We start from the raw sequence: 72,089 nt of genomic DNA on the forward strand, positions 1-72,089 counted from the left end.
TTTAATTAATTAAATATAGATTTAATTAATTTCAAATAATAAAATCCTTAATATGATTAGGGTAACTTGGATATAAGAGGATTATTAAATTCCAATTAATTAAATATTGATTTAATTAATTTGAATTAATAAAACCCTAATATGATTAGGGTAACTTGGCTATAAAAGGGTGTGTTAGGTATAGCAACCGTTTTGACACAACACACTCAAAACCTTCAGCCGTTTTCTCTCAAAAAGAGTTTTGGGGAAAACAAAGATTGCTCTCAATCGGGTGAACTGAGTAGAGGTCGAGACGTGATTTCGTGGAGGCTTAAGATTCGAACCGATCTATACCACCAGTATTCACTGTTGTGTTTACTGTTTTTCAAGGAACCCACTGTAAGTATTCATATCTCTTCCTTCTGATTTCAGTTTTTCATACTTGGATGCTGGTGAGACCATCGAGTTTTGTTTCCACTGCGCCATGGGGTGTGCCTACGGTCCCAACATCTATCATGTATGCCATGATATGTACTCAGCCAGATGTATCGTATGCTTTAATCATGATGAGTCGGTATCAAACGAACCCTGGTGAAAATCATTGGGTTGCGGTTAAAAATATCCTTAAGTACTTAAAAAGAACTAAGGATAAATTTCTTGTCTATGGAGGGGAGGAAGAGCTGTGTATAAAAGGTTTACTGATGTCAGTTTCCAAACTGACAAGGATGACTCACGATCGTAATCAGGTTTTGTGTTTTGTCTTAATGGAGGTGCTGTGAGCTGGAAAAGTTCGAAGCAAGACACAATAGCTAATTCTACAACAGAGGCTGAATACATTGCAACCAGTGAAGCAGCAAAAGAGGTTGTTTGGATCAAGAAATTTATAATGGAATTAGGGGTTGTTCCCAGGATATCAGATGTTGTAGAACTCAGTTGTGACAATAATGGAGCCATTGCACAAGCAAAGGAACCCAGATCTCTTCAACGATCCAAACATATTCTTAGGCGCTTTCATCTCATTCGAGAGATCATTGATCGAGGAGATGTGGAAATTTGTAGAGTACACACGGATAACAACATTGATGATCCCTTGATGAAGCCTCTTACACAGCAGAGGCATGATCGTCACACTGAGTCACTCGGTATTAGATATATAAGTGATTGGTCTTAGTGCTAGTGGGAGATTGTTAGAGCATACCCAAAGACCAATCATATGATGATTATAATAATACTTTTATTTATCGATTTTATTGGATAAAGACATTGCCACTATTGTTTTCAGTTATATATATATGTTTAACATAAATTGGAAGATAATAAAGTCCATGTAATGACATAATTGTTATTATTAAAAGATCCCTAGTCAAGTATTATTATGGGCATGGACAATAATAATACGCTTAAGACTAACATGTTATTGATTGATGACAACGAGTTGTCATTGACATAGAGATGTCAGAATTGATACATGATTATATTGTTAGAGAACAATGTATTGGATTGACCCACCATGAGCATATGTATTGGATTATTATGTGATAGTCATAACATTGCTCATGGTGATAACTATATGTATGATCCTTAGACTTGAGATCAATACTATCCCAACATATATTGTTGTATGTTTTGATGTAGTTAAACAAGCTCCGTAACTGGTTGCTCTATAAAGACTGTTATTGAATATATATCAATATATGTAGTAGGTATGTATGATTAAGATAGGATATGTCCTTCCTACATAATAGGAAATATATCACATGCCACTTGATTGAGTGAGACTAGAAACACATGGCCATGCTCGAATAAGTTGATATGAGATATCACAAACTATTCATTAATTAAAGTCTACTCTAGATATCAAGAAACGATAGATGGGTTATACAAGTGTGACTATTCCAAGACTTGTTCCTATTCTAGATATAAAGGACATAAGTATGTAATACATAAAAGAGTTAATCACCAAGATGATATGTTGAATTATATTTTCTTGTAACTTAGGTGACAATGATATATTGCTAGATGTCACTTATTGTATATAATTTAGAATTGTTCTAATAATTACTACTAACGTTACAAGGACCTATAGGGTCACACCCTAGGATTGAAATGAGCAAAGATGTACAATTTGTTGTACGTTACTAAAATATATGTAAAGTTAAGATATGTATATTTGATATACATATGAATTTAATTATCCCGAATATATTAAGTAAGCATTAAAAGAATGTAATTTATATTACAACTCTTTTAATTGATATATATATAATTCGAAATAATTAAATAAATATTTTAAGTAAACATTAAAGATTATAATTCTGATTATAATTCTTTAATGTATATTTAAGTTGAATTAATTAAATAATATTTTATTTATTAATTCAAAACAACTTTAAAAACCCTAAGATGTTAGGGTAATGGATATAAAAGGGTGTGTTAAGTCCAGCAGCCGTTTTGCAACACACACACAAACCCTTCAGTCGTTTTCTCTCAAAACAGTTTTGGGGAAAACAAATATTGCTCTCAATTGGGTCAACTGAGTAGAGGCCGAGACGTGATTTCGTGGAGGCTTTCGATTCGAATCAATCTACACCACCGTATTCACTATTGTTCTTGCTGTTTTCAAGGAACCCACTGTAATTATTCGCATCTCTTCCTCCCGATTTCAGTTTTTCATACTTGGATCGCTGGTGAGACAGTCGAGTTTTGTTTCCGCTGCGCCATGGGGTGCGCCGACGGTCCGAACAATAACATATATAAGTTAAATACCATAATATCAAGTAAAACAAAATGATTTAAATCAACTATAACATAATATTTAAGGTCAATACCTAATGAAATTCTTCAACAACTAAATAAAAAATTACATAATTGATACAAGAATCAATCATCATAATATTCATTGAAATTGATTCTCTCAAATTCCAAAATATTGGCAAAATCAAAAAATAAATTTGGGGCTGAAAAAAAATCATAACAAACGACATCGTTTGGTTTAATTATTTTAAAAAAAACAGATTAAGGAATTGTACCTTAAAAGAGATAGGATAAGACAAAGTCTCGACTACTTCCACTATTTCGGCAGATTCAGTCCTCATACAAAAGATAGTTTCCTGGTTAAAGAAACAGAAAATTACTTAACAGAATGATAATATTCTCAGGAAAAAAGGTAAAAAGGGTTTATTTCTAAGGGTAGCTTTACAGTGAAACTTCAGTCAAATAAAACAGATGAACAAATATATATATATATATATATCTTAATCAGGCTTTTTGTATGTCCCCACCTACCCTCCAAAAAGAAAAAGTTGTTCATATTATGTATAAGTAGGCTTAATCACGATGAACAATTTGAATTTTCTTTCATAAAGATGGAAACAGAACCACTTCTTTAGCGGTTCATTGTAAAACTGGTTTTGGAGGCTGACCGAACCAGACATGACACCGATTCCCGGTTCAACCGGTTGAACCGGCTGGTCTGATCCGGTTTTGATAACATTGGGTCTTACACTGTTACTTTATATAACCAATCCATATTTTACTTTCATTATTTGTGTACAAAAGAAAACTTTTAGTCAATACAGAACACGTACAACAAAAGGTGGAGAAATGAAAAAAGAGCAGTCTTTCTTTAACTTTTTAGTGTTTACAGGTGCGCCCAATTCCCTCTTTTTGTCTCAAATCCTTCTTCCACTATCTCCTTCGCCAATTCTACATATTCCTAGGTAAATCTATCGATCTCCTTTCAACTATATCCCTCATTGATCTTGTTTAATCATTTTGATTCAACTCGCAATTCAACCTTTTATGTTTCTTTTTCTAATTTTTATTTGGTTTGATTTGAATTGAAACACAATCTTTAAAATCCCCTTTCTTTTTAATTTTCATGGTTTAATTAGATTTGAGTTGTCTTAGATTTTGGTAGGCAGTATTTTGATTTTTACACAATGAAAATAGTTTTGTTTAGCTTTTAAGTGAAAAAGTGGAATCGTTGGAGTAGAGAATTAATAGGAAGAATTTAGGGTCCACCTTCACCCATAATTGTTAATGGCTTCTCCTACATTTGAAGTGGAGGATCAAATGGATGAGGATTTATTTGACAAATTGGTTGATGAAGATGACGACTTTGATTTTCTGGATCCACCCATAAGCATGTAGTAGAAGCTGCTGATTCCGAGGAAGTAAAAGCATTTTCTAATTTGATTATGAGTGAAACGATTCCTTTCGGGGCTGAGTCTGGTACAAAGGATGTAACCCCCTCATACCGATCCTGGTGGCCCGATCCGATCCTGATATCACATTAGAGCCATCGGAGCGACCCACCATAAAAATATCAAAAAAATCAATTTTTTTATTAAAACATGTAAAATCATAAAATCATTTATAAATACAAAAATAAAATTTACCAGTATTCAGAAATAAAACAAATTTCAGACTCATATGAAAAACAAATTACAACCTACATGCCCCCTAATCACATGCACCATACTCCGCAAGCATCGCCGGTGGAACTCCCTTACTGAAGTCGATAGTTGTACTAATATGATTCTTTTAACCTAAAATGGTAACAGAGTGAGCTTTGGGAAGCTCAGTAATTAAAAACTACAAGAAGATGTTGAGGAACATGCAGATAACAGATAAGCACAATTTTCTTATTGGTTCAGACATCTACAGATTTTTATGCTGAGCAGAGATCCTACTGATATCTCAGGTAGTAATAGACAATAAGCTTTCAGTTCAGAGGGAAATATTTCAGATGTCTGGATTCAAGAGATTAGAATAGGTTGTCTAGTGTGTTCCCACAAAACCAGTAAAAATGTACGGATCATTTTTAAAATAGAAGCAATATAAACGTATTTTTAAAAACCATTGTAAAACCCTCCAACCGAATGCCATATGTAGTACCCCATAATTTTATAACCTAAGGGAGCACCGTGGGGCCTGAGAGCCTACCCAAGAAAGTTCTCGGGGCCACGGAACCTACTCAAGAAAAATCTCGGGGCTACAGAGCCTACCCAAGGGTCACCTTAGGTCCATAAGGAATTACCAGTCGGTGCTGAAACTATAAAAGGAATTACCAACAAAGACTGAACCTGCTAGAGATAGGAATTACCAGTCGGAAGAATTACCAGTCGATGCAGAACCTATACAAGGAATTACCAACAACGACTGAACCTGCCAGAGTCTTCATACCAGATCCCAGAGTACCCCAAATAAAACATTTTCAGTCAGTAAACAGAGATATCAGAAATTAGACAATGGATCAGAACAGAAATCAGAGAAAACATCCATGTGATCAGGGAACACACTAGAGGTCACAAATATTATTCGGAGATACTTGAAAATCTTATCGGACAGAGAAACACGGATCTTCATTATATGAATAGAATGCCGGAAATTAAAATCCTTATTAAAAGAGATCATTAGCTGACAGGATAATCAGTTATTCAGAATGTGATTTATCAGACTCATATAGTATTGGGACATTTTTTGGAGGCACTATATAATCAGAAAGGTATTTAGAATCCTTTGCATCTGAGTTAATTGTCTTTTCAATTATAACCAGAGTGATTCCATTATTCAGGAAAATCAGAAGCATTTTGAGTATTAGATTCTTAGAGGATTCAAGTGATTTGAGTTGATAAAAGAGAAACGGAGATTCAAAGCATTTACGATTTATGCCGATCTATCAGAATATCGAGTTAACTCAAGCTGAACAACTCCCAGAAATAATGCATGACGATAGGTCTATTCGTTTCCCTTCCAGTGTATTCACTCTTTAAACTCCATTCAATCACTCTCGAACTTGAATTCAATGTCCAATAATCCCTCGGATGCCAAACGAAATTTACGTCACAAACTGAACTTAATTTAGAAACCAACTTGAATTCAAAGATAAAACAATGAAAAACAACTTACCTGGTGCAAATTTGGCAAAATGGACTTCAGATTCGGACTCAGGACGTCGAAAAATATAAAACAGTACTTTTCAGAAAATTTGACTTTTTCTATCAAATTCAACAGTTAGACTGGTCAAAGAGAACAGTCTGACCGGTCAACGTTCAACTCTGACCAAAGTCAATGGTTTGGGTCAAAGTTAACGGTTCGGGTCGGGTCAACAATTCGAGTTGAGCAGACGGGTTTGGTAGGAGGATTGCTCAATTCGGGCCGGTCCAGACCGACTGGACCAGATTTGGAGACTTCCTAATAGCATGGACAAGCCCCACATGAACCTGACGACGCGTGAGGTCACGTGAGCTGGTGAGAAGATGGCTGGTCGGCGACTGATTACTCCCTAGTTCATCAAACATCGATTGCAACCATCAATTTCACTTAAAAACAAAATCAACCAAACCAAATAACAAAAAATAGAACCGGACTTACCCAACAATGATCAGAGGAAGAAATGGAAACGATGCGACAATACATTAGCTGGGTTTGGAGCACACGGTGACTGTGAACCTAATGGTCCAGGTGGTGAGGCGAAATAATGTCGGTGGCGGTCGAAAACGTTGAAAATGAACGACAGTCGGGGGGTTTCGATGGACTTTCTCGGCATGATTTATAGAAAATGACACCATTTAAAATGGTTTAGGGTTCGAGTTTTGATCACCGTTCGATGGTGAGTCTATAGGTGGCGTCGGAGCGACTAACGATGGTAGAACGATGATGAAATAAGGTGGCAAAGAAGGGTTAATGGGGAGATGGATTTGGGGTTAATTTTGTAGGGAAACCAGACTGATCAGGAAAGGGGTTTAAAATTTTTACTTAAAAAATGGGCAAATTATGGGTTTAGGCCCCGAATTCCTACACTTTTTAAAAATGAGTATCAGTTTCAAAAACTTATAATTTAACCCCTAAATTGGGGTGTTACAATTCTCCCCTCCTTAAAAGAATTTTTTCCTCGAAATTCATTCCAGTCACAGGAATGTAGAAATGTGGCTTCCATCAGTTCTTCCATATCTTCTAGTAGATTTACAAAAGTACAAGTCCTCTACTAATCCTTAACCAATTAAGTATACATTCTCGTCAAAACTTTCCCTCATTCTAATAAAAGAAGATAAACAGAGATATTCTTATGGAATCAATTCAACCATGGTTATGAGGCTAGGTTCATAGAGAATTAACATCTTCCAATTTCATTTCTCGAGTCAGGTCAAAATTTCTCGAATAATTAACTCACACATTACTCGTGAGGTACTTTATAGAATTTGAACAAATATTATTGATATACTTTTATGCCTAGGTCAAGCCCTAACGGATAGAAAACTTAAGTTAACTCGTTACAGGGAGGGATTAGACCTTGGAGTTCCAGCTTAGAGAAGTATGGTTGTAGTCTAGGGGCATGTACTAACTTGACATCTTTTGACATTTGACCAACCGGTCTATCTAGAAAAATTTGACTCGATCTAGGCTCTGATACCACTAAATGTAACCCCTCAGACAGATACCATCGTCCTGATCCGATCCGAGGCATTAGGGCCACCAGTGCAACCCACCGTAAAAATCTCAGAAAAATTAATTTTTTTATTAAAACATGTAAAATCATAAAACCATTTATAAATACAAAAGTAAAATTTATCAGTATTCAAAAATAAAAAAAAATTAGACTCATATGTAAAACAAATTACAACCTACTTGCCCCCAATCACATGCACCGTAGTCTGCAAGCAACGCAATTGAACTCCCTTACTAAAGTCGATAGATATACTGATACGATTCTTTTAACCTGAAATGGTGAGTAACAAAGTGAGCTTTGGGAAGCTCAGTAATGCAGAACTATTAGAAGATGCTGAGGAACATTCATATAAAAGATAAGTAAAATTTTCTTATTGGTTCAGACATCTACGGATTTTTATGTTGAGTGGAGATCCTACTGATATCTCAGGTAATAAGAGACAATAAGCTTTCAGTTTAGAGGAAAATATTTCGGATGTCTGGGTTCAGGAGATCAGAATAGGTTGTCTAGTGTGTTCCCATAAAACCAGTGAAAATGTATAGATCATTTTTAAAACAGTACAAGTTTAAAACGTATTTTTAAAAACCATTGTAAAATCCTCCAACCGAATGCCATATGCAGTACCCCAGAACTGTATAACCTAAGAGAGCACCTAGGGGCCTAAGAGCCTACCCAAGAAAATTCTTGGGGCCATGAGGCCTACCCAAGAAAAATCTAGGACCGTAGAGCCTAGCCAATGGTCGCCTTAGGTCCATAAGGAATTATCAGTCGGTGTTGAACCTATAAAAAGAATTACCAGCAACGGCTGAACCTGCTAGAGATAGGAATTACTAGTCGGTACAGAACCTATACAAAGAAATACCAACAACGACTGAACCTGCCATAGTCTTCATACCAGATCCTAGAGTACCCCAAATAAAATATTTTTAGTTAGTAAACAGAGATATAAAAAATTAGAGCATAGATAAGAACATAAATTAGAGAAAATATCCATGTGATCAGGGAACACACTAGAGGTTCCAAATATTATTCAGAGATACTTGATAATCTTATCGGGCAGAGAAACACGGATCTTCAATATACTGATATAATGCCAGAAATTAAAATCACTATTGAAAGAGGTCATTAGCTGGCGGGATCATCAATTATTCAAAATGTGATTTATCATACTCATATAGTATTTGGACATTTTTCGGAGGCACTATATAATCAGAAATGTATTCAGAATCCTTTACATCTGAGTTACTTGTGTTTTCAGATATGACAAGAGTGATTCAATTATTTAAGAAAATCAAAAGAATTTAGGTATTAGATTCTTAGAGGATTTAAATGCTTTGAGCTGATAAAGGAGAAAGGAAGATTCAAGGCAATTACGATTTGTGTCGATCTATCGGAATATCAAGTTAACTCAAATTGAACAACTCCCAAAAATAATGCATGACGACCGGTCCATTCGTTGCCCTTCCAGGGTATTCACTCTTTAATGCCAACAATTCTTGTCCATTGATCACTTTCAGAATTATAGTTGAATATATCTTAAGGAGACAAATAGATATTCCAATGGTCTTTATTTCATTTCCAAGTTTTAACGATATCAGGAAATGTCGGCGTACTTTATTTGTGGTTCATAACCCATAATGATGGTATATCATGTAAGTTTATCAGAGTTTTTGGACTTACCCAAATCACTTACTTAATCCTCAGTCATTGAGGTTATTTAGTTCATTTATTAGTCAAGTCTATCCCAGTCACTTCAGAGTTTTCTAGAGTAATTCGGATGTTTCTACAATTTGGGTACATATGGTACTTCAGTTTAATTTAACTTGGTCATAAAAATAAGGTCATATTGGCATTTGAGGTTGATTTGTTCATTTCAGAGGTGAGGGGAGGTACTTTAGGTTATTTTATAATTTAGGGACATTTTTATCATTTTACACTTTAGGGTAATTCTATAATTCCAATATAGATCTGGAATTTAATTCGATGATTCCAAGGTTCCAGTGTATCAATGTATGAGTTCTCAGGTCATCTTCATTGTCATAGTCATCTGTATTTCATTTTACTCTTTAAGAGTATTATCATAATTTTATTCAATTTCGTAAGTGACATTACTTCGGTACAATAGGCTTGAAAGTATTATAGTTCCATTAAAGTTCAGAGTACTTTTCTCATTTGCTCACTGGAGGTTAATTTCACCACTAGAGAAAGTCTTTGTCCTTTTTCAGTACAAGGGCATTTTCGTTATTTATCCATGACACTCTTTTCAGTAATTTCATAACCAAATATTTCCAACACTTAACCTTTAATGAGATTAATAAGAATTTATGTGTTATGATAATTATTGATTTACTGATTAAATTATTGAATTGAGGTTTATTCTCGGTCATTCTACCTATTTCTTTTTCGAGTCATCTGAGGCTTTTACATTATTCTTTCCTTAATCCAATTTACGTCTGAGTCCAATTATAATTAATTACATCTAATGAACCAATCATTATCATTCATGTACGTACCAATTTTCAATTGGTTCTGAAAAGTACACAGAGGGTAGTAAAGTATTACCTTAATTTTCGTGCCATATTGATCAAACCTTTAAACTTTATTTGATCACTCTCGAACATGAATTTAACGTCCAATAATCCCTCGGAAGCCAAGCAACCAAATTTATGTCAGAAACTGAACTTAATTTAGAAACCAACTTGAATCCGAAGATGAAACATTGAAAATGTCTTATCAGGTGCGAATTTGGAAAAACAGACTTCGGATTCAGACTCAGGACATCGAAAAACACAAAATAGGTCTTTTCAAAAAAATTAACTTATTCGGTCAAAGTCAATGGTCAACGGTCAACAGTCAGACCAGTTAAAGTCAACGGTCTGCCAGTCAACGGTCAACTCAAACCAAAGTCAACGGGTTGGGTAAAAGTCAACGGTTTGGGTCGGGTCAACAGTTCGGGTCGGGCAGAAGGGTTGAATCGGTTCAGGCCAGTCCAAATCGGCTAAACCGGTTCTGAAGACTTCCTTGGAGCATGGACAAGCTGGTCGGTGGTCGATTACTCCCTATCTCATCAAACATCGATTGCAACCATCAATTTCACTTAAAAACGAAATCAACCCAACTAAATAATCGAGAATAGAACTGGACCTACCCAATAATGATCAATGGAAGAAACAACGACGATACGGCAACCCACTGGCTAGGTTTGGAGACAGCGGAGGTGAATCCAATGGTGCAGGCGATGAGGCAAAATAATGCCAGTGGTGGTCGAAAACATCGAAAATGAGTGACATTCGTGGGGTTTTTTGATGGACTTTCCTGGCGTGATTTATAGTGAACGGTACCATTTCAGAATGGGCTACGGGTTGAGTTTTGATCATCGTTCGACGGTGAGCCTATAGGTGGCATCAGAGTGGTGAACGGTGGCCGGACGACGATGAAATGTGGTCGCAAAGGATGGTTGGTAGGGAGATGGATTTGGGGTTAATTTTGGGGAAAATTAGATTGATCAAAGAAGGGGGTTTAAATTTTTCACTTAAAAAATGGGAAAATTATGGGTTTGGTTCCCGAATTCCTATACTCTTTAAAACTGACTACCAGTTTTAGAAACTTATAATTTAACCCCTAAATTGTGGTGTTACAAAGGACGTTGATATTGGTGCAAAAGATACCAATATTTCAGCATTACTGGGTGCTAATGAGGACAATGCTTCTTCTAATGACAACAGTTCATTGATACCTGGTAATACTGATTCGACTATTAGTTAAATGAGTCTTATGGGGTTGAGTCTAGTAGAAAACATGTTGGTATTGGTGTAGAAGCTGAAATAGGTTTAGAAGATGATGATATTTCAGAATTAATAGATGTTAAGGAGTGTTATATGGCTACTAATAAGAGTAGTTCATTGGTACCTAGCGATGCGAAGGAGTCCAGTATGACAGGGATAAGAGAGTGACAACACGTTGTTTTCACTGTCAAATAAATTTATCCTTAATCTCATTAAAAATAAATATAATAGTATAGAGAGAAAAAGGGTCGATCTATAGAGGCTAAGGAAGATGCTGAAACGGTTGTTCTTGATCATTGATCTAGGCCGAAAAAAAGTAAGTAAAGTAAAAAAAGGGGGTTTGTTGAGAAATTGAATAAGCAAAATGATTCAAATGAAGATAAAGAATCGAAGAAAGTAAAATTAAAAACCAATACGATGAAATTAGCCTCAGGCTTTCGAGTGCCTTAAATTCCAATCGATCATTGAATATGATTTTTCCTCCAGTTAAATGCCGGTTTGAGTCCGCAAGGTTCAATCCTTGTAGCTCATTTTCCTCTTTGGTGATTGACTTTCCCAAATCTATTTTAGGAATTCCAATCCTTGTTCGTATTAATTCGAATATAGTTGTTAACTAAAAACAGATTAAAAGTGCTTGGAAAAACCCGACACGAATTATGCTTTCTCTATGAAAGTCGAACTCGATCCCAATTTCCCTTAGCGTACCATTCGCTAAGTGTGTTGACGGGAATTCGAATCAATTGATTCTATAATCCCTACGGTAAACCATAACATCATCCAAGCCAAAATATATTTTTGAAGTGAAAGTGTTTTGATTTTAAGAAAGACTATCCGCCAATCTAGTTTCCAGAAAATTGAGAATTTACCACGAGAGTGTATGAGGTGCTTTTTGATTTTCACGATTCAGAATCGAGTCATCTCTTTAGCCTTTGGCTATGAAAAACTTAGCTAAGTATGATATAAATCATACTTAGCATTTAAAAAAATAAAACTTAAAATAAAATTATTATGAAAACTTGAAAAGAGATGAAAAAAAGAACTTTATAAAACTAGAAGTAAAAAAAAGATTGTAATTTGAGTTGTGAGTTTAGGCTTACCCCAAGAGGGTATTTATAGCCTCTAAAAACCTAGAGATAAACAAAGAAATTAAAATTAAAATAATCCTAAATATAATTCCAAATGTTTTCTAAATTCAAACTTTAAAAAATAAAAATAAGTCTCCTAACGCAACTCTTTTCGTCAATCTTCTAGAAGGCGCTGACTAGATCTTCTAGAAAACTGCCACTGACTGGACCTTCTAGAAACTACCACGTCAGTCCATTTCATGCCTAAAGTCGTGCCCATGTCTCCAGCCATGGCCAAATAATAAAAAAATACATAATGCACCCGTTTTACTACTATTTCTGGAGAGAAAGACCCTGTACGAAAATAAGCATAACAGAACCAAATCAACAGCAATAAATCCATAAGATCGAAGAATTAACGAGCAAATATTACCGATTCAGAACACTCATCAAATTCCCTCTCACTTATCTCATGCTTGTCCTCAAGTATGATATATAATCAAATCATTCAAAAATTCTATTTACCTTTCTCTGTCAAGTTTCACATTCAAGGAAGCAAGGTATAAACCACAAGAATTATTCAAGTCAAGACATCAATCAATTAAACATCACCAATTGGAACAAGTTAAATGCAATTGTAACATCCATTCATTCATCAATCTCAATGCCCATAACTCAACACCTTATCGGGATTCACACAAATAACTCAATTTGTTTGGGGTATAGAAATGCTCAATGTCAGAACCGACACGATATTACCATAGTCCTGCAATTAAATCAAATCTCCACTACTAATAAGAACAGTATGCATAAATCAAATGGTCTTTTATTGGTTGTAACGGGGCTTAGGTAAAGGTGGGGAAAAAGACTGAATAATATGGCTAAACTTCAAGGCAATGAACTAACATATAGCAAGTTCTACTCCATCAAAACATTAAGCATAACAAGATAAAAAGACAAACCATCAAACAACAACTTTCCTTTCGAAATGAATTTGATTTTTTCTTCTTCACATTTTTGTTGTTGTTTTGTTTTTCTCATGTCTTTTCTCTTCTTTTTTTGAACAACTTTATTTTTCTTTGAACTGATGCTATTTTTTTCATGGAGCATACATCAGATTAACTGTTCACTTGCCCTGAAAAGGGTATAAAAGAGGGATAAAATAAAAAGGCTCGGGTTTATAAATGTGGTGAAAACAAAGAATGTAAATAGGCTCAAGAGTGGTTAACTAAGGGAAAATGAATGGGTAGGCAATTTTAGTGCGGAAAATGGAATGGTTAATCCTAATGTGTCCGAATCATTTTTAAGCATCATGTTTATGTGTAATCTTGACAGTATTTAAAATGAAGGTTCTAGAATACTAATTCAAATTCGACACACTCAATCCAACAAAATGATAGCAAAATGATATGCTCATAAATGCTCAAATCTCACCAAATTGTTTTCATGCATTGAGTTAAACACATTTCAACCAAAAAAATGATGGAATATCACAAGAAATATAACTTGATCACAATTCATGCTACTCGCTATCAAGAATATCATAACCTAAATAATTACGTTCCCAAACAATCATGGCATTCAAAAAATATTCAACAAGACAAAGGAATTCAATGAAATTTTTCACAAATCCAATCAACACATACTAGCATCAAAATATAGAGATAAGCAAAAGGAAATTCAACCTAGACTCTACTCCCATCACTTAAAGTGTTTTGTTCCAAAACGTAAAATTAAAGTGCAAGAGAAGGAATAGTGAACTCCCCGGATTATTGTCGACCAACACCACAATAGCAGGCATTGGGACAAAAAAGTTAGTTGTCCGAGTTGATGTCGTGAACTAGAAACATCATCAGGTGGTGTGCTAGGTGGAAAACTGGCATCAGAATCCTCTGTAAAACCATAAATCGGATGGTATATTAGTAATAGTTGAATGGAAATAAGTTCAGAATTTACCTCAGAAGTATGGTCAGAGGCTGTCGAATGCATTAAATATGACAGAAAATCTTATAGGCATGGTCGAAAGGAATAGGAGGCCACGATTGGCATGGACTGGAATGATGGTGACGGTGAGTGCGGTGGAGAAGGAAGACAACCAGTGCTTGGTCTGGGATGGAGAGATGCGATGGTTGAAAACGTCGAATGGAACGATGCATGCAGAGTGTTTAGTGTGGTCTTCAGCATCATTGTTTTGATGGTTCCTCGTTCGCAGACCATTATGGAGAGGAGCACCTGAGTAAGAGCATGGCGAAGTGTTCAAACGATGTGATGGAAAATGACGACAAGGTCGGCGATGGGTTGAAGGGTGGCAGCACGAACGAAACGGCGCGGTAAGGTCGGTGACATTGATCACAACAAAGAGTAAAGAACTATAGATGGGTTTTATGGGTGGAAAGATAACTGATTTGGGAACATGAAAGAATTAGGTTTAAATTGAAGGGCATGTGGGGGTGGGGTACTTTAATTTGAGTGAAATTAGTTGGGTAATTAAAATAAGGGATAAGTGGTGTAGAAAAGAAAATTGGTTTTAAATTCAAAAAGTGAAGATAAGGAAGAGATGGGGGCCCACGTGAAAGGAGAAAAAGAAGGGATAGATATATACGGCGACAGAATGTCTCACAAATGGGGAAAAAAGTGATTTGGGATCTACTAACATGCATCAGCCATCGAGGGAAATGCTAACGTACACCATCTTTAATTAAACGGTGCGCATGACTTGGAAATTTTTCCAATGCTTTGTGCGATTTTACTTCTCTTGGGGTTACACTGTTCGAATATAATTTGTGTGAACTTTCATCGTTTAAGCTTGAATAAAAACATTTGGTTCCTGGAAAAAAAGCAAATTAAATGAAATTGGTCTAACCGAAATAAAATATAATAAAACAAAATGTAACAAAATTAAAATAATGGGTTGCCTCCCAAGAAGCGCTTTTGTTTAACGTCGTTAGCTCGACGACCTGACTGAGATGACAGGTTCTAAGAGAAATACTTCCACTTCATTCGCTTTTTCTAACTAAGAAATTCCTTATGAGAAATTAGAAAATTCTCATAAATATTTCTTCGGATATTTCCCAACTTTAAAATCTTGTCGAAAATGATGGTCGTCAAGACATCTTTTTTTTTACCAAAAATTGATTCCGTCAAACGGTTCTTCGATGGTTTCAACTTAATTTTTGGTGCATGCGAAAGGGAAAGTAAATCTTTAGTTTTTAAAGGAGTTAAGATCAAATCTAAATCAACAACTGAAATATTTTTCAACTCCCTTATGTCGTCTTTTTTATCATCCGATTTCCTATATAAATCATCAACAAAGTTATATTCATCATCAAAAAGTTCAATAACGCCAACAAAATTAATACTATGCATGTTATCTAGATATCTCATTGCTTTATAACATCAAATTTTATGATCTCACCGTCGAACTCTATAGTAAGAACATTGCTTCGAACGTCAATTTTTGCATTTGTCATGCTCAGAAAGGGACGACCGAGGAGGATTTTAGAACCAATGTTGATACGATCATTTTCCATATCAATCATTTAAAAATAAGCAGGGAAAATTAAGTCGTTTACCTCTAGTAGAACATTTTCTATGAGTCCTTTAGGATAAATAATTGATATGTCGGCGAGCTGAGGTGTAACTCTCATCTCCTTCAAAGGCTTTGTGGAAATTAAATTATAGATAGAGAGAGGCATTACATTGATAGAGGCACCTAGATCACACATAGCTTGCTTGATTTTAACCTTTCCAAATTTACAAGGTACTGCAAACATACCTTGGTCTTTATACTTCGGTGGAAGCGGTCGTTGGAAAACTGCTAAGACGTTCTCACCTAAATTCACCTTCTTGTTTCCGGTAAGTCTTCTTTTATTAGTGCAAAGATATTTAATGTATCTGGCATACCTCGGTACTTTCCGGATCGCCTCAAGAAGCGAAATATTTATTTCTACTTCCCGTAATATATCCAAGATTTCTTTCTCCTCATATTATTTGTCCTTTTTTATGAATCTTTCAGGAAATAGAGGTGGCATGACATAGGGAGATGGCTCAGAATTAGTTTGTGATTCATCTTTCTTCTTTTCTTGGCATTCTACGTCAACTACTTCTTCTTCCCTGATGTGATCCAATTCAACATCATGTTTAACTTGGCTATTCCAACATTTCAAGGGAAGAAACTTTAAATTTTTACATATAATGATGCTAATTTCATATGCTATAATATAGTTATATTCATATGCATATATTACATATATAATTATAATGATAACTTATTCATTACTATGTGAGATATAAGTTATTATTATATATATTATAGTACACATTTCTATCTTATACACATTATATAAGTTCATATACTTAACTTAATTCCTTATGTTATATGTGTAGGTACATTCAACCACAACTTGGGAGCTATATTGGAGGTAAATGGAGCATGCAACATCAAGGAAACTTACATGGGAACATTTAGGAGAGCATAAGGAACAATTGGTGAGAAGTTATCCGGAGACCCGTGAGCTCATAGCTGGATTGAGATGACGATTTGAGCTACAAGATAACTTCAATTCAGCTAGGAGTTGCACCATCATTATCACCACTTAGGACACTTTAAATATGTCCTAAGTTAAATTTTATGAATTCATACCTTTTCGTGAATAGATGCCGCCTCAAAAGGTACCTTTTCACAAGGAGCTGCCATAATGATCACCATGCTACAACTCACCTATGGCCAGCTCACCTCCAGCTCATTCACCTTAGAACTAGCTCAAACATGAAAAGTTACCTTTCCACACATTGTGACCTTTCATGAATGATGCTGCCCATGAAGATGCCCTTTTATGAAGGAGCACGTTGGTGAAGAGATTGTATCCATTGGAGGCTTAAATCACCAAGAGACATGAGATAAAGCACCATGACTATTCGGCCACACCATATGCCTTGCACATGAGAGCTTTGGTGCCAACTTGAGGAGAAACATTGTAACATCCTTCATACCGGGTTAGTGATCAAATTGTGAAATTATAAAATTCAGTGACCAAAGTAGATAAATTGAATAGTTGAAAGATTTAATGGGAATGTTTTGTGTACGATCAATTAACAAAGAAGGAGGAACTAAAGGGTTAAAGGAGTCTTTTAATAGGGGAAATAATTAAATATTAGATGAGGATATTTAAATCCACATGGAAGGTAAATGAAGAGAACAAAAGTTTCCAGATTTCTCTTCTTCTTCACTTCTTCTTCTTCATCGAGAAACCAAGCTAAAGGTGAATTTTCTTGTTAATTAAATTCTTGATGAATTTAAGGTTTCTTATTGATCCTTAGTTGATAACTAAGCTTAAGGAAAGCTTAGATTATCTTAAAACCATAAGATGGGGAGAATATGAAGAATCAAAGAAAGGAAGTAGAAAAGTGAAATATTGGATTAGAGTTCCTAATAAGAATTAGAAGTGGAATTTGACTTGTCATAAAGCTAACTAAGAAGTATGAGGTGTTAGAATTCAAATTAGAACATGTTGGAATTTGGGTTAGATTCTTAAATTCTACATGGAGAATTGGATTTTTAAGTTTCAAAAGTATGGAATGGATAATAATTAGTTTAAGTAAGAGTATGCAAGTTAAGGATATATAAATAGGGGAAATATAAAGTGTTAAGTAGACTAAGAAGAGATTTTCGTGCTAAAATGACAATTCTGGGCAATGTGCATCGATGCACATTCATTGTGCACCGATGCATCGATGATAAATCCCAGAAATTGTTTAAGGTGCATCGATGCACATGCAGTGCATCGATGCATTAATTTAAAAAGAAAACATCGAATAGGATTTATGCATCGATGCATAAGGAGTGCATCGATGCATCCCCATTAAATACAAACATCGAATAGGATTTATGCATCGATGCAAGGTGTAGTGCATCGATGCATACCTCCATTAAAATATGAAAATGGCTTTTCTTTTAGCCTAAGAAATGATAGTTTAGAATATATTAATTAGTATACTGATAAGTATCAATGAATTACTATGTAGTTATCGGGCCTAAACGAGTTCCGGAACCATCAACAAGAAGGATTAATCGAGGGAAAGACAAAGAAATCTAGGTGAGTGCATATGCATAGCATGAATATGTATTTTATTCAGTTCTAGACTTGTGATAAGTCTAGATTCAATATTTTGATACATGATAGTATTTCATATTATGATATATGATATGAATCCATACCATATGCATTATGGGACATGAATATGCAAGAAAAAGTTATATGAGTTATGTGATAAAGGTATGAAAATAATATGTCTACGTGATACAAATAAGATAAATTGTGAAAGCCCATATTATGTAAATTAGAACTATAGGTATAGTTGGCAAGCCAAGGGTAGAGGGTCTATGTGGTCCTTCGGGACATATATGTATTCTTTGGAACATGTGTGAGGTCTGGTGAGACACATACTTGATCCTTGGCATATGTATATGATTATTAAGGAATGATATTTGGTCCTTCGGGACATATATGTATTCTTTGGAACATGTGTGAGGTCTAGTGAGACACATACTTGATCCTTGGCATATGTATATGATTATTAAGGAATGATATGTGGTCCTTATGGACATTATTATATGGCACTACGGTGTAATTCTACGTAGCACTCCGGTGCAATTCTACGTGGCACTTAGGTACAATTATATGAGTTGTGGTGATAGCATAATGCACAACCTCACAATACTCACATACCTTAGGTTCTCTGTATAGGATAATGAACTTACTAAGGCGAACTTATGAATGTGAATTTGATAAGTATATGTGTAAGAAACATGGTTCTTGTTATTGCATTGTTTACATACATCTTATCATTGCAACCCATCTTATTTTGGTAATTACTTTATATTTATCGATATTATTATTATATTGCCTCACTAAGTCGATGACTTAGCGTGTGAGTGTTTCACACGTAGGATCTGATAAAGTAGACGATCGAGGTTAAGCAGCTGGACAACATTACTCCTGCAACTATCAGATCAGAAGCAACTTAATCAGTAGGTTATTTTGTTATGAAAATGGATGTTGGCATGTAACTAAAGAGTTAAGTTGTGTATGCTCTGAATATTTTGGTAAACTTATATTACCATATGTATATTATTGTATTTTTCATAATATAAGTTCAAATATTTTGCTATTATTTGTAATGAGTTGTATTTTAAAAGTCAATGTAATATCACTGACTCGTATCCGGGTTGGATACGGATTGGAGGTGTTACATTTAATGGTATCAGAGCTATGGTTTAGTCGATTCTAGGCATAAACCAGAGTCTATAGAGTCTTTAAATGGAATACATGCCAACAAATAGTGAGAACTTCTGATCTGGTATAGTATGAGTATGTTGTTTTGCTAATAGAACAATGTGTTTATTCTTATTAGATGTCCGGACATAATAGCTCCCGAAGTAAAGCGGGAGAAGATACGCCTGCTGAAAGCAGTAATTCACTTGCCCTGGCCAGGCAAGGTGAAGAACAGGCATCTCAAGGAGTGCCTGTGCAAGATCAAGATATGTTCTTCAGAACGTTAGACTCTATTCTAACGCGTCTTCAACCTCCTGCTCCACCAACTCAGAGGATGAATGTAGGAAAAGAGTTGAGAGGTTTAAGAGCTCCCGAATTTAAGGGAGAAACCGAAGAAGGTCTGGTTGCGACAGATCTTTGGTTAAATGATTTAAAAATCATGTTGGATGGTCTCCACTGTTCTGAAGTGGAGAAGTTAGATGGAGCTGTCTCGTTGTTGAGGGGTCAGGTGAGAATATGGTAGACGAACGTCACCATGAGGATGCTCAGTGACCAATTGACTTGGTATTTATTCTTATATGAATTTAAAAACAAGTACATTGGAGATCAATTTATTCGACAGATGAAGCGGGAGTTTTTGAATTTGAAACAGATGAACCGCTATGTATATGAGTATGAATGTGAGTTCAACAAGTTGAGTAGGTTTGCATCCGAGCTTGTGCCTATTGAAAAAGAGGCTTGTGAATGGTTTGTGGAGGGTTTGCGCCCTAGATTGAAAGAGATGCTGATAGTATTAAATTTGTCCTTGTTCCAAGAGGTGATCAATCATGCCAAGGCTCTTGAAAGAGCTCAGAATGAGAGATTTGGGGATTTTAGAGTTCAGACATCAAAGAGAACGGGTGCTTCTTCTAGCTCAGCACCATCAAAAAGGGGAAGAGACTCAGGATTTCGATCACAAGCTAGATCAGAATCAGTTGCATCGTCTGCTAGGGGAGCAAGTCAGGCAAGACCTAGACAGACGCAGTCAGTGGGATCTGGTGTTGGGAGATCTACTCCGAGTCAAGCGAGATAGTGTCAGCACTGTAGGAAAAACCATTATGGGGCTTGTCGGATGGCTGTTGGGACTTTTTTTCGATGCGGAGATGCCGGACATTTTATCCGGGATTATCCATTGATGGTTGGTGAGCCTGCACCATCTGAAAGAGTTGGTTCTTCCTCACAAAGAGGACGAGGAAGAGGCAGAGGAAGGAACCCGTTTGAATTCTCTGCTCAACCTGAAGTTCGGTCAACCGCACGGGTGTACCATCTAAAGACAAGTGAAGACCATGATGACCCTGATATTATAGCAGGTACTTTTCAGCTGTACGATAAATTAGTATTGGTACTGATTGATCCCGATTCTAATTATTCTTATATTACAAGTAAGTTAGTAAAGGAATTGAGGATTCCCTTAGAAGCTACGAGTAATGAGATTATAGTAACAACTCCTTTAGGCCATAGTGCTTGGGTGAATAAAGTCTGTAAGGGGTGTCCCATAAAGGTTCAGGGAATTGCATTCCCTGCTAATCTGATGGAATTACCCTTTGACGAGTTTGAAGTGATTCTGGGAATTGATTGGTTGTTCCGTTACTATAGAGATGTTAATTGCAGATTGAAAAAGGTAACCCTAAAAAGTCCAGGAGGAACAGAGATAAGTGTGAGCAGTGAAAAGTTTAATCCCATAGCAAATGTAATGTCAGTAATGTCAGCTAAGAAGCTATTGCTACAAGGATGTCAAGGATTTCTTGCAAATGTGATAGATTTAAGAGCGATAGAGAAAGGGCTAGAGGAGATTCCAATAGTTCAAGAATTCCCTGAAGTTTTCCCGGCTAAGTTGCCAGGATTACCTCCAGATAGAGAGGTAGAATTTCAAATTGAAGTAATGCCAGGAACCGCTCCAATTGCAATGGCACCTTATCGGATGGCTCGAAAGAATTGCAAGAGTTAAAGAATCAATTGCAAGAGTTGTTAGGAAAGGGATTTATTCGACCAAGTGTATCACCTTGGGGAGCTCCGGTGTTATTTGTTAAGAAGAAGGATGGATCAATGCGTCTCTGTATTGACTATCGATAGCTTAATAAGGTGACCATCAAGAACAAGTATCCTCTTCCGCGCATTGATGACTTGTTTGATCAACTAAAAGGAGCTTCGATATTTTCGAAGATCAATCTACGTTTGGGTTATCATCAATTGAAGATTCAGGAGAAAGATATTCCGAAGACGGCTTTCAGAACGAGATATGGTCATTATGAATTCATCGTAATGCCATTCGGAGTAACGAATGCACCAGCTACTTTCATGGATCTCATGAACAGGATTTTTCAGCCCTATTTGGACCAGTTTGTTGTTGTCTTTTTTGATGACATACTGGTTTACTCGAAGTCTATTGAAGAGCACAACGCACATCTGAGGCTAGTTTTGCAAATTCTCAGGGATAAAAATCTCTATGCGAAATTGTCCAAATGTGAATTCTGGCTAAACGAAGTAATTTTCTTAGGGCATATGATCTCGGCAGTTGGGATTAGAGTGGACCCTCAGAAGTTTAAAGCTATAATGGACTGGGAAGTTCCAAAGAATATATCTGAAGTTCGGAGTTTCCTTGGACTTGCCTGTTATTATCGAAGATTCGTTAAGAATTTTTCGATGATAGTGTTGCCTTTAACAAAGATGATGAGAAAGAATGTACCGTTTGTTTGGACTTCTGAATGTCAAGAAAGTTTTGAAGCTTTAAAGAGAATTCTGACAGAAACTCCGATATTGGTTCAACTGAAATCTGGCAAGAATTTTGTAGCATACAGTGACGCATCCCATAACAGGTTGGGGTGTGTATTAATGCAAGAAGGGAAGGTGGTAGCGTATGCATCGAGGCAGTTGAAACCACATGAAAAGAATTACCCCACCCATGATTTAGAAATGGCTGCTGTGGTGTTCGCTCTCAAGATTTGGCGTCATTATCTACATGGAGAAAGATGTTACTTGTATACAGACCATAAAAGTCTGAAGTACCTGATGACTCAAAAAGAGTTGAATTGAGGCAACGTAGATGGGTAGAGTTCTTAAAATATTATGATATGATAATTGACTATCATCCCGGAAATTTTAACGTGGTAGCAGATGCTTTGAGTAGAAAGACGTTTGCAGCTTTACGAGCTATGGACGCAAGATTATCTTTAACGGGAGACGGTGGTCTTTGTGCAGAGTTAACACTTAAACCATGGTTAGAACGAATAGGAGAATTGCAAAGTAAAGATGAAACGTGTTTGAAAAGAATTGAGCAAGTAAAGAGCAAAGAGATTAAAGACTTTGAGGTTAAGTCAGATGGAAATCTATATCATAAAGGAAGAATTGTAATACCCGACAATGACGACTTGAAGAAAGAAATATTAACAGAGGCTCAATGCAGTCCGTTAACGATGCACCCGGGTGGAACCAAGATGTATATGGATTTGAAGGATCAATTTTGGTGGCCAGGGATGAAACGAAACATCACCGAATTTGTGTCTAAGTGTTTGATATGTCAACAAGTCAAAGTTGAGCATCAAGTTCCATCAAGATTATTGCAACCGCTTGTCATTCCTCAATGGAAATGGGAAAATGTTACGATGGATTTTGTTTCGGGGTTACCCTTGACTCCGAACAAAAGAGAATCAATCTGGGTAATTATTGATCGATTAACTAAGTCAGCGCATTTTCTCCCGGTTATAACAGATTTCTCTATGCAAAAATATGCAGAGCTGTATATTAGAGAAGTTATTAGATTGCATGGAGTGCCTGTTTCCATAGTCTCTGATCGAGACCCTCGATTCACTTCTAGATTCTATAAATCTTTGCATGGAGCCTTGGGGACTCGTTTAAACTTTAGTATGGCTTTTCATCCTCAGACTGACGGGCAATCAGAGAGAACTATTCAGATATTGGAAGATATGTTGAGAGCATGCGTAATGGAATTCAAAGGATCATGGGAAAAGTATTTGCCGCTGGCAGAGTTCACTTACAACAATAGTTATCAGTCTAGTATAAAGATGGCCCCATATGAGGCATTATATGGGAGGAAATGTCGTACTCCATTAAATTGATATAAACTTAAAGATCGAAGTGTTCTTGGTCCGGATTTAATTTAAGATATAGAACAAAAGGTTTTAGAAATTCAGCATAACCTCAAAGTGGCCTCTGATCGGAAAAAGTCCTATTCTGATCTTAAAAGAAAAGAGATTGAGTTCGAGGTTGGAGATAAAGTTTTCCTTAAAGTATCTCCTTGGAAGAACGTATTACATTTTGGTCGGAAAGGAAAGTTAAGTCCTAGATTCATTGGGCCATATGAAGTTGTTAAGAGAATAGGACCCGTGGCATATCAGTTATCCTTGCCACCAGAAATGGAAAAGATCCATAACGTCTTCCATGTGTCCATGTTACGAAGATATAGGTCTGATCCCTCTCACATCATTGCACCAGAACAAGTAGAAGTCCAATCGGATATGACATATGAAGAAGAACCAGTGAGAATATTGGCTTTTGAAGTCGAACAGTTAAGAAGTAAGACAGTTCCGTTGGTCAAGGTTCTTTGGAGAAATCACAAAGTAGAAGAAGCTACGTGGGAACGTGAAGAAGATATGCGACTTCAAAATCCCCATCTGTTCGTACAATGAAAAATCGAGGATGAATTTTTTTAGGGAGGGAGATTTGTAACATCCTCCATACCGGGTTAGTGATCAAATTGTGAAATTATAAAATTCAGTGACCAAAGTAGATAAATTGAATAGTTGAAAGATTTAATGGGAATGTTTTGTGTAGGATCAATTAACAAAGAAGGAGGAACTAAAGGGGTAAAGGAGTCTTTTAATAGGGGAAATAATTAAATATTAGATGAGGATATTTAAATCCACGTGGAAGGCAAATAAAGAGAACAAAAGTTTCCAGATTTCTCTTCTTCTTCACTTCTTCTTCTTCATCGAGAGACCAAGCTAAAGGTGAGTTTTCTTGTTGATTAAATTCATGATGAATTTAAGGTTTCTTATTGATCCTTAGTTGATAACTAAGCTTAAGGAAAGCTTAGATTATCTTAAAACCATAAGATGAAGAGAATATGAAGAATCAAAGAAAGGAAGTAGAAAAGTGAAATCTTGGATTAGAGTTCCTAATGAGAATTAGAAGTGGAATTTGACTTTTAATAAAGCTAACTAAGAAGTATGAGGTGTTAGAATTCAAATTAGAACATGTTGGAATTTGGGTTAGATTCTTAAATTCTACATGGAGAATTGGATTTTTAAGTTTCAAAAGTATGTAATGGATAATAATTAGTTTAAGTAAGAGTATGCAAGTTAAGGATATATAAAGAGGGGAAATATAAAGTGTTAAGTAGAATAAGAAGAGATTTTCGTGCTAAAATGACAATTCTGGGCAATGTGCATCGATGCACATTCATTGTGCACCAATGCATCGATGATAAATCCCAGAAATTGTTTAAGGTGCATCGATGCACATGCAGTGCATCGATGCATTAATTTAAAAAGAAAACATCGAATAGGATTTATGCATCGATGCATAAGGAGTGCATCGATGCATCCCCATTAAATACAAACATCGAATAGGATTTATGCATCGATGCATGGTGTAGTGCATCGATGCATACCTCCATTAAAATATGAAAATGGCTTTTCTTTTAGCCTAAGAAATGATAGTTTAGAATATATTAATTAGTATACTGATAAGTATCAATGAATTACTATGTAGATATCGAGCCTAAACGAGTTCCGGAACCATCAACAAGTAGGATCAATCGAGGGAAAGACAAAGAAATCTAGGTGAGTGCATATGCATAGCATGAATATGTATTTTATTCAGTTCTAGACTTGTGATAAGTCTAGATTCAATATTTTGATACATGATAGTATTTCATATTATGATATATGACATGAATCCATACCATATGCATTATGGGACATGAATATGCAAGAAAAAGTTATATGAATTATGTGATAAAGGTATAAAAATTATATGTCTACGTGATACAAATAAGATAAATTGTGAAAGCCCATGTTATGTAAATGAGAACTATAGGTATAGTTGGCATGCCAAGGGTAGAGGGTCTATGTGGTCCTTCGGGACATATATGTATTCTTTGGAACATGTGTGAGGTCTGGTGAGACACATACTTGATCCTTGGCATATGTATATGATTCTTAAGGAATGATATGTGGTCCTTCGGGACATATATGTATTCTTTGGAACATGTGTGAGGCCTAGTGAGACACATACTTGATCCTTGGCATATGTATATGATTCTTAAGGAATGATATGTGGTCTTTATGGACATTATTATATGGCACTATGATGCAATTCTACGCGGCACTCTGGTGCAATTCTATATGGCACTTAGGTGTAATTATATGAGTTGTGGTGACAGCATAGTGCACAACCTCACAATACTCACATACCTTAGGTTCTCTGTATGGTACTATGGGCTAATGAACTTACTCAGGCGAACTTATTAATGTGAATTTGATAAGTATATGTGTAAGAAACATGGTTCTAGTTATTATATTGTTTACATATATCTTATCATTGCAACCCATCTTATTTTGGCAATTACTTTATATTTATCGATATTATTATTATATTGCCTCACTAAGTCGATGACTTAGCATGTGAGTGTTTCACACGTAGGATCCGATAAAGTAGACGATCGAGGTTAAGCAGCTGGACAACATTACTCCTGCAACTATCAGATCAGAAGCAACTTAATCAGTAGGTCATTTTGTTATGAAAATGGATGTTGGCATGTAACTAAAGAGTTAAGTTGTGTATTCTCTGAATATTTTGGTAAACTCATATTACCATATGTATATTATTGTATTTTTCGTAATATAAGTTCAAATATTTTGCTATTATTTGTAATGAGTTGTGTTTTAAAAGTCAATGTAATATCTCTGACTCGTATCCGGGTTGGATAAGGGTTGGGGGTGTTACAAACATCATCATTCGGCCAAAAGAGATGACTTAGGCGCCAAGATGAACCAACATGCACCATTCACTTGGAACATCATCATGCACCAAAAGAAATATTGAATGAGTGTTTGCTCTGTTAATCCGTGTTGCAGACAACTTGCACAAAGTTTCTTAAATCTTTCCCAATAGTCATAAAATGACACTCCGTCTTTTTGTTTAATTCCTATAATACTTTTCCTCAACTCGTTTGCCTTCACTGTTGGGAAAAACCTTTCAAGAAAGATTCGATTTAAATTAGCCCATGTACTTATTGAATTTTGAGGTAAGTAGAATAACCACTCTTTAGCTAAACCAGATAAAGAAAATGAAAAAGCTCTGAATTTAATTTTGTCGTCGGAAACTACCTGTGGTTTTATCCTTGAACAGATTAAGTGGAATTCTGCCAAATGTTTATGCGGACTTTCACTTGGAAGACTGTTGAAGGTAGGAAGAAGATGAATGAGCCTCGTCTTATGTTGAAACAGAGTTCCTCCTTGAGGAAAGGTGATTCAAAGGGGTTGTTGGATCGCGGGAGCTACGACTAATTCTCGGATCGTGTGATTGTCCATCGGTTCAGGTGATGTTGGCATAAAATGTGATTAAACATTTGTAGTTGCATCGGGTATCATTTCTTCGCAGGTATTGGAGTTAGATGATACTTTGGGATCTGGATCTGATTGTTCTTGGTTTTGTACTTCTTGTTGTTTCCACTTTTCCCGAATTGTTAGTCCACGTAGTCTCTGGGTAGTGCTTTGATATGAGGTTCAAAATCTACCAGCTCTTTGGGATTTTGCCTAGTCATAAATCAAAGACAAACTAAATCAGTAACTTTTGTATAAGTCCCCGGTAACGACGCCAATTAGACAACGCGTCATTTTCACTGTCAAATAAATTGATCCTTAATCTCATTAAAAATAAATATAATAATATAGAGAGAGAAATGGTAGATCCACATGGACTAAGGAAGATGTTGAAAAGATTGTTCTTGATCTTTGATCTAGGTCGAAAAATGCAAGTAAAGTAAAAAAGGCGTTGCTGAGAAATTGAATAAGCAAAAATGATTCAAATGAAGATAAAGAATCGAAGAAAGTAAAATTAAAAACCAATTTGATGAAATTAGCCTCAGGCTTTCGCGTGCCTCAAATTCCAATCGATAATTGAATAGGATTTTTCCTCCAGTTAAATGTCGGTTTGAGTCTGTAAGGTTTAATCCTTGTAACTCACTTTCCTCTATGGTGATTGACTTTCTCAAATCTATTTTAGGAATCAAAATCCTTGTTCGTATTAACTGGACTATCGTTGTTAACTCAAAACAGTTTAAAAGTGATTGGAAAAACCCGACTCGAATTATGCTCTCTATGAAAGTCGAACTCGATCCCAATTTCCCTTAGCATACCATTCGTTAAGTGTGTTCAAGGGAATTCGAATCAATTGATTCTATAATCCCAACGGTAAATAATAACATCATCCAAGCCAAAATCTATTTTTAAAGTGAAAACGTTTTGATTTTAAGAAAGATTATCCACCAATCTAGTTTCCAAAAAATTAAGAATTTAACCCGAGAGGGTATGAGCTGATTTTCGATTCTTACGATTCAGAATCGAGTAATCGTTTTAGCCTTTGGTTTTGAAAAACTTAGCTAAGTATGATAGAAATCATACTTAGCATTTTAAAAAAATAAAATAAAAATGAAAACTTGAAAAGAGATGAAAAGAAAGAACTTTATAAAACTAGAAGTAAGAAGAAGATTGTAACCTGAGTTGTGAGTTTAGACTTACCCCAAGAGGGTATTTATAGCCTCTAAAAACCTAGAGATAAAGAAAGAAATAAAAATAAAAATAAATCTAAAGATAATTCCAAATGTTTTCTAAATTCAAACTTTAAAAATTAAAAATAAGTCTCCTAACGCAACTCTGTCCGTTTATCTTCCAGAAGGCGTTGACTAGATCTTCTAGAAAACTACTGCTGATTGGACCTTCTAGAAACTGTCACGTCAGACTGTGTCATGCCCAGAGTCGTGCCCGTGTTTCCAGCCGTGACCAAATAATAAAAAAATACAAAATACGTCCATTTTACTACTAATTCTGGAAAGTAAGACCCTGCAAGCTCTGTTTTGAAAATCGGACCGGACCGGCCGGTACAACCGGTTCAACCGGGAATCGTTGCTTAGTCCGGTTCAATCTAAACCGGTTGAACCGCTATTAGTGAACCGGACAGAACCACTGAACCATTCGAACCAGACCGGCTGAAAACCGGAAAAAACCGAGAAAAACCGGGATTTTTGTTTTTTTTAAAAAAAAAATTAAACCAAACAACGTCGTTTGTTAAACGAGCCAAGTCGAACTCGAGTATTGCTGAGCTCGACTCGAACTTGCAAACTTTAAAAGTAAGCTCAACTCAACTCAAACTCACAAGCTAAAAATTATCAAGTTCAACTCAAACTCGAAATATAATATTGAAACTTGAACTCAAAAAGGCTTGAACTCAAAAAAAAAATTAGAAGCTCGATTGAAGCCTAAAATTCGAGCTTGATTGAAGTGAAAGAATAGTTCACTCAATGCTCACCAAAAGGCTCCATGATTTTGAATGTCAAATTACCTCTATTATTTATAGAAGTTAGTTGTTATGCGCTTCTATGTTTCTTAGCAATGTGAGATTGTTTTGTTCTCATATTTTTACTCTTTAGACTTTTGGGATGCTATTCTATGTTTCTTAGCCATGTGGGATTGTTTTTTAAAAAAATAAACCAAACAATATCATTTTGTTATGATATTTTTTACCCCAAATTTATTTTTTAATTATAATTATATTTATTATTTAATATGTTTTACCTTAAATATTATGTTATAGTTAATTTGAATCATTTTGTTTCACTTGATTTTATGATTTTTAACTTATATATGTTATGACTTGCTTTGAATATGACTTATGATATAAAAAATTATTTTTTATTAAATATTTTTGATATTTTTATTTAATTTTTTAAATAATTATGACGTCGTTCGGTTCTTCCGATCGGTCGGACCGGTTCGACCGGTTGAACAAGTGAACCGGTAGTATGACCGGTTCGTTAACCGGTCCGGTTCTGAAAACCATGCCTGCAAGAAAATAAGTATAACATAATCAAATCAACAGCAATAAATCCATAAGATCAAAGAATTAACGAGAAAATATTACCGATTCAGAACACTCATCAGAGAAAAAGGTGTGTTTGATAGTGGTACCAGTAAGAGCAATATAGCTTCAGGTACCGGTGTGAAAGAGGTTCAGTGGAGCTCATTTGACTCTGATTCAAATGTTCATTTTGGTGGTGGATCTAGGCCATTCTCGTAAATCTTTAATGATTTGGGGGATAATTCTAAGGACCCTTTTGCTAAAGTGGGGAATAAGGATGATTTGGTGAAGGAATTTAATGCGACTGTTGGTATATCATATAATTCATTTTCTGATTTGTCTTCGCCCATTCATCCACAAAATAATGATGTTCAATATTATGGCACGGGATTAGAACAAAATATAGATGGGCAGGATTTTAGCAATTATCAGTACTGGGAAAATCTTTATCCAGGATGGAGATACGATCCAAATACCGGGAATGATATCAGGTGGAGGGATATGTGAATACAGTTATGAATTCACAGGAGAGCTTTGGTGTGACACATTCAGATAGTGGCTACCTTATTTCAGATGGAAAGATGGACGCACAGTCTTTTCAGCAAACAAATCAGTCTGCTTTAGGAACTTTCTCTGAGAACTTTGGGAGTTCAGATACCATAAACTGGAATCAGATTTCACAAGGAAATGCAGATTACCCTGAACACATGGTGTTTGATCCCCAGTACCCTGGATGGTACTATGATACAATTGCTCTAGAATGGAAGATGTTGGAGTATACTTCAACTGTATATCAGTCAGCAATCATGGATAATGATAAATAATATCAAAATAAAAATATTGAATGCAATGAGTTCCAAACTTTAGGTAGTCAATACTTTTATATGAATCAGAGTGAATCTGCAGGCAACTACCATAAGCAATTTTCAAATAGTTTCCAAGATTACTCAGTTTCCAAGAGCGGACCCGATTTTTCTTCCGAAACTAAGCAATCTGGAAATATTTATAATCCTGCAGATCATGTAGATAATCATGCAGATCAACAAAATGGATTTGAATCTTCTAGATCGGTTACTCCTTATTAAAAGCAAACTCAGACTTTTATACATGGTGGTGGAGTGTCTAGGTTTCAAAGCTTTGATCCAGCCCAGAATTATACTCCATTTAATAATCAGACACCTTTTTAGCCAGAGCAACAGCTGTAATTCACGGCTTTCATTGATGCTCAAAAATCAGGAAATCATCCTCAACAGCCACTTCCAGTACGCACTTCATTTTCTTCTTCACACAATGAGGGAAGGTCTTTTGCTGAGCGCCCTCCTCATGCACTAGTGACTTTTGGGTTTGGTGGACAACTTGTTGTCATGAGCAACAACAGTTTGTCTCACACAAGTACGGTGTATGGGAACCATGTAGCACAAATTATTTTCTTGCTTAATTTCAGGTAGTTCTAGTTTCCTTTCTGTTGCAACTCTTTGCTTCTGCTGTAGACATCAAGTCATTTTTTTTGGGTGAAGGGCTTTGTAGGAGGTGTGGTAAGTGTACTAAATTTGGTAGAAGTTGTTGATAATGCTCAATCCCAGATAGTATTGGAAACACTATTGGGAATGGGTATTTATAGTATGGAATTCCCACTTCCTTGTTGAGTGAAAGAGAACAAGGGGGACTCTCGTGCACCGTCGTTGCCATCGTCCGTCTCGGCTCGTGGTCGTGGTAATACGTGTCTTCGACACGTCCACGCGGATACTATCTTTTTAGAGAAAATTCTTGAGGAATTTCTCTTTGAAATAAACAAATGGAAAAATGTGAAAGATTTCAACTGATATTTATAGGCTGCTGAGAACTGTTTAAATTCAAATGATAACAGCTGGTTTATGAAAGTTATCAGAAATTAAACATCTTTTCCTAAATTAAATCAAAAAACGTTAATATGTATCTAGACTGATTTCCAGCTTTGTACAGAGGGGACAAGCTGTTAATATCAGGAGTTACAAGAGTTATTTGATTTAATTCCAGGGGTTACATGATATAATTTCAGGAGTTATAACAGCTGAATAATGATGCAATGAACCTGGACTATTTTTGAGTCAGGTTCATCTAGACGTTTCAGCTGTTACAAAAGAAGAGATTTAATCCTGAACTTTTATGGACGATTTTAACCCTATTTCGAGCCTATAAATACAGGGCTATATTCAGCTTCTCAACTTACCCTCAACATTCACAATTCACTCTCAAAGTGTTTTCTACAATTATTTTTTCTGTGTTTTCCGATAAGAAGAGCAATACCACCGGCAGTCCACTCTGATTTTGGGTGTACAGAATTCGGAGCAACCGTGTTAACCTCGGGGGACGGTCCACCTACTGCAGCGATTACACACATCGAGGCAAATTCGTTTCTAAGGCAGTGGTTATACCACGACACGATTTACGAATCTGTTCATTTTAATTACTGTTTATATTTCCAGTCAGTGCTAACAGAGTAGTTTTGCAGTTCATATATCCAACAATTTAGAAACGAATTCGATATACTGTAATCATGTCAACACCTTTGAGCAAGCTTATTCCCGATCTTTCCAAACTCGATGCACTTGATAGAAAGAATTATAGAAGGTGGTCCCAGCGAATCCTGATTTTATTTAAGCAGCTTGATCTTGACTACGTGCTGCTCAAGCAACCACCTACCATGCCGCCAACCCCTTTTACCGGTAATGATACGGATGTGGTCCTTAATGACGATGCCTTAGCAACTGCCACCGCCACTCTTGCTACCTACGAGAAGTACGAGAAAGACAATAAAATGGTGCGAGGACATCTGCTCAGTCACATGTCAAATAAATTATTTGATATGTTCCTTAGAGAAAGGAGTACCAAGCCAATATGGGATACTCTCGATAAAAAGTATGGTGCGGATGATGCTGACATCAAGAAGTACGTTGTCGGCGAATGGCTCAAATTCCAGATGACTGATGACAAGCCGATAATGGATCAAGTCCATTACTATGAGAACCTAGTTACTGACATCATCGCCGAAGGGATGCAAATGTGCGAGGTGCTGCAAGCCAATGTTCTCATTGAGAAGCTGCCCAAGTCCTGGTCTGACTACCGCAACTCTCTTAAGCATAAGAAGAGAGAAATTTCGCTTGAAGAGCTCGTGGGCCATATGAAGATTGAAGAAGCCAACCGTTTAAAAGATAAGCTTACTAATTCTATGAGTAATTTATCTTTTAGAGCTAACTTGGTTGAGTCTAAATTTAAGAAGATCATGAAACGTGGGAATCAAGACAAGAAGACGAAACCTCAGAAGGCTACCAACTTCAAGAAGTCAGGAAAGGCCAAACCTGAAGTAAAGACGCTCAAGTGTTATGTATGTGGTTTACCCGGCCACAAAGCTTACCAATGCCAACACCGCTCAGACCACCAGAATGAAAACAAGCCACAGATGCACGTTGTAGAAGAAGATGATGAGATCATTGCTGCGGTGGTCTCAGAAGTCAATCTGGTGGAAAACAATTCGGAATGGGTTGTTGACACTGGCGCTTCAAAGCATTTCTGCGCAAGGAATGAGTTTTTCACTGAATTCGAGGATGGGAACGAAGGTGAACGTGTGTACATGGGAAACTCTAACAGCTCTGAAGTGCTAGGAAAAGGCAAGGTTTTACTCAAGCTGACCTCTGGTAAAACTCTGGCTTTAAATAATGTTCTGTATGTACCTGCCTTGCGTAGAAATTTAATAAGTGGTGGGCTTCTGAATAAGGCAGGCATTAAGTTAGTTTTTGAGGCAGATAAACTTGTATTTTCCCGAAATGGTGATTATGTTGGGAAAGGGTTTTTAAGCAATGGTTTATTTGTCATAGAAACTCAATTTAATGAAAATAAAGCTACCACTTCTTCTTATATTGTTGAATCCATTGATATGTGGCATCCTAGATTAGGACACGTGAATATTCATGCTTTAAAGAAATTGATAAATATGAATGTTCTGCCTAAACTACACATAACTAGCTTTAACAAATGTGAAAATTGTGTAGAAGCTAAGCATACTAGACCTTACTTTAAGATTGTTTCTAATAGAAAGACTGAGTGGTTAGAACTTATTCATACTGATCTAGCAGATTTTAGAAACACTGAAAGTAAAGGAGGAAAAAACTACTACATAACTTTTGTAGATGATTATTCAAGATATACAAAAGTTTATCTCCTAAGGAATAAAGATGAAACTGAAAACTTCTTTCTAATTTATAAGGCAGAAGTTGAAAATTAGTTACATATGAGAATCAAACGGGTTAGATCTGATAGAGGTGGTGAATATGGATCTAATTTCTTAAAAGATATTTGTGAAAAGAATGGCATAATTCATGAAACTTCAGCCCCTATTTTCCTCAACAGAATGGTATAGCTGAAAGGAAAAATAGAACTTTAAAATAGATGATGAATTCTTTACTAATAAGTTAAGGGTTATCTGATAACATGTGGGAGGAAGCCATTCTATCGTCAACTCATATCTTGAACCGAGTTCCTCATAAGAAATTAGATTCTACCCCATATGAATAGTGGAAAGGATATGCTCATAATTTACAATATCTGAAAGTGTGGGGGTGTATAGCTAAAGTGGGTTTGCCAGACTTTAAGAAGTCCACCATTGGACCTAAAACCATTGATGCAGTGTTTATAAGGTATGCTACGAATAGTGATGCATACAGATTCATGCTTTTACAAGATTATTCTATTTGTGAGTCAAGAGATGTTGTTTTCTTTGAAAATACCTTTCCTTTAAAGGAACCGAGAATAAATATTGAAACAAAAATAGAATATATTCCATCAACTTCTTCTAGTAATCCTGCTAGGTCTTCTGAACAAATTGATTTTGAGCCTAGAAGAAGTAAAAGGCAAAGAGTTGAAACCTCTTTTGGACCATACTTTATTACTTCCTTTATTTCTGATATAAATGATTTAGACTCCATTTCAGATCCTACAACTCAAATGTTTTTGTTAGATGAGGATCCCAAAACTTTTAAAGAAGCTATAAGATCTATTGATGCTAGTTTTTGGAAAAGTGTTGTTAATGATTAACTAGAATCGATAATGTCTAATCATACTTGGCAATTAGTTGACTTGCCTAAGGGATTCAAACCAATCTCCAACAAATGGGTCTTCTGGAAGAAACTAAGGCCAGATGGTTCGATTCAGCAGTACAAGGCAAGGTTAGTTGTCAAAGGGTTCACTCAAAGGTTTGGTTTAGACTACTTTGATACATACTCTCCCGTTACAAAAAATCTCAATGATTCGTGTATTATTTTCACTAACCTCTATTCATAAGTTGCAGGTACATCAAATGGATGTTAAGACTGCTTTCTTGAATGGATATCTAGATAAGGAGATTTACATGGAGAAACCACTAGGTTTTGAAGCACCTGGTATGGAAGGCAAAGTCTGTAGACTCAAAAAGTCACTCTATGGACTTAAGCAGGCTCCTAAATAGTGGTATGAGAAATTTCATGAAACTATTATTAGTTTTGGTTTTGTTATGAATGGTTCGGATGCTTGTGTGTATATGAAGATGTTTGACACTGAATGTGTTATCATAAGTCTTTATGTTGATGACATGTTGATTTTCAGTTCTAACATTGAGTCCATTAACAATGTTAAAAATTTCTTGTCCACTAAGTTTGAGATGACAGATTTGGGAGAAGTAGATGTAATCTTAGGAGTCAAAGTTACCAAAACTGAGAAGGGATTTTCTTTATGTCAAGCACATTATATAGACAAAGTGCTAAAGAAATTTGACAGTTTTGATGTCGTCCCTGTTCGAACTCCTTATGACCCTAGCACACATCTAGTTAAGAATAAAGGAAGTAGCGTTTCCCAAATTGAATATGCTAAATTAATTGGTAGCTTAATGTTCTTAATGAACTATACTCGGCCTGATATTGCTTATGATGTGAGTAGACTGAGTAGATATACTCATAATCCGAGTGATGAGCACTGGATTGCTCTTAAATGCTTACTGAAGTATCTTAAGGGTACTTTGGATTGGAAACTTGAATTTGTTGGCTTTCCTGCGGTACTAGAAGGATATTGTGATGCCAACTAGGTTTCTGATAATGATGAGGTAAGCTCTACGAGCGGGTATGTTTTTACTTTGGGTGGAGAAGCAATCTCGTGGAAATCATCAAAGCAGACTTGTATTGCTCGTTCTACCATGGAGTCAGAGTTTATAGCTCTTGACCTAGCTGGGCAAGAAGCCGAGTGGTTCAAAAGCTTGTTAGCAGATATTTCATTGTGGGGAAGACCGACTCCTCCGGTTTCATTATTGTGTGTTTCACAAGCTGCGATATGTGTGGTTAAGAACCAAGCTTACAATGGTAAGAAAAGACACATTCGCATAAGACATGAATCAGTTAGACACTTAATAAAGAATAGAGTGCTCTCTTTAGAGTATGTGAAGTCGAAAATGAACCTAGCAGATCCGCTTACCAAAGGGTTAAGTCAGAAGCTGGTCCTAGATTCGTCGAGGGGGATGGGTCAAAAGCCCATTGGTTGAGGAATTCATGGTGGATACCCAACTTAGTTATCTAAGTTCCATGAGGTAAAACGAAACCATGGAAAGACTCATAGTGCACATTCCTACTGCCTATCCCTATGATGAATAATGTGCATACCCAGGATGAGCTTAATTGTTCTTAATAAATTCATAGCTCAGGCTTTGGGTGGTCTTAGTGAGAAAGACTTGATGAATTTACCGATTTTGGTTGAATATCTATTATTAATAAGTTCATAACCCAGAGTGAGTGGGTAGGAAATGATGAACTTACTGACAGAAAGGTTGAGTTTGTTAAACTCTTAATAAATTCAAATCCAAGTATTTGGATGGTTCTAGTGAGAAGGACTTATTGAATTTACTGATAAATGAGGTTGAATATTTATTCTTAATGACTTCTTAGCTCAGAGTTTGGGTGGTTCATTTATAATGAACTTGAAGAAAGTCACTATACCCTTTGTGAGGTTGAGCTTTTATAAAAGCTCTTAATTATTTCATATCCCTATTAAGGGTGGTTTATATCGAGATAAACTTGATGAAATAACATATGTAAGTGAGAAGGGTTATCCGCCTTCTATGAAAAATGTTGGGCCATTTTTCTAGCACACTTACTAGAATCCTGAGGTAAGATGGCCAAATATATACTTTTGTATATATATATCTTACACATCGAGGACTCAGGTGGATGAAGGGGTTAGTTGTGTGTTATGAGTTTACCCCCATCTTTAGAAAGTTCCAGACTAGTTTCACTTATCTAAGAGAATGATTGCTCATCGTCACTATGTACTAGTTCCAAATACGTTCACTAGTGCTTAAGCAACTAATCTCGCTATTGCTCTTCTGGAAAGTTTGTTTTCGAGTTTCAGAAGAATTCTTTCGCATTAGTGGGGGAATGTTGGTAATGCACAATCCCACATAGTATTGGAAACACTATTGGGAAGGGGTATTTATAGTATAGAATTTCCACTTCCTTGTTGAGTGAAAGAGAACAAGACGGACTCTCGCGCACCATCGTCGCCGCCGTCCGTCTCGGCTCGGCACGGCACAGCACGGCTCGGCTTGACTCGTGGTCGTGATAATACGTGTCTTCGACACGTCCGCGCGGATACTATCTTTTTAGAGAAAATTCTTGAGGAATTTCTCTTTGAAAGAAACAAATGAAAAAATGTGAAATATTTCAACTGATATTTATAGGCTGCTGAGGACTGTTTAAATTAAAATGATAACAGCTGGTTTATGAGAGTTATCATAAATTAAACAGTTTTCCTAAATTAAATCAAAAAAACGTTAAGATGTATCTGGACTGATTTCCAACTTTGTACAGAGGGGACAAGCTGTTAATATCAGGAGTTACAGGAGTTATTTGATTTAATTCCAGGGGTTACATGATATAATTTCGGGAGTTATAACAGCTGAATAATTATGCAATGAACCTGGACTATTTTTGAGTCAATTCATCTAGACGTTTCAGCTCTTACAAAAGAAAAGATTTAATCCTGAAATTTTATGGACGATTTTAACCCTATTTCTAGCCTATAAATAGAGGGTTATATTCAGCTTCTCAACTTACTCTCAACATTCACAATTCACTCTCAAAGTGTTTTCTGCAATTATTTTTTCTGTGTTTTCCAATAAGAAGAGCAATATCACCGGCAGTCCACTCCGATTTCGGGTGTACGGAATTCGGAGCGATTGTGTTAACCTCGGGGGACGGTCCACCTACTGCAGCGATTACACATATCGGGGTGAATTCGTTTCTAAGGCAGTGGTTATACCACGACACGGTTTATGAATCTGTTTCTTTTAATTACTGTTTATATTTCCAGTCAGTGCTAATGGTGTAGTTTTGCAGTTCATATATCCAACAGAAGTTGTCACGGAGAACAGTAATGCCTCTAGCTTTGGATTTGGTGCCCAAGATTACTTTCAGACATTGCGCCATTAGCCTTTACCTGGTCCTCTGGTTAGTAGGAATGTTGGAAATAAAGATTTGTATAAGTGGATTGATGAAAGGATTGCACACTGTGAATCTTCAAGTGTGGGCTATAGAGGAGAAGTTTTGAGGTTGCTTTTTTCTTTACTGAATTTCGTGTCAGTATTATGGAAAACTTCGGTCTCCTTTTGGTACAGACCAAACTTTGAAGGTGAACTACTCCTAAACGATTAATTCCACTTTTTATTGTTACTACACAACTATCTCGTGGACACTTTACTGAGCTCTGACCTTATTCTTTCTCTTTCTTCTTTTTACCATTTTATCCTTTTTGTTTAACTTTCAGGAGAGTGATTACCCCGAGCTAGCCGTTGCTAAGCTTTTAGGGTCTGTGAAAGGGAAGGGAGTGCAATCAGGCTCATACAGTGCTGTTGTTCATTGCTTGCAGAACTTGCCATCAGAAGTACAGATGCAGGTATGGATGGACTACCGTTTTCAGTTTCTTGTAATTCTAATTTTATATGTTTCACGCATTTTCCAAAAAAAGAAAAAACTTAACGAGATTTTCCGTAATTTGGATCTATTATTGGTTAAGGCTACTGCTCTAGAGGTGCAGAGGCTTCTTGTCTCTGGTAGAAAGAAGGAAGCACTAGAATTTGCACAAGAAGGTCAACTATGGGGGCCAGCTCTTGTTATTGCATCTCAGCTTGGTGATCAGGTTATTGTGATCACATTTTACATATATTTTATATGTTGTTCTATTTTATGCATATGTACATGATATACCATGTTTGATTTATTTTCCATTGTTACTGAATAAACCTGCAAGTATTCGAGACTTGATTTCTGCTTGCTGATAATTGAATTTATGAATGTCAGTTTTATGGCGATACTGTGAAGCTAATGGCACTCAAGCAATTAAAAGTTGGGTCACCATTACGGACATTATGCCTAGTGGTTGCAGGCCAACCAGCAGATGTGTTTTCCAAAGTTTCCTCTGGTAGCAATCTCCCTGGTTATGTAAATACTTCCATCCAGCCCGGACAGGTGTACATAATTTGAGTGCTTGCTCTGAATAGATCAGTCTCCTTTTTCTAATTTTCCTGTAGCTTTCTTGGAGTCTTTGAACCATTTTTTTTCAGCTTGTACAAATATATATTGTATACTGAAGGTTGCAGCTAATATGTTGGATGGATGGGAAGAGAACTTAGCCATCTTAACGGCTAATAGAACAAAAGATGATGGACTTGTTATAATTCTTCTTGGAGATTGCTTGTGGAAGGAGAGGAAAGAGGTAATACAGTCGTTCAACCTAGTTTAAGTAATTCTGTCTCTTCCGTACCTCGCCCTACTTGTATTTCTCTTCTCTTTTTAACTCATTTTTCTGTGTTCACCAAATGATTTCTCTGTGCATTTGGTAAAAAAACTGCACAGGCTGCTGCTGCACACATATGCTATTTAGTTGCAGAAGCCAGCTTTGAGCCTTATTCTGATGGTGCTAGACTTTGTCTTATTGGTGCTGCTCATTGGAATTGTCCACGAATATATGTTAGTCCAGAGGCAATTCAGGTATCTAAGCATTACTCTTTCTTCTGATATTGGTAGGACCATTCAATTAAAATGATGCAGCTGTTGACCTTTACTTTATTGCATGCTTTTTACTTACTGATATCTATTTCAGTTCAGCTCCTCTCTCGTTGTCTGACATACAAAAATGTTTTGTGCTTACTGCTTAGTTCCCTTTTCTTTAGTTTTTGTGGAGTAGCTCTTAATTTGAGCTTTGACCAACTATTGGTCTCAGATATAAAGTAGCACTGTTTTAACTAGCATTTTTGCTGTCTGGGCAGAGGACAGAACTATACGAGTACTCAAAGGTGCTTGGAAATTCTCAGTTCCTCCGGCTACCTTTTCAGCCATATAAGCTTATTTATGCTTATATGCGGCTGAAGTTGGGAAAATGGCTGATTCTTTGAAGTAAGTCTTGAGGCACGTATGTTATTTGATGATGTAGCTAAAGTAGATTTAAGTTTCTTTTCATTTATCATGAAATGTTGATTCAGATACTGTCAAGCCATTTTGAAGTCTTTGAGAACTGGCCGAACACCTGAAGTGGAAACTTGGAAACAATTAGTGTCATCTCTTGAGGAATGATTAAGAACCCACCAGCAGGTATCTTTTAGTTCTTAAATCACATAGCCTTTCTTTCTTTATAGAATTAAGAAGACAATTTAATGAATAGGGTGGTTACTATGCAAACTTGGCTCCTACTAAATTGGTCGGTAAATTGCTCATGGTCTTTGATAATAGTGCTCGTGTTGTTGGAGGCCAATCTCCACCTCTTCCTTCTACATAACATGGCAGTGTTCATCAAAATGAGTTTGTTCACCAACCACTAGGCTCAAACACATCTCACAATCAACCTACAATGTTAATGCAACCACTGACATCCTCTTTATCAATGGATTCAACAATGGCCATGCCATCACTGATGCCTTCTGCGTCAATGGAACCCATTAATCAATCGACTAGTCAGACTGATCTAGCAGCAATGCCTAGTAGAAGCGTCTCTGAGCCAGACTTTGTTCAAAGTGACAGAAGGGTAACTGCTTAAATAACTTTGAAATTATCTCTTCACACACAAACATGCAGAGGAATCATTTTGCAACAATTTTTATACTTATTTGTTCATGATCCTTTCTCAAATGATCCTTTCTCAAAGACACTTTACTTGTCCTTAGTCCATGCGAATCCTTGGAACAGTTGTGGTGTGTCTCGGTTTCAGAAAGTGATTCACGGCAATGGGAACACCTCCAAAAATTTAACGTAGGAAGATTTTAAGAGTGTTGCAATATGTGCTTTTGTAAGAGTTGGGATAAGTTTTATGACAAAAAAATGATTATCTTGAACTTTAAGATCAAGTGTTTTGTTGGTTTTACTTTTTGCTCATATGACGTAAGATTAGTGTAGTTTGACTGTTGCTGTAGTTGTGCTTGAAAGATTTTGTTGGATAGGTATTAGGAGCAGCAGATATTTTATTGGTGGCTGGGCTATGATTTAGTTGCAAATATTTGAAGCTAAAGATCATATTTTGTTGGTTTCTCTGTTCATAACGGGAGTTGTGTTTTGAAATTTTTGGTGGGATAAATCGCAAGCTATGTTACTGAAACTTGGGTGTTAGAGTCAGATACCGGCTATCTGTTGTACATTTTTTTGAAAGGGTATCTGTTGTACATGGGTATGTTTGGTTTAATTCTGAAGTTTTTCCATCTATTTGGTGGGTCATACCCCCTATGCTGCCCATGCCCAATTGTGGGTCATACACAATTCTCTAAGAAAAATAAAGAGTCGAAGCAACGTATATCTCACACAAGTCAAGTTTTGGAGGTGTTGTATTTCTTTTTTCTCTATAATCATGGTTATAGCTGACTGTTATCGAAATAGCATCTGTTATATAACATAACATAATTTAAAGAAGCACCATGAACAACGCAAATGTGAATGCCATTTTTCTTTTACCCCTTAAATTTATATGTCATCGAATATTAAGGTGAGAAGATAAGTATTATTTTATTTCAAGTTCCCTGTAAAGGAGAGTTTGTCTCTCCCCATTTGCATTGTGCCTTTAGTATCTTGTTTGGACAAAGGGTGCAACAACAAATGGCTGTGATCTTATGTGTGTTTCTTTATTTTTGGTAAGGTTAATTTCATCCAATGAAGCTAACTCATCTGCAAAACAAGAAAAAGCAGCTGTGTCAAGTGGGCCTTCTCGATTTGGTCGTTTTGACTCACAGCTATTCCAAAAGATTGTTGGTTTGGTCCTAAGATCTCGACCTGATCGCCAGGTAATTTATAAGTTTACTGAATTTTTGAAAATTACTCTTAATTAATGTATTTTATATTAATTGAATATTGAGCTTCTGCTGCATTCCATGTTGAACATTGCAGGCTAAACTAGGTGGGGAGAACAAATTTTATTATGATGAAAAGCTCAAAAGATGGGTTGAGGAAGGAGCTGAACCTCCTGCCGAGTGCCGAGGAAACAGCGTTGCCACCTCCACCCACTAGTACAGCTTTCCTGAATGGAGTAAATGATCTCAGTCTAAAAGATACCCCCAAAATAGAAAGCTTTCACACAAGTAGTGAAAATAAAAGCTCCCTCTCTTCTGAACGGAGCTCAGGTATTCCACCAATTCCACCCAGTTCAAACCAGTACTCTGCTCATGCTCAAATGGGTGTCCGCTCAAGGTATTGTAGTTTAACATATTAGACTGTTATAAGCTTTCCCTTTCTCTTTCTCTTGCACACACGGCGTTGTTGCATGCTTAGTCTGCTTAGCTTGTAGCTGTTGCCTTGTTTTTATATTACAAATTTTTTGTTAGTTGCTAGTCAATGTTTTAACCGAGTATTTTTCCCATTTATCTGATAGCGAACCATTTCGAAATCATTTTAGGTATGTTGACACATTCAACAAGGGCGGCGGCAGCCCTGTAAATTTATTCCAATCTCCTGTTCCATCTGCAAAACCAGTGGCTGGTTCTAGTCCCAAGTTTTTCATCCCTTCTACGGTTACTCTCGGTGAAGAGATGGTTCAAAATACTGGGGAAAGCATCCAGGAAGCAATCACGAGCAATGAAAGCCCAGCAACATCTTTTAAGCAAGATTTATCTCCTCCAGCACCACCATCAACGAGTATGCAAAGGTTTCCTAGCATGGATAATATTGTGCACAAAACCATAGCAGCAGCATCTGATGACAACTCTCAACGTATAGCATCTCGGAGTGGAAGCCTAAGTAATGCTTCCAATCATTCAACTACCTGGAACGCGATAAAACCTCCACAAGAAACCCTAGGCATACCTTACACTCCCCCAAATTCTGGGGAAAACCTTCATGAAATCAAGCTTTGAGATCCGTGGATTGAGGGAGTTGTAATTAAACTCACATTGCACTGTCAGTCTCACCCCCCATTTTGCTGTTGGGGAAAGATGATGAGAGGAGAAACGAAGAGGTTTGAGTTGGGTTTATTGGTCCGAGTGCACTTCTTGTTTCGGCCATTCCCAGACCTGAGAAACCTATTAATGGTGTCCCAAAATGACTTGAAAATTCAGATGCTGTTACTTGTACAGGTAAATGGGGCATTCATCATTCACCCCATGAGGATCTTCTGCCAATAAATTTGAACAAGGTATCCTATTGTTTCTTTTTTTGGTTTGATTCCTGAACTATTACAGGGTAGCAGTTTGAATAATGTTAGCTTAATAAATAATGAGAAAGGATGGAAGGAAAATGCTTCTGTTGCCTTCATCTGCATTTATTTATAATTTGTTTAGTTACTTCTTTTTTATATATAATAAATATTTGAGATTTAGTTCTTAATAGGTTCATAACACCGTTGGCTATCAGTGATATTTTTCAAAGCATTTGGTTGTTATTTGTTGTTGTTTTCAAAGATGGTGACAAAAGAATGTAAAATTTTAACTTCAAATTAGAAAAGTAGAGTTAGTTTGGTATCACTTTTAAGGGTACACAAATGATCCATGATTATATGATATTGTTTTATTTATTTTGTTGAATCTTCGACTATTAAAAGTTATAAATGGTCTTCCGACTATAAAGAGTTGTTTTGTTGAGTCATTGACTATTAAAAATTATAAAATGGTCACCCGACTATTCATTATATTTCAATATGAGTTGGACATTAACCTGCTGATTGAGTTATGATAAAATTTAATATCGTAACCCCAAACGACTATTATATGTCAGTCGACATGTTAACGTCCAACTCAGACAACCATTAATTTTTTTAACACAAAATGATGAGTTTGGAACATAATGAATAGTTGGTTAATCATTTTATAACTCTTATTAGTTGATGGACTAAACAAATCAATTCCCTATAGTCGGAAGACTCAATAAAACGGTATCTTATAATCGAGGATCATCTATGTAGTTTACCCTTACTTTTAAATGGTGTTGATTATGTAATGTTGAAAAGATGATTAAGAATATTTAGAAAAATAAATTAAACTCAAATATTTTATTAATAATATAATTATGTATTTATAAATAATTATAATATTTTAGAAAATATAAAATTTTACTTTTAAACAAGGAAGAAATAAGATCAATTTACAGCCTCAACCAGATCATCAAACATGTAATTAATCTTTTTAGTTATCTTTTTGGACAATCAGTTTTTAAAATTTTGTGCTCTGCTTTTGTTTTCTTTTCCTAATCACACAAAAAATAAATGTTTAATGTAAAAACAAGTGTATAAATTATATCTAAAATTAATTTTAGGTATTTAAAGAATTTTTCGCTAAAAATAAGTGTCTAACGTTTCTAACATTACACTTTTAGATGTCTAGACAGTCAACAACGTTAAATTCGGTCGTTACTGTAACACCCCAACCCGTATCTGGGTCGGATACGAGTCCGATATGTCACATTGACATTTCAAAACCTTTATTCTTGCAAAATAATAGAACATTTGAACTCTTTTTAAGAAAATACGATAATATATTGTTGAATCATGTTTGTTATAACCAATTTAAGAAAATATACGTTTTACGAACAATAAAATACGGTATAAACAATGAACAATACCGTATGAACAGTTTTGTGAATAGTAAAAAACAGTACCGTGAACAATACCTCGAATGTTAAAATTTTTCCGAATGTCGGAGGGGAACTGATTCCCCTGCTACAGGGAACCGATATCCTACTACAGTACTGCCGTAAAATACGTATAAATTTATAAAAATCCAATGTTTCATCATTATACATTTACCATTTACATATATATGTTTAAAACATTTCTAAAACTCGATTAGAGCATATCTAATACAAATCCTTTTTATTACATGCCAACTAAATTCTTTCTAACAAAATACATGTAACTCAATCTACATTTCTGATCTGATCTTCGGTAAGGAGAACTGACATGTCTTGTTCCTCTTTACTTCTCTTTTCGCTTTCCAAACCTACGTGTGAAACAATCACACGCTAAGTCGATGACTTGGTGAGGCATATAAAACATATAATATAATCATATACCATTTCATATAAACAAACGTCGTACATTGCAAATACTATCATTAATCACTTTTACTTACCATATATTCATCATATAACACATATATCACTATACCAAGGAATAAACATAACATCATGTAATTTTTATAACATATTTCATAATACCAAATGTACCTATCACATATAGTGTATTTGTTATTATCTCTTATTAATCCATGTACACATGTCACTAATTTTTTTAACATATAAACCTACACTAATTATTCCTATACATATTATGGAACACATATATCATTTCAAAACAGAATACACATCGTATCATATCAATTGATTTATTTACTCTCTTTAAAGTCTATGTATTAGCCCATGTATACTTTTGAGAACTTAGGGTATGTGAGTACATTGAGGTTGTGCACCACTATGCTGTCACCACAGCTCGTATAAATGTCCCGAATGACCTATCCAGAGGTCATAAAGAACCTCGGCAACTGTCCATAGGTCCCAAAGAACCTAGGTAAACTATCCATATGTTCCTTAGAACATAGGTAAACTGTCCATATGTCTCGAAAGACATAGGTAAACCCTCGACTCTTGGCATGCCAACTATACCACGAGCTCTCATATCACATAACATGGGCATAATCATTTATAACAATTCATATCCTTGCTCTTATGATCACATATTTCTTTTCTTCTATCATATACCACATGTATGTGTAAACATCTATCACATATCGTATAACATGTATCACAAGTGCATGTAATCACGTAAATCGTTTCATATGATTTATATCATTTCACATGTAGTCACATAAACATATATATCATATCTTGTTCACATATTTTCCCATATAACTCATATCATTTGATTCATATCTTATTCTTATATCATCATATATATGTCATCTATGTTCATTAACTTAATCTCATATATTCACATATACATTCACATCACATATTCATATAAGCCTATGTATCTCATGGTTCTTTCACAGGGCTTACTATCATATTTTAATATCTTACATCTTATAATATATTCTTATATCATCACTTGTTTCCTTTATAGTTATTCACAATCACATTAACAAGTACTCACACATATTATTTAACATATACACTCATAACTCTTTATTTCATATCATGTAATACTCTTACAGAGTATCATATCCTCTTATCATGTATTTCATGTAACATGTTCTTGCTTTCATATAGTCACATTTCATATAACACTTATTGTATTCATATAAACTTATATATGTACTCATGTTCATACTTTCATATAGTCCGTATATCAATATCATATAACTTATCTCACAGTTTTACATAATCACTTATATCGCATTAATTATCTATTATTTCCATGTATTTACTTTCACATAGCTCGTCACATAAGCATGCATTCTCATATTTTACTCTCATATGTTCACATCGATCATGGTCACATAGAATAATATTTCTAACATATCACATCACTTATATTACATATTCCTATAATTACTTATATCAATATCACATAGCTTGTATTATAATTTCATATATTCATGTACACATAAACATCACATCATTCACAAATCAATTAACATTTTAGGAGTCCTTTTTTACCATAGTAACTCCGTCACTGGCTCATCGTAAACCAATGTTTATTCAATAACATAAGTACAATTAAATTACACTCACCTTAGTCTTGCTTTGATTCGATCCTAATCATTTGATTATTCCAAAACTTGTTTAGGCTCAATATTTACATAAATATAACATTTCAAAATAATTATCAGAAGCCTAAATCTTAAACTTGATGTCAATAACTTAAACCGATTTAAAGAACCAAAATTCCATTTTTCCATTAGGGGGAATCGATACCCCCCCCAGGGGTATCTGTTCCCTCTTCACAATCTGGAATATTCGTTCAAGCCCAGAAATCAGTGTTCATTGCACGAAAATTCACTCTTTCAACTTCAATTCTTCAAGTTTCATTCCCTTTCATAATCTTAACTCAAATATACATGCTTAAACTCATTTATATCCATTTATTTCATCTTAAACCTCAAAATTCTATTCTCCATACAGAAATCAATAATCATACCAAATTTTCCATGTTATCCAAACTTAATTCTAACACTTCTAACTTCTTATTCTCATAGATGACAAGTCAAATTCATCCTCCAAATTCATTTAAACCTTCTTATTCAAAATTTCACTTAAAAACTCATTTTCTTTAATCTGTCATAACTCCTTTATCTTTTGATTTTAAGATAACTTAAGCTTTCCTTAAGCTTAGTTATCATCTAATCATCAAAACCCAACTTAAATTTCAACAAATAATCAACAAAATAGAAAACTCACCTTTGGAGCTCCCTTTGTTCACGGTGGAGAAGAAGAAAATAAAGAAGAAGAAAAATAATTGAAAGGGTTAAATTGAAAGTAACTAAACATCAAAGGCTAAATTGACATTATTTACGAGCTGCAAGAAAAAATAAGAAGTTAGAGGGCTTAATTGCATAAATATAAAAAATATGAACATGGATTAAATCAAAACAATTCAAAATTCAATGGTAAATTCACAATAGGTGACCAAAATGAATTACACTTCAAACTTACAAGTAGTGCAAAAATAATTTAAAAATCTTGTCATTACACACAGGTCCCCCTTATAAATAACCCCAAGACCAAAAAAATAACATGTCTCTCTCATTTTTCCCATTCCCCCAAACCGAACTCTCCCTTTTTCTCGCAATCATCTCCCCCGTTCCCAATCGGATAATGATCGACTACCACTCCGGCGAAGCCCCACCAAGTCGACCGCCGCTCCGGCCACCGTCTTCGGTGGTCGAAAACCTAAAGGCCTACCCCAAAGCTTCCTCTTAATATCCCGGACCCAAAACCGACCTCCAAACGCCCAAACAACACCACTATCGAAGTATATATAAGAAAAAAACCTCTCGGGTCTTACCTTTGTTCGACGGTGACTAACGATTTTTTTCCTTTTTGAATCGAGACCACCGCTTTCCCTTGATGCCTTTTATATTTTTAGTGCTTTTCCTTGTGATTTGCTTGGTTTCCTAGTGATTCTTGCTTCTTGATATTTATGATATTTTTTTGTTTGTATTGCTTCGATCTTTGTTGTTGTGTTCTTGGTGGATTTTCGATTTCTTGTTATTCTGTTCGTTGCATGACCGGAGGTTTTTATAGCCCCGTAACCGGTCGTTGTGGTTCCGGATATTTTGGGGTACTTCCGATTCTTCTGAAATGGTTTAATCCGGGTGATCTTGCTTGACTCTTCTGTTTTAATGGTTGGTCTTGGTTCCAATTTTCCTGCGATTTTGGCTTAGGGTGTTGAGTATTTCGACCGGTCAGTGACTTGACTGGAGCGTATCTTCCACGCGCTGTTACCGGTTGTTCTTGATGGATTCTAACCGTTGGATCAGACGGCCAGATCCAAAGGCTCATGTGCGGTTACGCATTGGTATGTGTTTCTACGGTTTTCATAACCCTAACCTGCTTCAATCGTGGCCCTTTTTTATATCTTGATCTAACAGCCTGGAACGCGCAACGCCTTTTGCTTAGATCTAAAACCCTAATCGAACCTTGGGCTCCTTTAATCCGGGTGAGCTTGCTGGGTCAGGCCTGCTTACCCGATTGGGCACTCCATACCCCTATTGGACCTGAAGTTGGACCTCGACTGAATGAAAATAAAAATAAAAAAATAAATAAAATAAATAAAAACAAATAAATAAATAAAAAAGTATATTATAAAATATATTTCAAAAACGTTTTGGAAGCCTATACATATGATATATTTTCAAAAACATTTTAAAACTATATATTATATATATTTTCAAAACTATATATTAGGTATATTTTCAAAATGTTTTCAAAAACTATATTATATATATATATATATATATATATATTCAAAATGTTTTTAGAAATTATATATTATATATATATTTTCAAAATGTTTTCAAAAACTATATATTTTCAAAACTATATATTATATATATATATTTGAAATGTTTTCAAAAACTATATATTATATATATTTTTTCAAAATATTTTCAAAAGTATATATATTTTCAAAACGTCTTCAAAACTATATATTATATATATTTTCAAAAATTTATATATATATTATAATTATATATATATATATATATTAAATAGAACTTTGGGCGAAAATGAGTGACTACAATTACATGACACATGTCAAACATATAAAATTTCACAAAAATTTACATATATATATATATATATTAATTTTTATAAATCATATACATGTCATTTAACAGTCGAAATTAACGGCATGTATCTAAATGTGTAACGTCTAAAATGTCATACATCTACTTTTGACGAATTTTTTTTAAATATCTAAAATTAACTTCTAATATATTTTAGTCACTTATTTTTTTTAAGCCAAAAATAAATATAACAATAGAAAACACCATTCATCTTCCAAATCACCCAAGGAACGCACCACAGTATGGAAAGAGACGAAAGCTAATCGTTCCCCTAACATTTCAAATTGGTTCTTAAAATTTTAAATATTATAATTTAATCCTACAATTATGACTATCATTCTAAATTAGTCTTTAAAATTTTGAACATTTCAATTACATCCCCAAACTATGAAATTCATTTTAATTGATTCTCAATTTTTTTTGAATTTCATCTCAAATTATACGCATATCTAATCACATCCCTTGTTAATGAAATCGTTAGGCCAAGTTATATTATTATATGTTTGAGAAAAAAACAAAATTTAATTTAAACCATGGTTTAAATTCATTACATATTTGGATGATTTTGAGAATAAAATTAGAATATTCAAAAGTTTGGAGACCAATCCTCAATTTTTTTGAACATTCCAATTTCATCTAAGATTATACGCATATCTAATCACATCTCTTGTTAACGAAATCGTTAGACCAAATTATATTATTATATGTTTAAAAAAACAAAATTTAGGTTAAACTATGGTTTAAATTTATTACATATTTGGTTGATTTTGAGGATAAAATTAGAATATTTAAAAGTTTGGAGACCAATTTAGAAAGAGAGTCGTAGTTTAAGAATAAAATTAAATTATTCAAAAATTTAAAAACTAATTTAAAACGAAAGTCATATATTAAAAATAAAATTGAAATATTCAAAAGTTTACGTACTAATTTAAAATAAAAGTTATAGTTTAGAATCTTATGACACAATTAAATCTAAACACAATACTACCCTCTCACCAAATTTCTCAAAATCTCCTTCAAACGCATCTCTCCTCTCTCTCATTCTTACAAATTTCAGTGTCAACAACAATGGAAATATGATTTCCCATTCTCTCCGTTAACAATTTATTATAAAAAAATATCTAATTCTTTTTTTTCTTCTTTTTTTCTTCTTTCTTTGCTTCAAATCTTTTATGGCTTCTTTCGTTGAAATCAGTCGGCACAATCTGATTCCACTCTCAGTCACTTCTCTCTGTGCTTGCCCATGCCGTCTCTTATCCAACCGCTCTCCAATAACCCCTAAACTCAAGCTTAACTTACTCTTTCATGGTTCCCAACCGCTCTTCCGGCTTCGTCCTTCCAGTATTTACTTCAACCGGCGGTTAATTACGGTCGTGGCTCGTGCTGAACCCGACGAAAGCAATGCCGATGAGGTACCTTTAATTATGGTTGTACTCATATTGTGTCTGTCAATATATGTAAAACTAGTACTGCATTTTTAAACGTTCGATTAATCTGATTGTTGTAGTTGATATGTCAATATAAAAAGAATTCGCAATCCTGAGGAGGAAAATAACTTGGGTGGTAAGAGATTTATATAATTCTGGAATTAAAAGGAGGGAAAAATGTTACTGAATTTGGAAGTAATGTTGAACATATCCGGTAATTGGTATAAGATAGAAATAGTCACAGTTCATGGGAACTTTTTTTCAGAGTTAGTTACTCAGACCGTGATATTGTAGGAAATTAACAAAGGCCATGTGTTACCAGCAGCCAAGAATTCTCTTTCTGAGCTACAACATAAATCAAGTCAGTTGAGAAAAAGGATCGTTTTTGGACTTGGTATTTGGATCTCTGTTGGAGGTGCTGTATTGGCTGGAGGATGGGTTTTTACCTTGGCTTTGGCCGCTGCTGTTTTACTTGCTGCACATGAGTATTTTGAACTGGTTAGGAGCTGTGGAATCACTGCCGGAATGACACCTCCTCCACGATATGTCTCGAGAGTTTGCTCTCTTATATGTGCACTCATGCCCATTCTCACATTGTAAGATAGTAAATTATGTTCCTTGATTGTATTGCAATGGTATCTACTAATGTTTTGGTTTCTTTATTTAGAATGCTACGCCTTGCCTTTTAGAACTTGTAATTACTACTTAGCTAATAAAATATTTCATGTTGTAATTTATTCAGAGGTTGTGCTGTATTATCAGGTACTTTGGGAATATTGATATTTCAGTGACATCTGCTGCATTTGTTGTGGCTATGGCATTGCTCATGCAAAGGGGAAACCCTCGGTTTGCTCAGCTTAGCAGTACCATGTTTGGGTTATTTTATTGCGGCTACCTCCCTTGTTTCTGGGTTAAGCTCAGATGTGGTTTAGCAGCTCCTTCCTTGAATACTAGTAAGAAAATGGATTCACACACCTTTTTGTTTGTGAATCTAGATTTCGGACAAATTTATCCATGAACAGTGCCCAGTATTATTTGCTCAGCTTTAAGTGTAGAGCTGAAAATGGTGTAATTACTTCTATACTGCTGTTGCTGAACCTGGGTGGTTTGGTTAGGACTTTGGTGTTTCTGGTGATGGATCTCGAAACTGCTTTTATTTCCTCTGTGTAATGTATTTTCAAATGTGTCGAGGAATTTGTAAACTCCTTTTATTTCCTTGGATTTGAAACTTTATTCCTGTTTATTTTTGGATTTGGTTCATTTGCATGTGTGGTTGTGCCATTGTGGAAAGGAGAACGGGTTATGACCATTTACCAAACTGTTTTACCAAGCTTCTTTTCTGCAGGAATAGGAGCTGGATGGCCTTATCTTCTTGGTGGCCAAGCTCATTGGACAGTAGGCCTTGTGGCAACCTTGATTTCTTTCAGCAGCATAATAGCAGCAGATACATATGCCTTTTTGGGTGGAAAGGTATGTAGTCTCCATCAACACGATCTTCTTTCACTTATTTAAAAATTTTAAGATGCGCTGAATGCTACATTTTTTACAGCTATTTATTGGCATGAGAATGATTTTTTCATTACATTTTAAGTGGTGAATATATCATCCAATGACCGTGCTTATGTTTGTCCCCTGTTGTGATGCAGGCCATTGGCAGGATACCACTTACTAATATAAGTCCAAAGAAGACATGGGAAGGAGCTATCGTTGGCTTGGGTGGTTGTATGGCAACTTCTGTATTATTGTCAAAGATTTTAAGCTGGCCAGCCTCTTTGCTAAGGTTTTCAATCTATCTCACAAGTAATAATGTACTAAAAGATATTTTGATCCAAAAATAGATCTAGTTAGATTTTTAACTGTTGATATGGCTCATGACATGAGTTTATAATAGGTTTGAAGATGGTACAAATTCCAGTAATAATTTAAGCTATCCCCATTGGTTACAAGTTGATTTATTTTCATTAATATGTAATCTGATGTTTACATCATTTGGTGTTCATGCACCTTCATGCATGCAGACATTTGATGGTCAATGTGCATGTCATTGTTTGAATTCCAAAGTTTTCTTATCTGTCTACTCACACATGTACCTGGAATGCAAGTATAATGATGACAGATTGTTGTTGATTATTTTGAAATTAAACCAAATCTCTGGCTAGTATCAGTGCAATCATCAACTGTTAACCACTCCAGGAATCAAATATTGGGATTACTGGATTGCTTTTTTATCCAGAAGAACATTAACCCTCAGACTTTACATGTTCTTTTCATTGGTGTAGTGCAATAGCCTTTGGGATTCTCAACTTCTTTGGATCTGTTTTTGGTGATCTTACTGAATCTTTGATCAAGCGCGATGCTGGTGTCAAGGACTCTGGCTCCCTTATACCTGGTCATGGTAATTATACTTGCTCGTGATTATTTATTCAATACTTTGGGGGTGAACTATAGTTATTCATGGATCATATCTTGTCATCTCTATAACATTTTGTTTTCAATGTGGATCAGGTGGAATACTTGACAGAGTGGATAGTTACATATTCACAGGTGCACTCGCATACTCTTTCATCAAAATCTTTTTACCGCTCTACGGAGTTTGATACGTAAATTTTGATCAATAGCACAAGAGAGGATAGAAGATGGAATGTATTCCATGTTTATATACATATTATATGGTGAAGGAGTGCAGAAGCACATTTGATGGATTCATGCAAAAGAACCTGTTCTTACGAATCCGACTGAAGGAAACTGAGGTTGCATTGGCAACCCTTACATTTTTAAAGCAAGTTCTTCCAAGTGAAATGTAACATTACTTTCATGGGGATTCATTTCCAAGTTTCACAGTGAATGTTGTAGTTTTAGCTTGTTGATTTATGGTCAATTATTATGTAAATAGATGTCAATGGTGCTCTCTACATAAATATTAATTTCTTCATCTCTCTTCAGTTCCATCTCTAAGCTTTTTTCCCCCTCCAATCTCTTGAATTATCGATCTATGGGAAACCAAAGATACATATAAACACAAAGGCTTTATTTTTTTTGTCATCATGTTCATCAAATCTGTGTACGTGATTCACGCTGTTTTTGGTTAAGCCAAGACAAGCCATTATGACTTTTTTATTCTAAGACTTGATATAGAAATAAATGTCTAAATTATATCGTTTTTCTCATTTAGGTGTATAAATTATTTTTAGACCAATCTAAGTGTCTAACGTTACAAACGTTGTCATTTTAAGTGCCCTGACTATAGTAATCGTTAAAAAATCCCGTTAAGTGACACGTATCGTTAAAAAATCCTGATAATTTTGAAGATTTTATTTTTTTAAAAAATAATAAAATTATTATATTTAAAGAATACTTTTTTTAAAAAAATATTAATAAAATATTCAAAATATTTAATGGGAGATAAACTTATAAAATTTTAAGGGGAATAAAATAAATTTTCAATAAAAAATATTAAAAAATATTTAAAATATATAGAAATTTAAACTTTTTAAGGGTTTTAATTGCTTCCATCTGCTCTGCCTAGGTCCATCCTTGAATAAGGTGTTGCAACTTGGAAACAAGATGGGCGATCTGATCATTTGTGATGCTGGAAACACTTGAACAAAGTAGGGCGATCAACTTCTTATTAAAATGGAGAAAAATGCATGAATTAGAGCTTAATGGAGGGAGGGGTGGGGAGGTTTTTTTTTAAAAAAAAAATTAAATATGATAATTTATTTTATGTTTTAAAAAAAATTAAAATTACTAGAATACATCACATTTCATTTAACAAGATCTCTTAACAGTCGTTGTGGTCGGGTATGTAAAATGGTAATATTTGTAATGTTAGACACTTGAATTAACTGAAAAATAGTTTAGACACATAAATAAAAAAATAATATAATTAGAAACTTATTTTTATATTAAACCTTATTCCAAGGAGAAAACAACCTAAATGGTCACTTTTGTTTCACTTTCGGTTACTAACTTTGAAAAAGTCAAAGTTTTGTCATTTATATTTATTGATTTATTAAATTTTGGTCATTTATATTTATTGATTGTAATATTTTGTTCATTGAGTTGATGAAATGACATTTAATAAAAAGAATGTAATTTTTAATTTGACCCCTAAAATTTAGATAAAATGTTAATTTTACATCTAAACTTTAAATGAAATGTCATTTTAACTCTTAAACTTTAGATTACAATTTGACCTATAAATTTAACCAAAATCTCCCATCGCTAATCGTTACTAATCACAGTCGTGGTCGGTCATTGATAACAGTTGGACTCAAAATTTTTAGTTAATTCCCTTTTTGCCACCTAAACACACATTTAGTATTTGTTTCATTGGAAAATACCTCAAACTCAAAAAATATAATCTAAAATCATTCAATTTTCTTTAAAGTTATCATAATAATAAATTTATCATTAATATTTTTTTAAAAGTACAACAAAAATATAAATCTATATAATAAGTAAATCCATAAAATTTTTATTTACAATATTATTATTGTTATAATTTTAAGAATAAATTCTCTAGCAAGTGAATTTTACACGGATTAAACATATATTCATCTAAAACATCAAATTAAATAATGAAAATCTAAGAATAAATTTATATAAAAAAATTCTCAATGATTCGACATAACAAGACATTAATGCTATTTGGTAGAATCAAAACCTAATTGGTATAAAATCAAAAATCATACCAAATCATCAAGAATAAAATATAATATTGGATGAGGAAGCATATATGAATTAATTGATAGGTTGAAATATTTGAGTCTTTCTTTAGTTGTGGTCCTCCAAGAAGATATGTTTGCTTTTGCCGTAAAAATTCTTTGACGGGATAAGATTATTAGTAATACGAGTTAACTTATTTATTGGGAACCACTACCACTTTATATACTAAATATTAGGTCAAATTTTGAAGTATTTATAATTTTGTCCCTCATCAATTATAAAAACAACTTATGCATCTATATTTTAATTTCATGACACTTTAATACCTATAATATATGTAATATAATTGGTTACTTAATTTTTTTATGTCATACTTTATGATAACATTCTATATTATAATACTGTCCATATCAATGAATTTTAATCTAACAAATAACCATAAAAGTTGGAGGTGGTGACTTGGTCACTCTCACCTCGAATATCATTTCGTCCCTTGTTGGATAATTGGGTATCCTTGTTTCGTGATTCTTAATGTCGTTTGCGTCACCCTCAGGGATTGAATAGTAGTCTACTATCAGAATAGTATGTTAGAAATATAACAATTTGAGAATAAAATAAAATAAAATATTTTATTAAATAATAAAAAAACATTTAAGAAATAAAAACCTGGTTTCTGATAGATTAACGGATTGGAAACAAGTTGAGGCATGCAATTACACATGGATGAAATTTAAGAAAATATTTTTGTAAAGATCTCATAGAGTAGAATATCAATCAGTAAATTCATTATTCAATTCTCAATCTTTACCCTTAGAAAATATGCCTCAAAGTTTACAATTTATGACAAATTTTCAACAATCCCCACATGGATGAAATTGATGATTTTATCAAAATATTTTGACTCAATGTGGTGATAGACCCTATGAACTATAGTTGCATAGGATAGATAGGTGTCCTCCTTTGAACCTTCCCTTGTAACAGTATATTTACTTTACTAGCTAATCAGTAGATGTGATATCCTTGAATTGTTCTGCCGTTTGTGTAAATGATGATATACTGCACACAACTGTCTTTTTGACAAGTATATTAGTTCTCATGGGTATGTTCATATAGCCGTGAACATCACCTGAATCTGTAAGAGTTTGAAAACCTTGCTTAGCATATACCACTTTAATCACTGTTTACATCGTAGGAATGGACTTGGGATTAACAAACCGCCACAGTGCTCGTACATGGTTTATGTAATTAGGTTGTCCCTTTGAACCTAGATCTAGGGATATCCTTTCAACAAGGTAGGGTTTTCCTTCACATAACACATTTAATTTTCACGGGCTTTAGTCTCATTCCTTTAGATGTTTTCTCAACTTAATCTCGATTTAACCCTTTTGTTAGTGGATCCACAATGTTATCCTCCGATCTTATAAAATCAATAGAAACAACTCCATTTGAGGATATCTTATTAAAACCTATCTTTATTGTTCCACTCACAATTTATGCATATTGTGAGCACAAATTTTAGCCATTACAGATATCCTCTAAGAAATTATAAAGTTATTTAGCTTTATTCTCCAGACTTCTCTAGAGCTAAAAACTTAAATTCCATTGTGAATCTGGTTATATTTATTTTCTTGAGGATTTTTATGACACGATTCCTATTCCCAATGTGAAATATATTCACTTGTGTCTTTGATATCTTGAATATCAGATATTCAACTCGCATCAGAGTATCCTTCTAAGCGCTACAGCAAAATTGTACATTTTCGGTATTTTTAAGCGTCGCAAAAAACACCTACGACATTTTTACAAGCGCCACAAAAAACACCTGCGGCGTTTTTACAAGAGTCGCAAAAAGCATCGCTGAAAATAGCACCGATAAAGTTTACGACGTTTGGTAACAAAAAACGCCGCAATAAGTGTTGATATTTAGCGGCGTTTGTCCTACAAACATCGCAATAGGTGTTGAGAGTTAGCGGCGTTTTTCACACAAGCGCCGCAATAGGTGTTGAGATTTAGCAGCATTTTTCTCACAAAACGCCGCAATAAGTGTTGAGATTTAGCGGTGTATTTCCCATAAATGCCGTAAAATGTGTATGTATATAGCGGCATTTTCTTAAACGCCTCAAAAGGTTTTAGATATTTTGCGGCGTTTTTCGGATACAAACACCGCAAAAGATCTGGTATATAGATGCGTTTTTAGGATACAAACGCCGCTAAAGGTATGGTATATAGCGGCATTTTTATGATACAAACGTCGTAAAATGTATGGTATATAGCGGCGTTTTTTGTTACAAACACCGCTAAAGAACACATAATTTAAACATTTTAAATATTTTCTTCGATTACCCCAAAAAAAATTTCAACCTGTTCCATTATCCAACAAACATGACATCAATAATATCAAACTCTATATCCATAACAAGCAACATCAAATCCAATATAATGAATAAAAGTTTTCATTAACGTAATATCAGTTCAGTTAAACATGGTTCAGTAACATTAATAGACTGTTGATAACATAAATAAGACTATGATAGTGGATTCTGAGGTTGCGTTTTCTGTAACATCTGCATCATATCATCGAGTCATTTTTCAAATTTTTGACATCTCTGTTGATATGCTGATTCTCTCTATGCTGCCGATGCTTTTCTCTGTACTACCGTTGTTTCTCTCTGTGCTTCCGTTGCTGCTCTATGTGCTTCCGTTGCTGCTCTCTCTGCTTCCCTTGTTTCATTTTTGAATTTCATGTTAGCCATTTGTTGATCCATCTAAGCCAGTTTTTGTTTTAAACGACTAACTTCTAATTGGGAAGATTAAGACCATGATGACATGTATTGAGATAAACTGGATCCAAAATATTTGGTGGGAGTAACGAATGATCCTTACAGCGCACCCGGCCTTATCTTTCAGGATCGAAAATGTCATTAATAGCTTGGTTTTCAATGTCATCATCATTAACAAAATCTTAACTCGAAGCAGTAGCATGATACTCCGCCTTTTTCTCCCTCAATTTTTTTCTAATAATAAAGTGAATAATTAATTCAAATAAAAATGTCATGTTACAGATATAAATATAGTCAAATAAATTTAAAACCTCTATCCAATAAACGTACCATAATTTCTGCAGCTTTAACAGTCATAGGAGTTCCATCATTCTTTGTATGTGTCATGTCGAAGAGTTTGATTCGACCAACTTTAGAGCCAAATGTATTTTCCTACAATGTACCATAATATAATTATTTTGAGTTAGCATGTATATGGAATACAAATAACTATGTAAATAATCTATAATACCTCATCATTAGCTATACAAGCAAAGCTCTTCGATCCATCCGTGTGCGTAAACTTTTGTTATTGCCTGCTAGCAACACCAACATTCTCTCAGTCCTACAATGTCAAACAACCACTTTTAATGATGATTTATAATTCATTAAAATTATATTTGAAAAATACATCATACCTTTCCTTTTTGTGAACTCCAAAATCTGACTGCATCTTCCCATTGGTACCTGAGCATTCCAGGTGGGACTGTTTATAGTTTCTCTTCAAGACTGAGATCATTCTTGAATTATTTCTTTTTTAATGAGATCTTGTGGTCTCTCCATCTCTTCCTTAACACTTGCTTCACATAATAGTCAGAGACCTCTAAAGAAAATTTCTCATGTACAACAAATAAGTGTTCAATGTAAGTATAAATTAGTATTGAATTGTTATAGAGTATCTATTATAATGACATTATTACCTTAACAAAATCCAACGCCAAATTTTTGTTACTATTAGGCATTTCGCGCCATGACTCATAATTGATCGGTAACAGATTAGCATTACGTTCAACTATACCTAAGTAACCGGATAGAATACATGCTTCTGGGCCAATAGGTTGATCGACATCATTTCTTGAAACTTTGACACGGTGCCCAAGAGGAAGTTGGTATAATTTCTTCAATGTTATACGTCCTCTACTATTAAATAAAGTTTCGAAGATTACCTTGAATTTATACATCTTCTTCAACAGTTTCAGGAACTTCGGAAGACTCAACTGCATTCGATTTCTCGTTATTTCTTTGTTCATGGTCTTCAGAAGCTCGAACAACCCGCAAATCACTTAGTTTTCTCCTCGGCATTATATTTGTAATAAACAAACATTTGTAATAAGAAAATGAATTAATTAATGAATATATTGAAAGACAACATGTTAAAAGTTATAACATTATAAATAAATAAATTAAGATATAAAATCTTACGAACCCATTGAAATTGTGTTGTATTAGTGATAGTTTCATCTAAGTTTTGTGGTAGTAGAGGTAAACATTCTAATCTTGTTTTAATGTCATCTCTACTTCAATCCCTGATGTTTATCAAGTCTCTGGGAGTATTACGAATCACAACATACCAATCGTCATCCATTGGATCGTGACAGGAAAATACTTGTTTCACTTGAGAAGAAAATATATATGGTTCATTCATCAATCGTTGACCAGTGTGAATTATTCAAGAGAAATTAACCATTGTAAACCCGAATTTATCTCTTTTTATGCATCTGTTTATATCCACCCAGTCACACCGAAACAACACAACCTTTCGTTTTCCATAGTAATCTAACTCAATAATGTCCGTAAGAATTCCATAATAATCGACCTCTCCCTCCTGCGGATTATTGTCCCAGACACTAGCATAACTTGTAGTTGACGAAGTAACTACGACTCCACAATTTTGTGTCCTCCTTAATCTTTCACGAGATTTCGTGTGGAACCTGAACCCATTAATGAGGAAGGCATTATATCTTTTAACTATTCTATTCATACCTTGAGAAAGTCATTTAACATCTTCACTAACTTCTCTCATACTCCAAACCTATTACACATGAATGGTGAATTAATTTGCATTGATTTTGATATAAAAAGCAAGACATATATTATTTATAAGTATGTGGAATGATTGAGTTGCTTACCGTCTAGCCTAACCATTCATGAAAAGTTTCTGTGAATAACTTATGTATCTCTCGCAGATGTAATCTTCGGGAGCTTGCACGAGATCTCAAGACTTCTTTAACCTCACTATAAAGTATATTATGTCGTTAAAAAAATGATAAATATTAAAGATTAAGAGATTTCATTAGGATTGGGTCTGAAAAACTTACGTGCAAAAGGGATCTATTGAATCGTGATGGAAAAGAACATATCGGTGTGCTTATACCCAAGACGTGTCATCTAAGTGTGCAATTTCAACTTTCCCTAATGGTTGACCATAACTTCCAAACAAATAATGTTTAGGTAAGTCATTAGTACTGAACACATCATTTTGATTTGGTCTATTCCATCTTGTTTCAACATCTTCCAAACATCTAGAGCAAAATGTCATACATTCCTTTGCCAAATACCCTTCAACATTTGATCCTTCCGGATAATGCTTATAACGACAGTAAGACTTCAACTTGCCCAATAACCTACGCACAAAACAACATATTACGTAAATACATTTTATTAAAAGGTATAATCAGTTGTAATTTGAAATGTATAATTCAAGTAACACCTCTCTATAGGGTACATCCATCGATAGAAAACTAGTCCACCAACTCTTGCTTCGTGAGGAAGATGAATTAGCAGATGCACCATAATTGTGAAAATGAAGGCAGAAATATCTTCTCCAAGTTGCATAAAGTCAAGGCGACTCGATCTTGTAGTTTATCAAGCTCTTCAACCATAAGAACTTTCCCACAGATGGGTTTCATTATATTAGAAAGTTCAATGATACAAGACGTCACCTTACTAGACATGCAACCACGACCAACTACTGGTAGTAAATCTTGCATTAATATGTGATAATCATGTGACTTTAAAGAATAAAGTCTTCGATATTTAACACTGACACATCAAGAAATGTTTGATGCATACCCATCTGGGACCTTTATATCCTTCAACACCGTGCAAAATACTTCTTTTTCTTTCTTCGAAAGAGAAAAAATAGAAGGCAACAAGAAATATTTTCCATTAGGATGTAATTGCGGATGAAGATCATGCCGAATTCCCATGCTGACTAAGTCAAGTCGACTCTTAAGATTATCTTTAGATTTTCTGCCATCATTCAGAATGGTCCCGATAATATTATCACAAACATTATTCTAAATATTCATTACATCAAGATTATGTCTCAAAATCTGCTTCTTCCAATAAGGCAACTCGAAGAATATACTCATCTTTTTCCACAAGTCTACCTCATTTGGATCATCCTCTTCATCAGACTCATCATCACTCTGTTGGTCAACTTCAAGCTCTTCATTTACCTGCTTTGCCTTTTTCTTTGATCATGTATTAGTTGGTTGATTCATCTTTCCATAAGTAAAAGTGATTTTTTTCAACATGGAGAATATATGAGACCCGATTGTTTGGTCAGGAGCATTTTGAAACTCTTCATCACCATCAAACATATTCTTTTGACATCTAAATCTATGATTATCAGGTAACCACCGACGATGTCCCATTTAAGAGAACTTCTTTCCATTAACCAACCACTTCGAACATGTTTGTGCAGCACAACGAAGACAAGCATAACGACCTTTGGTACTCTAACCAGATAAATTTGCATACGCAAGAAAATCATTAATTGTCCATAATAAAGTCGTGTGTAAGTTAAAGTTCTCATTCGTCAACACATCGTATGTTTCGACCCCTTCCCGTAACTGTTTCAACTCTACAATTAGCAACTGCATGTAAATATTAATATCTTTTCTAGGGCCTTTCTCACCAGGGATTATCATGGATTAGATGAAAGATGATTGTATCATGCAAATCCACAGAGGCAAATTGTATGGAACAAGTACAACAAACCAAGTACTATACGAAGTACTCATGATTTTGAATGGATTAACCGAGCCTGACATTTCGAGGATCTCTCGCAAAACTTGGATACTTGTTATCAAATGACTTCCAAGCTAAAGAATCCGTAGGATGTCGTAATAATCCATCACCGGTTCTTCCATCATGATGCCACCTCATAGACTCAGCAGTCTTGGAGGACATAAACAATCTTTGTAGCCTAGGTATGAGACGAAAATATCGCAGAATCTTGACCGGTTTCTTTCTTGACCGTCCTTGATCTTCATCCTCAGTAACATTTTCTACCTCTGTAGTCATCCATCGATATTTTCCGCATACATGACAAGACTCGTGATTTTTTTGATCACCCCAATACAACATACAATCATTCGGACAACTATGAATTTTGTCATATCCAAGACCCAAATCTTTTATCATTTTCTTCATATCTTTGCATGATTGAGGGATTTTTGCAAAAGGAAACACTTCTCCTAGTAACTCCAACAATTGTGTAAAGGAGTTACCAGTCCACCCTCCCAGACATTTTAAGAGGAAAAGACGAATGCATAAAGAAAGCTTTGAAAACTTTGATCTCTCATAAAGTTGTTCATTCATTTCATTCAACAACTTGTAAAACTTTGCCGCTTCTTGATTTGACTCTTCATCACATCCAATTCTTCCCATCTCAATGAAATCATTAACATCATTCTTACAATAATTTTCTGTAACATACGGTTGATGATTGTGCATATTAAATTCATCTTGTAACATCTATTCCATGTCATCTTCTCTAACAGTTGGATGGTGAGAAGGAGCAGGATAAGTCGAATAACTCGTGGAAGCAGATCTATCAGATATAAACTCTCCATGAAAGATCTATTTTCGATACCCCGAACAAATCCAAAAACAACTAGATGCTCGTACACAACTTCACGATTGTGTCAATTAATGTTGGCACAGTTCTTACAAGGGCAAAGAATCTTATTCTCTTGGCATGTATTCAGAAAAGCTAAATTTAGAAAGTTTTCGACTCCATTTCGATATACGACGCTTACCCTTGAGAAATCCATCCAACTTTTATCCATTTCGTATTTCTGGAGTTTCAATTTCAAATGTTAATTTCTAATATTATAGAGACAGATAGAACATAAACATAATCATAACATTTAATTTCACAATTTATATAATTAATAAATTCGTGGATAAATTTGTGACATAAGAAAATTATGAAAAATGGACCTATATAAGGGGCCTAATAAACATCAAAATTATGAAACATGTCCTTACAACATTATTAATCTACACTTAAACATGACACTTAAACTATGTTTAGGGCAGATTTGATTTTATCTTCCTTAATGAACCTTTTCTTTTTCTGTCTTGTTAATTCCTAGAGACTTATGTTTTATAGAGTATGTACCCGTTTTTATCTCTATATGACGATCCCTATTATTTCAATATTTTTTTATAAGTAAGATTTAAATAAAGGACTGAGAAATGCGAACCCAACGGATAGCTACAGCTTCTTTAACTCAAATAGATTACATATCCCTTCTCCAACTCCCGCACAACACAACAAATGCAACTTAACCAAAAAACCCAAGAAATGTAATTTGGCCGATTAACTGTAAGGTGTGATGGAGAAGAAAACATACCTGCAGGTGGTTGACAGGTGGCGACCGGAAGAGTACGACGGTGGCGAGATGCTTCTCTGATGGTGGTGGCTTTCTACACTAAGTTAAGATGCACTTAACCAAAAATTGAGAGGTTAATCAATTAAATCATCTATGTTGAGTAAACAACTGACCAAGATTAGAAGACATTAAATTTAAATAACAAGCAAGCATTAGGTGTTGCAGGAAAATCGGAATAGAGTGGGAAAGCAGCTCCTTTTGGTCTAAAAGATGCATTTCTTTAGCAATCAAACATTCTACTGATGCGTAACACTTATGAAAACAACATAAAAATTGCATATTTTTATCAAGTCAAGGTTAAACATATAGTAAGAATGCAAATTTCTTGTTCTGCAATAGCATTGTGTTCTTAGTTCTACATTTTATTTTTATGTAGTTATAGATCACTGAAATTTGAAACCTTTCAGGTATTAGATTGCCATGCTTTTGTTGAACTATTTGATTTGTAATGTGTTCTGAGAACTATTTGACTATGATACGGATTGTAGTCAAGCTTGTCGGATCTAATCCTTGATGGATTGGCAGGCAATAAGCATTATCGAAGTCCCTAGTCTGAGTTTGATTTATGAGTCAGTTGTACGTAAAACAGGGTCATATTAGTATATTGCAAACGACAGTAACTTGGTGTAATGAGTATTATTGATCATACAGTTCCCAAAAGAGATGATTTCGAGAAGGTTAAACATCTCATGTGTAGCTGTTCTAGTATCCTGACCACAGTATTCTCTACGAAATCTTCATTTTCTATTGAAGAATATATTATTTTTGTACCCATGTTCCCAAAAATAACAATCGATATATAAAAGGCTTTTGCACCTATGTTTGTAACTCATAACTTCTCAAACATAGAAACGTAGATGATCTAACCCTACCTAGAAAGAACTATCAAGTATCGACACTACTGAGCTAATGGTCTTGAAAAACTTATTAGGGAAGTAACCCTCTCGCTGCCATTCAACTAAACACACTTGACTAAAGTATATTTAACGTAACACATGTCGCGACTCACAATTATAACTATGTCTCGCTTAGCTATATAGTACCTCTTGTTAAACTAATGTTTTTTTAAAGTATCATATGATCTCTTGATACACTAGAGTAAAAAGCAAACTTAATTTGTTAGTGAATGCTTAACAAATAAATCACGATGAAGTCAACAAGTATCAGCAGAAATTCCAAGTGAAGAAAATAAGAAATATCATGAATTATATCACGAATTAAACGCCTTTATTACATGCATAAACTAAATATGATGAAATGCAATGTAATTTAACAACTAAGATGCAATAATACACCTAATGTTATACAAAAACCTAAACCTAAAGATGCAATAGTTTTCAAATTTCATTGTTTCTTGTATTGTCCACCAAGGAGATTTGCTTTACCTTTATAATTCTTATGTTATAACTGACCAAATCAGGCCATCTAACCTGTACAATTCATTCTGGAAAATTAGGGCTTCTATAGGTTACATTCCCCCACCAGATAAATTTTGCAAGAGGTGGAGCTTGCATATGGGGTAATAAAGTAGTATTTCAAGATTAGATTTATTAACAATGTACATAATTTGGGGGTATCAATTCAATAAAGGATATTACTGCTGCTCTCTATCTTCTATTCAGAAAACAATTTCAGCGCCCTGTGCTTGTCTCAGTTTACTGAAGAAAATGTGATTAATGTTATACAACTATCGTTCGTTCAAGTTTCAACCCATGAATGTGAAAATCAAAACTGGTTTCACAAAACTCCCAACATTCACAATTAAAAAGAAACCCAAGCACAACAACATGGCCGATTGAAAGTAGGGTACGATAGACAAGAAAACATACCTGCAAGTGGTTGACAGTTGATGACCGGAAGAGTACGACGGTGGCGAGATGCTTTGCGATTATCCGTCATGAGTTTTTGAAATCCGATACCCTAACAAGTGAATGAAAATGCAATTATTTTGAATAAGTCATACTAGATGAAATAACAGCACACACAGTATAGAATCTGACATCATCTTGCAGAATTTTAAGGTTATTGTACTTGGCATGTAAAATAAGATAATAGAATGCTAAGTATAAGAAACATCAAGACCAGAACTCTAGGAAAATGCCTTCTAAATGACTCACACTATTTGGCTAGCTGCAGTCGTAGCAATGGTTAGGATGTTTTTGTAACACAATCCAGGAGTCTCAAACACTGTTGACTACTCAAGTAACTGAAACATATAGTAAAGAGGAAATGTTAGGTCTACAGATATATCAACTCTTAAACAGTTGCAAAGCAAGAAAATCAAGTAATATGCGAAAAAAATTTCTGGATGCCTTTAACATCAACTGGTCCTAAATAAATATGAAAACGTACCACGCCAATGCATAAAGAACAGTTTCATAGTTATTAAAGAATGAGTAAAGCTGCTGTTTTTCCTATTTTAGTAACATCAACAATGGTATAGCCATATAGGCAAAACCAATCATTTTCTTGTGTTGAGTACACTTCATAATCTAAAGGAAATAGGAAACTAAAACAAATTGAAAAAGAAACGGTAATTAAAAGTATAATACAGGAAAAACAGAATAAGTTCATAATGTTTATAGATATAGCAAAACAAACGCAAACTTGACATCACCCTATTTCTAGACGAGAAAAACAGAATAACTTCATAATGCTGATAGATATAGCAAAACAAACGCAAACCTAACATCACCCTATAGCAAGATGTGTTCATCGTGCTAGCTAAATAAATTCATACCATTTGAATTTAGATTCCAACACACCCTAATAACATTGGGTATGACGGCGGTTTACGAACGGAAGAGTACGACGGCGGCGAGATGCTACGATGATGGTGGTGGCTGGGCTATGGTGGCTGTGTGGGGCTAGGGCTTGGAGATTTGGGTGAAATGATTTTGAACGCTGATGGTTGAGGCTAGCGTTTTGGGTAAGGCAGAAGGTAATAACAATAGTCTCCAAAACATAGCGTTTTGAATGGATCAAGATAGCCGTTAGCGACGTTTTGGGTAATTCGCCACTAACGTACTAGTATTTAGAGGTGTTTATGTTAAAAACCCCACTACAATAAGTGTAATTAGCGTTTGTGCGTAAAACACCACTAAAGTACGTTTCATTAACGACGTTTGTGCTTAAAACGCCACGAAAGTACGACTTTTAGCAGTGTTTCTACAAAAACACCACTAAAGTTCATTATTTATCGGCGTTTATATAAAAACGCCACTACAGTACGTGTAATTAGCGGCGTTTGTGTGTAAAACGTCACTAAATTACTTGTAATCAGTGGCATTTGTGCTTAAAACGCCACTACAGTATGACAGTTAGCGGCGTTTGTATAAAAATGCCACTAGAGTATGTGTAATTAGCGGCGTTTGTACGTAAAATGCCACTAAAGTAGAGAATTTAGCGGCATTTTTATACAAAACGTCGCAAATAACCTTTATTTATATATAATTAATTGATGTTAAATATTTCATTTCTGCTCAACATAAACAGAACCTAAACACAACTATACATTTTAATTAAGACATAAGTTATGCAAACAAATACTTAACAACAAAATCCATAATAATTTATAAACATTAAAGTTATGCATAAACAATCTTCACATATTGTTCACTACAATTTAGTCTTCATTACTCCTCCGTGGGGAAAGGACGTAAAAAAGCACTTTTCCTTGTTTGACGAAGCATCGTTAAGTTTTTTCCTCCCTGCAAATTCTATATGGAGAAACTCTTCATCCATTTCACCAAATAAATCCCCTACCTCCGGTTCATCAAGAAGACTCAATGCGCGCTTCAGTGCTTCACTTGAAACAGATAACAACCTTCCACCTACAGTATGTAACTTGATTGGAGGTGGCTTGGGAACTGAATCAAACATTAAAAAAAAATTAAATATAAGATACAAACTTTTACTTGGAGTAACAGTAGAGGCAACGTCGTCTCCATTGAGGATAGATATTGCTTTTTCAATTGAAGATTCTTTCAACGCCACAGAGTTCCCAAATTCAATTCTAAACATCGGGTATTTATCCACTCCTCTATCATCGTTCTCAATAAGCTTCGAATCTACATGCGTACGATCTATGAAATTTGAGTGTACAAAATAAAAATATAGCGGTTGAAAGATTCATAGATTATTACCTTCAAGTAGGAGATTGGCCATGGAAGGGTACGGAGCAATAGGAGTTTCTTTCAGGTCATCATCGAGTTTCGAGCAAGACCGGACCGATAGCCTCCCGACGATAATTTGATCCATCGTCAGAGCAAATACGCCACATAGACATTCCGACAATAATTTCTCTTACTCAAGGCAAACACCTGCTCTTTGGACCACAACCAATTGTTCACGTTTTCAAAATCTATTATTTCCCTTTTCGGAAGCAGATATATTATTTTTCTATTCAAAAGCAGTAAAACACTGCTCCCAAGCAGTAAACCAGTAAAACACTATGTCTAGATATTGTTTTCCTATTCAAAAGCTATTTTTTCTCAAATACATTAGCTTTCTGGGTTTTTCCTATTTTCAGAATAATAACAAAAAAAAATGAAAAATATCAGTAGTGAGAAGAGGGATCAAACCATGCAATTGTGTTATAGTTCGCCGATGAGAGGACCGATTTGGTCGCCGGGATAAACAAAAGACGACGTCGCTTAGAATCGTGTGAAGGTCGTTGTTCCAGAGAAGAAGCTTTGAGGGAAGAAGAGTTAAAATGATTTTAGGGATCGGGTAGGAGAGAATGGTGGAGCATATATTTAACATTTGGCGGCGTTTTAAAAAAATGCCACTATATCAAATGTTTTTTGCGGCGCTTATACTAAAAATGCCACTATTTATTAACACTATTGTGGCGTTTGTCTAAAAACGACGCTAAAGTATTATTTATTGCGTTGTTTATTCAAAAAGCGCCACTAAAAAAATACCTATTGTGAAGTTCATGGTCTAAACACCGCTAAATTACTACTCTATTGCTGCGTTTGGGCTAAAATGCCGCAAAATTTCTACTCTATTGCGGTGTTTTTACAAGAAACACCACTATAGATTAACCCTTCTGTGGCGTTTGTCTAAAAACGAGGCAAAAGTATTCTTTATTGCGCGTTTGTTGTAAAAATGTCAGTATAAACAACCCTATTGCGGCATTTGTCGTAAGAACGCTGCTTTATTACTACTCTATTGCGGCGCTTGTAAAAAACACGCTGTTAAAGTATCAATTTGTGGCATTTGGATTGTAAACGCCGCTATATCTTTAAAATTTGTGGCGTTTACTCTCTAAAAAAACACCGCTACAGAACAGTTTTGGTGTAGTGAAGACAACATGCTATTGGGATAATACAATCCATATTCTTGAGCATATCTGAGATATCTCAATTCTCTTATAATTGCTTTTCAGAGGTTTGTCATCATGACAATATCTCTGTTTCAACCTTTTGTTGAACATATATACTTATCTTTATTGATAGTTTTCAATCATCTTCGTTGTTTTATAAGGGAATATATTTTTAAATAATGACACATTCTTTGATTTCGTTATCATATTCTTGTGAATCTCAGGATTTTTTTATTCATACACAAGATATCAATATGTCTTGCTATAATATACATAGCTAATGAAAATACAACCATTTTTTGGGTTTATTTTCGTTTCCTTTGATAATGAGATCATTATCCTTACAAGACACCCCGACATTTTTAAGTAATCATAGAAATATTTTCTACATTTTTATAATTCATATGGTGTATTGTCATTTTTTTCGGAGAACCTTATTTAAAAGGTAATTAGCTTAAACATCTCCTCCCCACATGTCATGTGTTAACCTATAACTTCTTAACATTGCTTTCATCATTTCCTTTTTAAGAATTGATTCTTCTATTTTTTTTTCTACTCCATTTAACTCATGAGAGTATGATGATGTTAGTTCATGAATAGTTTATTCACCACCATAATCACTTATTGGCATCTTAATATTTTATTAAATTGGTTTTCACCTTCCAATTGATAAAGAATAAATATTTCTATATCTTTATTTTTGCTCTTTATCAAGTATATAGAATTACCTTTTGCTATCACTAATGAAGGTAATAAAATATTTATCCACCCCCATTTGTGCTATCATTACGAATTTAAGACCTTGGCCATTATACTTTCCTTAGTGTCAGTATCTTCCGTTTCGTATTTATAGCCTAATATCATCCATAATTCTTTAGTCATTTTAAACACTGTACACTTCATAACGTGTATCAGCTAAGGTTTTGAGAATGTGATTACATCATAGAATATCAAAAATTTTCCATGCTTTGATTCGAGACCTCGATCAAAATTAATGTTTCTAAATTCCGTTGAGCGAAATCAATAGCCAATGTTACTTATAGTAACAAGTTATGTTAAACAGATTTTCCCATAACAAAATTGAATAAACCATATTTATTCATATTACTTATTGTTTGGAAAAAGTAGATCAAATAACTTGTTAAACCGACAGAAATTAAATTCCCGGAAATAAATTTTTTACAAGATCTCACTTTACAAACATATCGAAATTTTCAAGAAATAAATTTAACGATTTATTTCTTTCATTCAAAATATAATCATACTTGATTCCCAAGAAAATATCCAACAATTTATTTTCTTTTACAAAACAGGAAATTAAACCCACGATTTATTTCCTTTTACAAATTAGAAAATTAAATCCAACAATTTATTTCCTTTTACAAAGTAGGAAAATAAATCCAACAATTTATTTTTTTCTACAAAATAGGAAAAGAAATCAAACAATTTTAATTCTTTTTACAGAACAGGAAAATAAATCCAATGATTTATTTCCTTTTAAAGAAGAGGAAAATAAATCCAACAATTTATTTCCTTGTACAAAATAGGAACAACGATTTGTTTCATTTTACAAGACAGGAAAATAAATCCAACGATTTATTTCATTTTTTTAATTTTCATAAGAAAATAAATTCAACAATTTATTTACTTTTACAAAATAGAATTATTTAAGATTCTCAAGGAAATAAATTCAACAATTTATTTTCTTGACAAATTTAGAATCATTTAGGATTCTCTAGGAAATTATTTATTTCGGTTATAAAGATAGAATCATTTAAGATTCTCAAGGAAATAAATTCAAATATTTATTTTTCTTAAAAAGTTAGAATCATTTAAGATTCTCAAGGAAATAAATTCAATGATTTATTTTCCTTACAAAATTAGAATTATTCAAGATTCTCAAAGAAATAAATTTAATGATTTATTTCAAGATTCTGTCAACAAAGAATTAATCCACATGGCTTCGCACATAGCATTAGCCAAGCTTCGAAATTCAACTTCATTTGAAGATCGAGAAACCATGCCTTGCTTCTTTGAACTCCACGCTACAAGGTTCCCTCTGAGAAACATGCAATGGCCAGCGGTTGACTTTCGATCGTCTAAATTAGTTCCCCAATCCGAATCAAAATATCCAACTAACGTTGTAAGAACCGGAGCTGCACTAAAAAATAAACCATGCTTCATGGTTCCTTTAAGATTCTTGATAATCCTCTCAACTGTCTTCCAATGCTTATCAAGAGGTGATTGCATAAATTGACTAACCCTATTAATCGTAAATTGAATGTCTGGTCTGGTGGTACAAACATGTTGAAGAGTACCCACAACCTGTCTATACAATGTAGCATCCAAAGATGGATCACCATCGGAGGAAGAAAGCTGTGGTGTGGTAACCATAGGCGTAGGTATTGGAATTGTACTAAGCATCTTTTTTTTTTTTTTTTTCAGCAGCTCTACGATATATTTATTTTGACTAAGAATCACTCCTTGTTCAACATGTTGAACAGTCATCCCAAGAAAAAAAAATTAACCTACCCAAGTCTTTTAAAGAAAATTCAGAATTGATCTTCTTGATCACAACATCAACTTCTTTGGCATCTTCTCCGGTAGCCACAATATCATCAATGCACACCATGACATAGACTTTGTGTCCATTAGTTTCTCGAAAATAAAGAGAAGCATCAACCAACGAAGCAGTAAATTGAAGACTATCAACAAGAAACGATTTA

The 72,089-nt window shown here is 34.7% G+C and overlaps 3 protein-coding genes across 3 annotated transcripts; all 3 read left to right on the plus strand.

Annotated features, from left to right (window-relative positions):
• The first annotated feature begins 33,947 nt into the window (after positions 1-33,947).
• Positions 33,948-53,525, plus strand: LOC120208221 (phosphatidate cytidylyltransferase 4, chloroplastic-like). The gene is made up of 9 exons (XM_039207543.1): positions 33,948-33,952; positions 48,117-48,140; positions 50,577-50,845; positions 51,155-51,456; positions 51,623-51,813; positions 52,206-52,330; positions 52,507-52,640; positions 53,140-53,255; positions 53,366-53,525. Exons 3-9 carry the CDS (start codon positions 50,606-50,608, stop codon positions 53,455-53,457), a joined length of 1,200 nt encoding a protein of 399 aa, XP_039063474.1. The 5' UTR covers positions 33,948-33,952; positions 48,117-48,140; positions 50,577-50,605; the 3' UTR covers positions 53,458-53,525.
• On the plus strand, positions 38,229-40,767 carry LOC120208223 (protein transport protein SEC16B homolog). The gene is made up of 9 exons (XM_039207546.1): positions 38,229-38,374; positions 38,510-38,638; positions 38,759-38,881; positions 39,043-39,210; positions 39,335-39,457; positions 39,598-39,732; positions 40,011-40,137; positions 40,224-40,332; positions 40,403-40,767. Exons 2-7 carry the CDS (start codon positions 38,633-38,635, stop codon positions 40,134-40,136), a joined length of 681 nt encoding a protein of 226 aa, XP_039063477.1. The 5' UTR covers positions 38,229-38,374; positions 38,510-38,632; the 3' UTR covers position 40,137; positions 40,224-40,332; positions 40,403-40,767.
• Positions 41,927-43,152, plus strand: LOC120208222 (protein transport protein SEC16B homolog). The gene is made up of 3 exons (XM_039207544.1): positions 41,927-42,005; positions 42,109-42,408; positions 42,614-43,152. The coding sequence occupies exons 2-3, from the start codon at positions 42,140-42,142 to the stop codon at positions 43,068-43,070; spliced, it is 726 nt and encodes a 241-aa protein (XP_039063475.1). The 5' UTR covers positions 41,927-42,005; positions 42,109-42,139; the 3' UTR covers positions 43,071-43,152.
• Positions 53,526-72,089: the final 18,564 nt, after the last annotated feature.

The sequence above is a fragment of the Hibiscus syriacus genome, unplaced genomic scaffold, assembly GCF_006381635.1.
Source record: "Hibiscus syriacus cultivar Baekdansim isolate YM2019G1 unplaced genomic scaffold, ASM638163v2 tig00016065_pilon, whole genome shotgun sequence".
In the NCBI taxonomy this organism is placed as follows: domain Eukaryota; kingdom Viridiplantae; phylum Streptophyta; class Magnoliopsida; order Malvales; family Malvaceae; genus Hibiscus; species Hibiscus syriacus.

Excerpts from the sequence above, each read along its gene's own strand:
- LOC120208223 (XM_039207546.1), top strand. Across the intron at positions 39,211-39,334 it reads CTTCCATCCAGCCCGGACAG|GTTGCAGCTAATATGTTGGA; the intron begins GTGTACATAATT and ends TGTATACTGAAG. Across the intron at positions 39,458-39,597 it reads TGTGGAAGGAGAGGAAAGAG|GCTGCTGCTGCACACATATG; the intron begins GTAATACAGTCG and ends AAAACTGCACAG.
- LOC120208222 (XM_039207544.1), top strand. The coding sequence starts at position 42,140 with ATGATGAAAAGCTCAAAAGATGGGTTGAGGAAGGAGCTGAACCTCCTG. Across the intron at positions 42,409-42,613 it reads CAAATGGGTGTCCGCTCAAG|GTATGTTGACACATTCAACA; the intron begins GTATTGTAGTTT and ends AAATCATTTTAG.
- LOC120208221 (XM_039207543.1), top strand. The coding sequence starts at position 50,606 with ATGGCTTCTTTCGTTGAAATCAGTCGGCACAATCTGATTCCACTCTCA. Across the intron at positions 50,846-51,154 it reads ACGAAAGCAATGCCGATGAG|GAAATTAACAAAGGCCATGT; the intron begins GTACCTTTAATT and ends GTGATATTGTAG. Across the intron at positions 52,641-53,139 it reads TGGCCAGCCTCTTTGCTAAG|TGCAATAGCCTTTGGGATTC; the intron begins GTTTTCAATCTA and ends TCATTGGTGTAG.